The 55,061-nt window shown below is 39.0% G+C and overlaps 1 protein-coding gene across 2 annotated transcripts; it reads right to left on the reverse strand.

The window, feature by feature from the left end:
* Window positions 1-10,714: 10,714 nt before the first annotated feature.
* On the reverse strand, window positions 10,715-29,719 carry Prdx4 (peroxiredoxin 4). 2 transcript variants are annotated; one of them, XM_051179688.1, is made up of 7 exons: window positions 29,452-29,719; window positions 24,207-24,324; window positions 21,802-21,918; window positions 19,407-19,529; window positions 17,811-17,941; window positions 15,049-15,083; window positions 10,715-10,825 (listed from the first exon to the last, which is right to left on the reverse strand). In XM_051179688.1, the coding sequence occupies exons 1-7, from the start codon at window positions 29,651-29,653 to the stop codon at window positions 10,775-10,777; spliced, it is 777 nt and encodes a 258-aa protein (XP_051035645.1). In that variant the 5' UTR covers window positions 29,654-29,719; the 3' UTR covers window positions 10,715-10,774. The 2 variants fall into 2 exon arrangements, with proteins under 2 accessions (XP_051035645.1, XP_051035644.1); XM_051179687.1 differs by lacking the exon at window positions 29,452-29,719 and adding an exon at window positions 27,404-27,696.
* Between the last annotated feature and the right edge of the window lie 25,342 nt (window positions 29,720-55,061).

Raw genomic sequence — 55,061 nt, forward strand, 5'->3', positions numbered from 1 at the left:
TCCCACTCTGAGACAGGCTCCTTTTGTCTCCCCTCTGCTAGTAGCCAACATAGACAGTCTCTGATATACAAATTTGGGCTTTCTTAGCTGACCATCTGTAGTCCAAGGTATATAACTTTTGCAGGGGTCCCTCAGTGGCCATTTTATAATCTATTTGCCTGTAATCCTCTGATCTTCTATCAGATGATGGGAAGTCAACTCCTAGTATCTCATCAAACATGGTTGGTGAACTTTTATATTTGGTTATATAAAATAAATAAAAAAAATATAAAAAAGGAGACATAAACCATACATGAGAAAGGAGTAGAACTTTCTCTTTTCCTTTAGGCTCAGCACAGGGGAACTTTTCCCATTCCACAGAGATGCTTAGAGCAGGCAGAAAGCAGAAGGAATGCTCACATGGGGGAACTCTTTCCCTCTCCATGTATGCATTCTGCTTAGATGCCAGGGGGTCCTGGATGAGATGTCCATCTCCTCCCTCATTCTATACATGAGCAGGATTCAAGCAACAAAAGAAGTAAGCACCCGCTCCCTCAATAGGAAGGATAGTTGGATGTTTTGGGAGGACATTCTCTGGGAAACCTGTCAGAGACAAAAGTATTTGGGCCTGCAACAGGATGGGGCATAAGTCTTAAGCTATGGTGTTCTCACATCAGAGAAAGCCATGGATCAATGCAGGGAAAAAGAACACACACACACACACACACACACACACACACACACACACACACACACACACACACAATAGTGGGTGGATACTCCACATTCATACATCGGAACAGACAGGGGAAACCCAGTTACATTTTACATGGTTCCTACAAAATGGATAATTGGCTACATCTGACCTCTCTTATGTGTCCAAACAGAGTTGCCTTAACTGGACTTATCTCCAGAGGAGGCAGACCAGGCTACTTTCTAATTGGCTTCCTTTGGGAATATTCCTCTAAATATTTCTCTAAAATATTTGGCAATGATTGGTCAAAGGAGCCATGGGTACCTGGAATATCTCAGGTTGCTCATCCCTAAAAGTCTCCTGACCAGCACATGCTTCCTTATTCCATGATAACCTTGAGGCCCCCAGTGTCTCATGGTCTGTGTTGTGGGATAAGTGTATACTGTGTGAAAATATATTGATGTGATCGATTTAATTAACAGCTGAATGGCCAATAGCTAGGCAGAACATATAAGTTTTCCAGAGACAGAAAGGAAGAGGAGGAGGAACTGAGGAACAGGAAAAGTCAGGAGACACAGAGAAGAAATAGGAAGTGCAAAGTGGAAGAGAGGTAACACCACGCAATAGCACACAATCAACATAAATGGATTAGTTTAAGTTATAAGAGCTAGTGAGGAACAAGCCTAAGCTATAGGGTGAGCTTTTATAATTAATTAGAAGTCTCTGTGTCATTATTTGGGAGCTGGCTGGTGGGACAGAGAAAGACTTATTACAGGTCTGGTCTCTGCCAAGTACTGCCTATCCTGCTTCCTCTGTGTCTCCTCGCATCTTTCTTACCTAGATTCCTCTTCTTACTACCTCCTTTTGCCCAGAAGTCCTTCCTATACCTCCTGCATAACTATTGACCATTCAACTTTTTATTACACCAATCACAGCAACACACCTTCACACAGTGTACAAATACCCCACAACATTTGTGTGTGTCAGAGAGAGAAAGAGGCAAACAGAATGTTCACTCATGTGCATCTCAAATAACTGTAGTTGTTATTATTCCCTCATCCCCTTCTTCTACCATGTCCATGTCTGTGTTTGTCCCTCACAAAGTGTTTTGTTCTATCTTTATTGAACAGTACAGAAAACATCACATGGGACAGGAATGGGATACAAAACTCTTTAACAGTTTTACCAGGGATTGCATCAGTGACTCCAACTGACCCAAGTAGAAATGTTACAAATACCATTGTTTACCAAGCACTATGTGAAGGTTACACTCAACATTTATGGTGGACAGTCATTTTATAAGACTGATTTAAAACTCTGTTTTTGCTGTCTTCAGAAGATAATTATCAGATCACACATGCTTTACTGTGATTCAAGAGCATGGAAGAGTATATAATTTAAAATTAGAGTTATGCATTACTTTAGGTTATAGAAGTTGATTTACATGAGAAATACAAGACAAGTAGGGCAGATTGTGACATTGTTTCCTTACAGGCAGGTGAAACAAGCTTAGTGCACAATAGGATAGCAGTTTTCAGTCTTAAGTGAGCTCAATATGTACTATTTACTTTGTCTGTGAGGTGTAGCCAAAGTTCCAGTCTTTTAGAATGTAAAAGATATATAACTAGAAGAAACCATCCTGAGTGAGGTAACCCAGTCAAAAAAGACAAGCATAGTATGTAGTCACCCATATATGGATTTTAGACATAGAGCAAAGGATCACTAGCCTACAATTCATACTGCCAGAAAATCTAGGAAACAAGGAGGAACTTAAGAGAAACATACATGGTCCCTCACAGAAGGAAAAGGGACAAGATCTTTTGAGCAAATAGGGAGAGGGGGGAGGTGGGTCAGTAACAAGAGAGGGACTTAGGAGAAAGAGAGAGAAGGGGAGAAGAGGAGGGGAGAGGATAACATGAGGGAGCAGGAATATTGAGTCTGGGGAAGAATAGAGAACAAGAAAAGAGATACCATAATAGAGGGAGCCATTATAGGTTTAAAGAGAAATGAGGCACTAGGGAAATGTCCAGAGACCTACAAGGATGACTCCAACTAACAATCTAAGCAATAGTGGAGATGCAACCTTAAATGCCCTTCCCTCGTAATGAGATTGATAATTACCTTATATACCATCCTACAGCCTTCATCTAGTAACTGATTGAAGCAGAAGCAGACACCCAAAGCTAAACACTGAGCCAACCTCCTGGAATCCAGTTTCAGAGGGAGAGAAGTGAGCAAAGGGGTCAAGAACAAGCTGGAGAAACCCTCATAAAAAGCTGACCTGAACAAGGGAGAGCTCATTGTCCCCCAGACTGATAGCTGGGAAACCAGCATAGGACCGACCCAGAACCCCTGAATGTGGGTCTCAGTTAGGAGGCCTGAGCAGTTTATGGGACCTCTGGCAGTGGAACCAGGATATAGCTATCCCTGGTACAGGAAAGGACTTTGAAACCCATCCTCCATGGAGAGATACTCCCTTAGCCTAGAGACAGGAGGGAGGGCCTAGTCCCTACTCCAAATGACAGAATTTGATGATCCCTCCTGGAAGGCCTCACTCGCTGGGGAGTGCATGGGGTATTGGATGGGGGTAGGTGGGGGAACTTGGGAGGTTGGAAGGGAGAGGTAACTGGGATCAATATGTAAAACAAGAAAAAAATATTTTAGTGGGGCATTGGTGGTGCATACCTTTAATCCAGAGGCAGAGGCAGGAGGATCTCTGTGAGGTCAAGGCCAGCCTGGTGTACAGAGGTATTTCCAGGACAGGCTTCAAGGCTTCAAAGCAATATAGACAAACCCTGTCTTGAAAAAAAAACCTAGAAAGAAAGGATTATAGTAACCGAAGAAACAATGGTACATGGTGTGTGTGGTACAGAAGTTGTGTGCCTTCAGTAGAATGAGTAATGGTTAGAGCAAATAAACAGGCTAGAGATATGACTCAGTGGTAAGGGTGTTTGCTGTGCAACCATAAGGATGAAATTTCAAATCTTAGCACCTGCATTACAAGTTGGGAGTTCTGTGTATACCTGAACTTATAAAGATTTCTGGGATTTCTGAGAAAATTTGAGCCCCATGTTCAGAGAGAGGCTCTGCCTCAAAGGAACAGATAAAGTAATAGAAGGGGCACCTGATGGCTGATTCTGGCTTCTTGTGCATTGTCTACAGACACATGTGTCTGCATGGCCGCACATGGATGTGCACTCACACAAACACATATATGCACAAAAAAAGAGAAAATCTTTTAAAATATGACAAATTATCAAAATCATAAAAGTCATAAGAAGAAAAAGTATAATTGTTAAATTGTTGATATACTAGGCATTGCTGTTCTGTCCTTATATCTATTTAATATACCCATATATTTGTAAAATGTAGTTTTCAAACTGAATTTGAAATTACAGGGTCAAAATTTGGTGAATAATCTATGAATATTAAAAACATCAGAATATATCATATACAATAAGTGTTGTGTGACATTTTTATATATGAATAGAACATATACTAGATCTACATTAAGTAGATTATGATAGAAAATGTACTTCTAAAATTGCATCATGATAAAAATAATTGATCTGCCATGCATAGTATGTGCTCAGTACAAGTTAAGATGCTTCATTGAATTGTTCTTAGTTTTGAATTGTTCTCATTTAAGTTCTCTATTTGTAAAAACAAACAAACAAAAAAAACCTCTGGAGTTGCGTATGGTGACATATACCTGCAGTCCTAGTATTTGTAAAGTAAAGACACAAATATCAGGAGCTCAAGGCTAGCTTCACCTACATAATGAGTTGGAGGCCAGCTTGGTCCGACCCTGTTTCACAAGGGGGAAAAATATCATTAGAGACTGCCCCAGTACTAAGTCTCAGTTCAGTTTCCTTGTATTATCTGCCACCTAGTGGTCTTTGAGTTACAGCACCATGCACTTCCTTTAACTGAAAACTTGTGAATTCTCTTCCTTCTTCTTTGCCTTCCTTCCCTCATTTTTTCTCCTCAATTTCCTTTATTTCTCAGATATGGGGATATAGCTCAGGGCCATTGGTATGCTAGTTAAGCTTTATACTACTGAGCTACTTATCTTGGCCCTTGATTTTTTTTTTTAAGGAGGACAGTGTTTTGCTGTATTCATTAGAAAGGCCTCATACTGAGATTCCCCCTTCCTCAGCCTCTCTAATTACTGTGATTTACAGGCATGCACTACTATGCCCAGCCATAGTAAATATAATTATTGGTTTTCCTTTAAAAAAACTGGATAATCAACTTAAGTGTTTATAAGCGTTTCTACACTACAAATGTATGGACTATAAATATATACATATGTGCATTGCATGCGTGTGTGTTCTTTCACAAAGACACTTTTTGAACACATTTTACTAAAAAGAATATATCTTGTTATAGTTTATATGTTAAAAATACTGTATGCAAAGATATTTTATAGGCCTGGAAGACTGAGCATAAAGCTCAGTGGTAAAATAATCATGGTGGCATGTATGAGGTCCTGAGTTTGAACACTAGTACTGTATTTAAAAAGATATTTGAGAGACATAATATTGTCATAAGGCTCACAGATTAACCAAACAGTATAAGAATGCCTCTGTGTTTTGGAGTTAGGATTAAGATATAAAACTATCTTTAATAAAATAGTGGTTAGTGTTTGACAACAAAATATTGCAAGCTGAAAGCCTGTTGATAGATGGGAAGTTTAGCATGTAGCATTAGATGTACCCTTGGAAAGAAAAGCTGGCAGTGAGGGTAGAGTGTGGGAAGTGATCCATTGTGTGGGATTTAGGAGACTAATAAATCACTCAGTGAACAGTCCATCATGGTCATTGGTGTTGATGCAGAAATACAGCTCTCCCCTCAAAGGGAGAAATTAATGCATTCTGGAGCCAAATATGAACAACAGTGACCTTAGAACACAGATTTAGGGTACCTCAAATATCATGTTTTGATGAGATAACAATTTCATGAACTTTATATTGTAACAGAACAAGTAACAGTAACAAATTAAAGTACTTTTCAAATATATTGGTGGGTATATCAAGTAGGTGGGTTATAGCACGACAAGGAGAACTTCGTTATAGAACTTGGTTCAGTGGCACACATATCAGATAGCCTGCATATCAGATATTCACAGTGCAATTTATAACAATAGTAAAAATTATTGCCATGAAGTAGTAACAAAAATGATATTATTGTTGAGGGGTCACCACAGCATGGGCGTACTGTTAAAGAGCAACAGCTCTTTAGTAAAAAAAAAAAACTAGGGTTTTGTTTATACATCATTAGGGGTCATGTGTGTGGGTGGCAAGAAATGCTTAGTTAAAGTATAGGGTAAAGACAGCCCAAGATAAACTAATTAGATCTAGAATCACAATAGATAGAATGCATTCTATCTAACCTCTCCACATCATTAAAGTTTTAATCAAACATCCTTTGCAGATGCAGCTTTTCTTTCTTGGATATATATATATATATTCTTATTTTACGTATCAATCCCAGTTCCCTCTACCTTCCATACCCACCGACTCCCCCTCCCACCCACCTCCACTCCACAGTGAGGGTGATGCCTTTGAGAAGGGATCATCAAAATCTGTCAAATCATTTGGAGTAGGTACTAGGCCCTCCCTCCTGCCTCTAGGTTAAGGGAGTATCCCTTCATGGGGGATGTGTCCACAAGGTCCTTTTGTGCACCAGGGATACATCCTGGTTCCACTGTCAGAGGTCCCTTAGACTCCCCAGGCCTTCTAGCTGAGACCCATGTTCAGGGGGTCTGAGTCAGTCCAATGCTGGTTTCCTAGCTATCAGTCTGGGGTCCATGAGCTCCCCCTTGTTCAGGTCAGCTGTCTCTGTGGGTTTCTGCAGCCTGGTCTCGACCCCTTATTACTCCTCCCTCTCTGCAACTGGATTCCAGAAGTTTGGCTCAGTGTTCAGCTGTGGGTATCTACTTATGTTTCCATCAGCTACTAGATGAGGGCTCTATGATGGCATATAAGTTAGTTATCAATCTCATTATATGGGAAGGGTATTTAAGGTAGCCTTTCCACTGTTGCTCAGATTGTTAGTTGGGGGTCATCCTTTTTGGTCTCTAGACATTTCTCTAGAGTTAGTTTTCTCTTCAAACCTTTAATGGCTCCCTCTATTATGTTTTTTTTCTCTTGTCTATTCATCCCCTGACTCAATCTTCCTAAACCCACATGTTCTCCTCTCCTCCCCCTCTCTTTCTCCTAGCTCCCTCTCTACTCACTGCCTCCACCCACTCCCAATATGTGTCAAGGGATCTTGTTCCTTTCTCCTTCTGTGAGGGACCTTGTATGAATCTCTTAGGTTCCTCCTTATATTCTAGTTTCTCTGGCGGTGTGAATTATAGGCTGGTAATCCTTTGCTCTATGTCTAAAATCCATAAATGAGAAATTCTTATTTACATTGGAAAGATTGGAATGCTGGCAATACATAACTGGAAAATACATATTTGATAGAACACTGGAAATGTTACTCTAAAAAGTCTACGGACACTTCAGATCATCTATTGAGTGAAGATTTGGAATGAGATCCTACCATGGCATGGTTCTGACCTTAATCTGCAGAGGCAACTATTAAACAACAGCTTTCTGTGATGTGTTGATAGACAGCTTAAGGGATTTTCAACCTTGCAATGATTGATATCCTTGGTCCTAATATTTTTTTAACGTGGTTTGATTGCATGCGTGTGCACCATGTACATACCTGGTACACTTGAAGGTCAGAAGAGTGTGTCAGATCACTGGGAACTGCAGTTTCTGATGGTTGTGATCCACCATGTGGATACTAGGAATTGAACTCTCATCCTCCATAAGAAAGTGAGTGAGCTATCTCTCTAACATGGGTCCTAATTCTTTTTGTACAGCTTTATTTTCAGTAGTATTTGTTAATCATATACAACAATAGGTTTCATGACATTTTCATACATGTCTATAACACAGCGTAATCATATTCACCCCTTATCACACTTTTGCCTTTTCCCCACCTGTCATTAAGCATTGTTTATAGCAACACAGGTGAGTTGTTCCTAAGACTACATACCCCTTATCAGTGAGTGTGTCATTGACAAAAACTGTCTCTCCCCCAGCCTAACAATCATTATCTACCTACAGCTATTTAGGGAGGGGATGACTCATAAGCTACTCTCCCAAAGCTGCTGTTAACTGCTTATAAATCTTCAGGGAGGAGTGGGTCATGTAATTCTCTGGAGGGATTGTTAACATGCTTGACAGAATATTTAGCAGGTTCTCTGGTTTCCCACCTTCTTTCTGGGTGCTGGCGATTGAACTTGGGGCTCCATGCATCCTAAGTACAAGCTCTAACCCTGAGCCTTCTGCCTCCAGTTTGTCCAAAGGCATTTTTAAAGTCAGGGACTTTTTTTGGGGGGGGGTTAAAATAGGTGAGAAAAATCTAGTACTTGCCCAAAGGAGGGAGATAGCAAAAAGATAAAAGCCACGCTTACCACACGGTGGACAGACATGGCAAATGTGAGTTTTAGAGAAAGTGTAAAAAAGCCTGAAGTGCTAGAGAAGCTCTGGCCAGTGTCTGAAAGAAATGACAGCAAAATAAGCTACACCCTTCTTAGTAAGGTGGACAGATCCAACGGAACCTCAGGGTGGCTTGTAGGGACTGTAGGGGTTTAAGGTGAACCAGCCTTCCTGAAGGGTTATTTCCTTGGCCAGGTGACTGACCTGCCTGGCTGGATTAACTGCTTTTTAAATATATTTTTTTTTGATTGTGTGTGTGTATGTACACATAAGTACAAGTGCCTCAGAGGCCAGATGCATTGTATCCCCTGCAGCTGGAGTTGCAGGTGGTTGAGCCATGACACAGATACTGGATACTGAACTCTGGTCCTCTGGAAGAACAATAAGTGTTCCTAACTCCTGAACCATCTATTCAGCCCCAATAATTTATTAGGAAACTGTGGCACAATTCCGCCTGGAAATAGGGTTCTTTCTTTCTTTGGGGGCGAGGGGTTCAATACAAGATTTCTTTGTGTAGCTTTGAAGCCTGTCCTGGAACTCACTCTGTAGAACAGGCTGGCCTTGAACTCAGAGATCTGTCTGCCTCTGCCTCCAGAGGGCTGGGATTAAAGATATGCACCACTTCTTGGTCAGGTTTCATTCTTTTTATAAATATAAATTACTATTTTTTTTTGTTTGTTTTTGAGATTGCATCATTTTCCTCTTCCATTTACTCTCTACAAACCTGCCCATATAGCTCTTCTTGGGTTTAGGTGCCAATTTTAGCCAGACTGAAAAATGTTTCTCAAATATGGACCCTTCACTGCTACTCTGACAAGATAATTCTGAAATCATTTAGGAAGCAGACCAAGTACATTCTTATTCTAAAAAAAAAAAAAAAAAGTAAATCATCTCCAGTCACAGCTGTGCCAATGAGAGTGAAACCCCACTCTTACTTTGCTGAGTAGTCCTCTAGGTGATGGACGTTAGCATCTTCTGGGAAGAGGTCTCTGGACTTCCTCCCAGTGTTTTGTTTAGGGTGTTATTTAGACCTATGGACTTTCACTAATTAGTTTTTTTTAAACAGACAAGAAAAGGCACAGTATTTAATTCATATGCTATTTGTATCAGTTACTATAAAAAGTCATGACATAAGTATGCATCTATTTGTAGTTACAGAAATTATCACACTGTCAATAACACTTTAGTGATCAGATAATAAATAATATTCCTTCAAGGCAGAAATTTGTCATCTGATCATCATTTCCACCAGCTGTTTAGATGATCAAAAGTTGCTGAGTGTTGACACACATTAATAACTGGCTTTATTGAGTAGATCTAAAAAAAATGCTGTACCCCTACACAAAAAAATGAACAAGGACTGACAAAACTTCACAGAAACTATTGAAGATAGGCTTAATTATTCTGTGTCTGAAGATGTATGCTTGTAATCACCACACTTTGGACTGTAAGACAGTCTAAAGTTCAAGACCAGCTTGGATGACACAGATAATTCCTAGATTAGGAACATTCTAGGAAAATTCCTAGAATTATTAAGCAAAATAAAAATATCTGTATTTTTCATGTGCAAAAGAATGAACGTCTTAGGAGGCTAATCATAATAGGTATGTTAAGGTTCTAACAAATCCATTTTACAGAGTATGAATAGTCTTCAACTTCACTAAAAGGCTGTTTTCTAAAATTCTGACTGTAAGCTAGCACTTGAATGGCACTTAGATCCTAATGTCCATTTCCAAATACCTATGACCAATCAACTGCCAGGTGGCCAGTAATAAGCCCACTACTTATAGAGATGGCCTTTTCAGGAAAGGAGATTTGAATATCAGCGGCATTAGCATGAAAGAGAGGAAGAGGTTGATCCTTCTGGATACCAGGCCACTTAACTACATGAAACACTTATGGGTGATGAAGTATTAGAGTACTTCTGCTTTATATATGGCTACTTATAGACACTTAAGAGTTTATATTTTTTTCATTTTTTATTTCTTAAACTAAATATAAACCTAGCAGCTACTACTTTAGATTTTATTTAAATTGAAAACATGAGTTTAGAGAAAAGATGGAGCCAGAAAGCTTTGTAATGTTATACATCAGTGAGCTTGAACTATAGGGGTCAGCTATCCAACGTTATACTCAGACATTTGCGGACCTGTGAGTCAGTGCATTTTTAAGAGCTCAAATACTAGAGTTAGCTAGTCTGGGTTCAAAGTCTGATGCTGCCTATGCTAACTAGATCTGTAACACTGAGATATTTACCCTCCTTTCCTCATCTTAAAACAATGAAAGTAAGTGATAATTAAATGGAAATGTATTAGGTCTACTTAATACAATGCCTGCCACATGGTATTTACTTCATAAATGGCAATTACATTGATTATGAGTTTGGCTCAATTCCTTATTTCCTACTTTAGGAAGAGAATGTTTTTTTTTTTTTGTGTGTGTGTGTGTGTGTGTGTTTAATGTCTATCTTCAATAATAAATATTTTTGGTCAGTGACATATCTTTTGATAGTATCTAAGTAATCACAATGACAAGCCAATATGGTAGTAACACAGTGACCTTTATTGAGAAGGTCCAAACATCAAAACTGAAGTATTTTTCAGTTCAGTTTGTCGAAATACTTCAGTTTTCCAGCTGGATCTGGGATTATCTGTTAAAACAAAAAGCAAATTAGTCATTTAAAAAATCCCAAGTACACTCTGCAGAAAAAAATAATGGTATCTTGAAATTCGCAGGCAAGTGGATGGCACTTGAAGAAACCATCCTGAATGAGGTAACCCAGTCAAAAAAAGAGAAACACAGTATGTACTCACTCATATATGGATTTTAGAACTAGATCAAATGATCACCAGCCTATAATTCACATCACCAGAGGAACTAGGATACAAGTTGTATTCTAAGAGATTCATATAAAGTCCCTCACAGAACTGGGAAGGGACAAGTCCCCCAGAGCTCAGGTAAAGTGGGGGAGGACAGCTAATGGAGAGAGAAGTAGGAAAAAATGAGGGGGGGGAGAGGAAGGCATGTGCGACCAGGAGGATTGAGCCTGGTTAGGAATGGAAAATAGGAAAGAGAGAGAGAGAGAGAGAGACAGAGAGAACATAAAAGAGGGAGCCAATATTGGTTTGAAGATAAAGTTGAACACAAAGAAAGGTCGAGGGAACTACAAGACTGCTCCCAACTAACAATCTCAGCTTCCGTGGAAAGGCTATCATAAATGCCCTTCCCGGAGAGTGAGATCAACAACTAACATCTCCATGGAGCCCTCAACTAATGCCTGTTGAAAACAGGAGCAAACACCCATACATAAACACTGAGCCGAACTAGAACCCAGAAGCAGATGGAGAGGACAAGACCATGCGGTAGAAGTACATAGAGACAGCTTACCTGAAAAAGGAGGAGCTAAGGGCCACTAGACTGATAGCTGGGAAGCCAGCAGGGGACTGACTCGGACCCCCCTGAACATGGGTCTTAGCCAGAAGGTCTGAGCAGTCTAAGAGACCTCAGACAGTGGAGCCAGGATGTATCCCTGGTGCACAAAAGGACTTTGCAAACATATCCCCCATGGAGGGATAACTGCCTTATTCTAGAGATAGGAGAGAAGCCCTAGTCCCTACTTCACAGGACCTGTCAGATCCACATGACCCCAACTGGATGGCATTCCCCTACATATGGTATTGTGGTGGGGGGTTGGGAGGAGAGGGTGTTTAGAGTGCATGTGAGAGGGCAGAGAGGGTAAAAGGGAGGGAAGGAGGGAGAACTGGAGGGGAGGGAGGGAGAGGGAACTGGGATCGACATGTAAAATAATAAATTAAAAAAAAAAAACCCAAGTACATTATGAATACTTTGCCATTATTTACTCTCCTCTTTAAGTAGAAACAAATCAGATTATGTATTACGTTTAGGAAAAACTAGATTTGTGCTATCTACTAATCTCAGATACCCCAAGAAGCAAATAATATATTTTCAATGAAATAACATCATCTTACCCAAGCAACCCAAAATTTCCCACAGCTCTTCTCTTGGCCACCAAGCTTTCATGGTACATTTGAGCCCAATCTAATTAACACATTGAAAACATGGCCACAGATGTTAATGTATTTGCTGATTAGATGATATTATATAATAGCCTGAAAAGGGGGATGTGCACTGACTAAGGGTTCATCAAATTAGCTTTAGAGGTATTTCAAGTACTGGGGGCTGAACCCTGGGACCTTAAACTGTTAAACAAGAGCATTATCACTGAGCTGTACCTAAAGCTTTTTTAAAAAGTTTTTCTTTTCTGAGATAGGACCTTGATGTATTTCCTATCTTAGTTTTGAACTCTGGTACAGCCTAGGCAGGTCATGAACATTTGATCTTCCTACCTCAGCCTCCTAAGTAGCTGAGATTACAGATTTGTATCACTAAACCTGGCTCATAATGCAACATTTTATAATCTTAAGCTGCAAAGTAAAAAACAACACAAATAGCTAATAAATAATTCAGTGGGTAAATACTCTAAAAACAAAGAAACTCCTCCAAAGAGCATCTTAAAGAAGATGTGAAATTACAGCATTAATGGTATTTTGAGCACTAGATATATTAAAGATAAATTTGCATGAGGTTGGTTTATATTTGGTTAATTGTACAGGATTACACATATAACTATGAATCAGAAGCTACTAGTTTAAAAAGCATTTCTATTTTAAGATAGTAGGCAATTCTGCATGCAGGTATATAGCAAACCAACTCTGACAAAAAAAAAAATAAAGAATTTGCAACTGGATGGCATCACCCTACATATGGAATTGGGGTGGGTGGATGAGAGGGGAGGGTGGTTAGAGTGCATGTGAGAGGGTAGAGAGGGTAAAAGGGAGGGAAGGAAGGAGAGAGGGAGGGAGGGAGAGAGGGAACTGGGATCGACATGTAAAATAATAAATTAAATAAATAAAAATGCTTTGACTCCAAAATTTAAGTTCAAGGACAAGTTACTGGGGAAACGGATTTCTATTTTTGTTTCCACAAAAAAAAAAAAAAAAAAAAAAGAAAAGATGTGGATTCCTTCCAGACTAATGTGGTTTGATCAAGCCAGACCACCTGAAACAGAGTACCAGGTGATCCTACATTCAAAACAGCTGGAAAAAGCAGCCTTACAGACTACAGACAGGATTTCTGAATCTTCTTAGAATCCCCCATGACAGCATCCCTCACCAGCAGGAAGTAGTTTGGAAAGAACAACGTCCACATTCCCAAATATTGTCTATAAATGTTTGTTTTCATTAAAAAAAAAGAATTTGCAGGTACATTCTGAGTATTCAGCTTCTGAATTATCAGCTAAAGCTCCAAAGAACAGACTCAGTAGGAAAGTATTATAGGATAAACAGTATAGATTTCAGAAAATATGCTATTCACGAGATTAAATTTTAGAGGGCATAAACTTCTTTAAGAATCTGGTAAAAATCATGGATTTACAGAAAAATGTGTCAACGTGTTTAATTCTTAAGTGACAAAAATAATTCTATGTGTTTTTGGATTTGGTCCTTCTTTCAACACACATTTACTGAGTACCTGCTATATGACAACCATTTAAACTATTAGCCAGACAGTATGTATTAACATATTAGGTAACTAATAGCCCTTGTCTTCAGATTTATAATCTGTCATTTTTAGACTGCTAAATAGTTTTAAAAACAAGTTGATGGGATAGTGAATGGGGCTGGTATAGAGTGCTGTGGAAAAGATTTTCAAGACGACATCTAGCTGTAATATGAGTGAAGAGGAGGAGCCAGTCAAGCACACAGAGGGCAATGCAGAAAGAACATCAAAGGGGCTGGAAGATGGTTCAGTGGGTAAAAGCTGTTGTCATGCTAGCTTGATGATCTCTGGAACCCTCATAAAGGTGAAAGGGAGCAGACACAAGTTGTCCTCTGCCCTCCAAACAGAGATGATGGCATGCATAGGCACTTATCATACAAACATACAATGCATAGTAACATTGTTTTAAGGAAGAACATAGAAAGCAAAACCTTAAGGCAGCATCCATGTTCAAAAAAGAGAAAGGAGGTGGAGAGACGGCTCAGAGAATAAGAGCACTTGCCACTCTTCCAGTGGTCCTGAGTTCAATTTCCAGCAACTATATGGTGGCTCACAAAAAAGAGAAAGGAGTACATCTGTCTCTCGATAATGGTACTTCTATTTTAAGAAAATTCCTTCCTTCCTTCCTTCCTTCCTTCCTTCCTTCCTTCCTTCCTTCCTTCCTTCCTTCCTTCCTTCCTTTAATATTTTGTTCCTAACTACCGTTTGATTTTCAGAAGCTATAAACATGCGAGGTTTTAGATATTATTTAAGAAAAGATTCCTGCAAGTATCTAAGTCCTTTTAGTCAAAGACTACTTCAAGAAGAAGTTATGAACTGTACCAGTATTCCTAAAGGGAGGAAGTGTATCTGTTTGAATCTTAAAAGACAAGGAGCAAACCATTAGCTTTGGTGATCATTAAAAGTAGATTTTCTTCAAAGCTTTCTCCTATGCAGAGAGGTTTGCTCAGGGCTGTTTCCTTGGCTCACAATGTAGGAAGAAATTCCATACATAAACTCTAAGTTGATTTTCCTACATCTCTACTTTGCCCTTTTGCTTTCTCCTTTTAAACAGTATTATTTCTCTGGATAGTTAGCTTTAAAATTCACAGTATTATCTGTATTATGACGTCTCTTATTTTAGCTACTCTCCTGCCAGTCCAACAGATGTCTGAAGTATGATTTCTGCTTAATAATGACTTGTTCATTTTAGAATCAGGACAGTCTGATTATAAGGAAAGATCACATTAAAGTTGGCATACATTTTTTGGCTCTGGCCGTGCCTTTAACAACTACAACAAAATTAATGTGACTTACTGTTTCACTACCAGGTTTCCAGCCAGCAGGGCAGACTAAAAGGAACAAAAATAAGACAAAGGCAATTAAAAACAGTTTAATTTCCTTTAGCAACCCCTGAACCTGTTTCCATGAGAAAGAAAAAAAAATCATATTAAACATGTACAGACTGCCAAGCACTTGGCTTCTGTTAGCTTGTCAGCTAAGTTTATGAGCAGGAAGCTTATCTATTTTAATTTTTACCAATTATTCTTACTTGCAGTTACAATATGAAAAATCAATTGGATATTTATAACAACATTAGAACTAAAAGGCCTAGGTAAGTCATCCCCTTGAGTTTACATATATGAACAATAAATTATCTGCCCTTATATCTTAGGGCTTCTACTGCTGTGATAAAATACCATGACTTGGGGAAGAAAGAGTTTATTCCACTTAGACATCACAGTCCATCTGTGAAGGAAGTAAAGGCAGGAGGTTAACGCAGGAACTAAAGCAGCAGCCATGGAAGAGTGCTGCTCTGACCTGTTCCCCAGGGCTTCCTCAACTTGCCTCTTTAATAGCACCCAGGACTACCTACTCAAGGGTGGCACTATTAACATTTAGTTTAGGCTTCTCACATTAATCATTTTGTGAGTTACTGCCAAGGTGTACTGTTTGTCAACAGACTTTAGAATGTGCAGAGTCAGAGAACTGAGCTATATTTTCTATATTCCAAAATTTAGACAATTTATACATTTCTGGGTTACAGAGTATGGCTGATATATGCATTCTCTGTGGGATCATTATATGAAACTAATCTAACTCACTGTTTTTGTAGTAAGAACATTTAAAATCTACTCTCAGGTACTGGAGAATTGGCCCAGTGGTTTGGTGATACTGCTCTTCCAAAGAAACTGTGTCTGGTTTCCAGCATCTATATCAGGTGTTTTACAACTACCTATAACATTGATTCCAGAGTTGTGATTTCTGGCCTCTGTAGGCACCTGGACATACATACTCTCACAAACATACTAACACAAACCCATATTTAAAAAAAAATCTACTCTCAGCAATTATTGTAACTTTTTATTGAGACAGCGTTCCACTGTGTAGCTGTAGATGGCTTGGAACTCACTATGTAGATCTGGTTAGCTTTGAACTTACACAGATAAACATCTGACCCCCGCCAACCATACTCAGCAATTACATTTTAAAGGCACACAAAACATGTTATATTTTAGCAAAATTTGATTATTTTTCTATTTAGGTACTGCTGAAACTTGTGAAATGTGGACTGACAGATTATTGGGTAACACTGAATAATCTTAACAATTACATTAATTTAAAAAGCTAAATTGGAATGGTCATTCTAACACATTCACTGAGATGTAGAGTTTGAGACTGGGCAAATATTTGAGCAATGTCTTAGGGCTTCTACTGCTGTGATAAAATACCATGACTTGGGGAAGAAAGAGTTTATTCCACTTAGACATCACAGTCCATCTGTGAAGGAAGTAAAGGCAGGAGGTTAAGGCAGGAACTAAAGCAGCAGCCATGGAAGAGTGCTGCTCTGACCTGTTCCCCAGGGCTTCCTCACCTTGCCTCTTTAATAGCACCCAGGACTACCTACTCAAGGGTGGCACTATTAACATTTAGTTTAGGCTTCTCACATTAATCATTAATCAAGTTAATACCCCACTGACTCACTTATATGCCAACCTGATGGAGGGACTTTCTCAAGTTCACTACAATACAGTAGTTAATTAAGTAGCTAAATATAATAAAACATAAATAAATAAAACCCACATTACTAAATATTGTCATGTTGGTGCCACAGTTTTATACAACCAAAATCTTAAAAATTCTAGGAGAAACTTTTTTGAGTTTATCCAAAGGGACTGTGCATATAAGGTATATTTTTATATCTTGTTTATAGTAAGCAGAAGATAATAGAGATACTTCGATAAAACATTTAAATTAAAAACTTTGCTTGCTAAATAATTCTACTAAACTGAAACCCATAATTAGAGTATGTTGGAAGCATTCAAATTACATTTAGGAGTAAAAAATTAAATTATGCCTTTGTCTGCTCCCCTCATACACATTAAAAAAAAAAAAGATGGGCAGGAGGTCATAGGCCCTATATGGGATCCTAATACTGTTGATTTGCTCCATGGACATGATGCCAAACTGCCTTCTAACAATGTTACATGTTTGAACACAGATAGTGCTGCTTTCAGTTGCAGTGGGGGCAGTTAATTTATAACTTATCAAAGTGCTGATAATAAGTGGCTGTTAAGTACTTGGTCTTAAAGAGGACATCTGTATCTCCAAGGTTTGGAGAATATCTTGGAAGATGGACAGAAACAGTCTTAAGAGCCAGAGAATGAGAAAGACTATTAGGAAACCATGTCTTCTGGATATGACAACTGTATTCATCATCATAGCAGTTATGGTTACCTGCACAGATTGGATAAGGGGAGGGGTGCATCCTCCACTCTTCATTGAGACATTTAATGTGGGAAAGAGAATTATTTTCTTCAGTAGTATAGCTACTAATAAGTTGCCCATGGTCCAGAAAATAACCCCAACCCCTAGTCATGTTCATGTAAGCAACCCTAATAAAGCTCAATGGGTCTCCAATAAAAATACAAAAGTAGGATGGATCTTGGAAGAAAGGAGAAGAGTTTTGGTGGGAGAAGTGGATAAGAGGGTAATAAGGGGTAAAAAAGACCCAAATTCATTTTAAACATATATGATATTGTCAAATAAGAAAATAAGGTTTTAGAAAAGAAAGGTACCTTCTCCATGCTTGTCAGTGTACTGGAATGCTTGAACCAAACGCAGTGTCTCGTCTACTGATCTACCCACAGGAAGGTCATTCAGAGTAATCTGCCTTAGGACTCCTTTGTCATCAATAATAAAGAGGCCTCTGTAAAGCATAGGGATGGTAAAGGTGATTCCATTTCTTCTCAGTTAAGTAAGTATTCTGCTGTATGGAGTCAGCAGTACTACTCTATTGCTACAGACATTCTGATCCTTATATAGTTTTGGATTATCACTGTTAAATTTGGTTTTGAGGAACTGGAGAGGTAGTTAAGCAGGTTAAAACACACACTGCACATTTCAGAAGACCCAAGTTCAATTTGCAGCCCACACTTCAGGCAGCTCAGAAGCCTTTTACTCCACTTCTAGGGATCTGGTGCCTCTCTCTAAAGACATATCCACATACAGATTTTAAAAACCTGGTTTTGGGGGAGAGGAAAATCTGTTTTCAGATGAGCGGTTCCTACCATCTTTCAGGATTTATAAGCAGGCAATGGAGGGGCTTAAACCCTCCTTGTGTATCTCTAGGCAAGTAATGGTTGTTTTTTTTTTGGCCACTGGTAAGGTGGCCATGGTCCTATAAACCACCCTACTTCAACTCACTGGGCCACACACATATGCAAAAAGGACATGAAAGTAGAGGATATCTACATGTATAAAAATATTATAATGAAATCCCATATTATATATAATGTTTTAAAAAACTTAATATATCTAGCGCTCCATGTCTTTAATACCAGCACCAGAAAAGCAAAGGCAAATGAATGTTTGTGAGTTGGAGGTCAGCCAATTCCAGACTAGTTAAGGCTACATTTAAGTCTCTGTTTCAGAAACAAACAATTTCTCCCTCTGAAGGGGAAAAATATCTTTAATCTGACTTTAAATAATCCTAGCACTTGGAGGGGTGGCAAAGGCAGGGCAACCTCATCTCAAAAAACAAGCTATTAATCAAAATAAAAGGGAAAATTCAGTATTAGGTAATATTACTTGGTCAATATTCAACAATGTTTAAGTTTTTAATGCTAAAATTTCTTTTTTTCAAATAATTCTATTTTTACTTACTAGCTCATGTAAAAGCTGCCAGCCTTGTATACAGAGTGAGTTCCAGGACAGCCAGAGCTATAGTGTCTCAAATAATTAAAAGCCAATAAAGCTGAAAAGGCTGTTGAGTGAGATACTGCCTTAGTCTTTCCAAAGATACAGGTTTGCAAAGTACTAAGTACACATTAGAAAAACATTACTGGAGCCAGTTCATAAAAAAGGAAAGTGTTAAGGGGTTAAGTAGACCCAGATATAAGTGTGGTCTCTGCTATTAACTTATTCTGTAACTCTCTAAATTTATAGAAATCTACATATCTGCTTCTTTTATCAGTAGAGAGGTTGCCAAAGCCCTCTACCAGCTCTAACAGTGTGCAACTCTATAGGGAAACAACAGTTTAAAGTCTATCTATAACGTTCCTGCAAATACAGCAAAGTAATTTTTTTTATCAAAATATCTATCTTCTAACTCTGAAGCATCACCCATTATAAATATACTTGCATTTCTCAAAATGTTAACCAAAGAAGGGTACCTAAGAGTATGGCCTGAGTCCTCGAGGTATACACCATAGTCCTTTGAGATCTGATGGTTCAGGTCTGAAAGAAGTGGAATCCTTATTGGCCCCAGTCCTCCCTGTCTTCGAGGAGTATTAATCCTGTAACAGAGAGGACACTTCAGTTCTCAGAGATAAGTGACATATTAAAAATCAACTCTTTCCACATATGAAAGTACATAAACACAACCATATATATAACAAAAACAGGCTACTGTACTTTCTATTTTCATGCCTTTTTTCTCACTGGGTAGGTAAGCATATCCATATTCTTTGAGTACTAAATGCTGATACACTTCTACATTTTTAATGTATAAAGTACTACATTTTATTGATCTCCCTGCGCAGACTTAAAACTCATTGCATTTTTCTTTCATAAATACTGCTGAAAGTTTGCTATACACTTATCCTTGCATAGTTCTCTGATACCTTCTAGAAGCAGAATTGATAAATTAAAGGGTGTGCACTTAAGGTGTATAAGATAGGATAACTTGCTGATCTCCAACTCACACAGATCTGTTTGCCTCTGCTTCCCCAGTGCTGGGATTAAAGTCATGGGCCTCCATGGCCAGAAAGACAGGGTTTTTAAAAACATACATTAATTATATAGAATACTGGATTTTATTATAATAAAAGGATGTGTCTTAAGTCTTAGAACAGATCACAAGACAAAGCCTTGAAAAAGGTGGGATGCAATGAGAAGATCTTACACTGCTCTGCAAGGCCAAGAAATTCAAACTCCATATGAAACAATGAAGGAATTTAGTCACAACTTCAAATCCATCAGTCTGTAATCTGAAATCGCAGCACTTGTGCACTGTTACTACACCATGGAAGGTCACTGTCATAGTAGCAAAATAAAACCAAAATGGAAATAGTGTTCTGTGGGTCTGAAGCCTCAGTTCTGACATCTAAGTGGAAACCTTGGCTAGGATTAGTATAAAACTTATCTAGTTAAGAATATAGCACCAAATTCCCATAGCAAAGCACACTAGAGGGCTAGAGAGATGGCTCAGTAGTTAAGAGCACTGTCTGATCTTCCAGGGATCCCGAGTTTAATTCCTAGCACCCACATGGTGGCTCACAATCACCTACAGTAGGATTCAATGCCCTCTTCTGGCATGCAGGTGTACATGTAGATAGAGCACTCATACATAAAAAATAAATCTTAAGCGAAAAGAAAACACACCCAAATTATGTGGAATGGTATAATTTTTTCCAAAGCTGTCATGAAGACATGAATTTTATTCCTGAAAGTTTTACAATCAGTACAAAAATGATAAAGCAAATGAGCATGTAGACTTAATATTATTTTATTAGTAATCAGGATATATTTGTTTTTTATAATTGTAGGTCTCCAACCAATTGGACTCTGTCCTATATACTTTGTATTTATAAGTTTAATGAATTAAATATTAGATTTTCAAATCAAAAGAATTCTCAATGATCTTTGTGAAAAAATTTCAGCACAAAACTGCTGACATTATTCAAAACTTATATATATACCCATACACTTTTCAGACTTTGATACATGCTGCTGAGTTACTCTCCAGAAATGTTGAACCCTCAACTATGTCTGAGTGCCATTCCTTTACACCTTTAATAACATTGAAGCTTTTTTCAATCTTGGCCAATGAGACAGAGAGAAATGGCATTTCTTTTCACTTTAACTTGCAGTTCTTTGCAGCTTGTTAGGTGAAACACCTCATGATAATGCATTTTTAGAAGTTACGTTTAGAACCTTTTTTTTGTTTTGCTTTTATATATTGACACAGGCTCTTACTTTGTAGCCTGCATTGGCCTTGATATCACAGAGATCCCTCCATTTCAGCCATACTAGTCTAAAATTAATTTTAAAAAATTTACTGAACATGGGTCTCAGTTAGAAGGCCTGGGCAGACTAAGGGACCTCTGACAGTGGAACCAGGTTGTATACCTGGTTCACAAAAGGACTTTGGGAGCACATTCCCCATGGAGGGATACTCCCTTAAGCTAAAAGCAGGGAGGGAGGGCTTAATCACTACTCCAAATGACTTGACAGATTTAGATGACCCCTCCTGGAACTGGAAGGCATCACCCTACATGTGGAGTGGGAAGGATGGGAGGGGAGGGAGAGAAGGAAAGAGGGAGGGAGGGGAAACTGGGATTGATATGTAAAATAAAAATAAAAAATTAAAAAAATTTACTGTTTTGAAAACTGTAAAAGCTAATGACTGAACCAACAAACTGATGACTATATAACAGAAGTGTTCTAATTCTTTTTCACATCAAGGATACCCCAAAAAATTATATTACTACCATATTAAGAGCTATTTACACAAGACTAAGAACTAAATCTATTCAGTTTATCCCAGACTTAAGGCAAAATACTGACCAGGCCAAGTGGGTAAACTGAGAGTCGACAGAGCATGCCACTACTTCAGTATTTATAGATCTGAATTCTTCAATTCGGTCACCAAAAGCAATGATTTCAGTTGGACATACAAAGGTGCTGAAAGTTGAAAAAAGAAAAGTCAATAGTCTCAAAATAAGCACACATCTGAACTTTCAAATGAGTTTTTGTTTATTATAGACACTTTTGAATATATAAACATACCTTAAGGACACCTCATAGATGAGTTTTCTACATGTGAAATTCTAAGACAGTATTTAATTAAATACTTTAAATAAATTTTGAGTTCTCAATTGCATTTCAACAAATTTTCTTCTTACAATTCAACTAATCAGTATGTGACCAATGTTTCCTTCTTCCTCACAGCAACACTATTTCACGAGCTTTTAATTAGTATTTTGTAGTTAAGTATTTTACAGATTTCAAGGGAAGTAAGCAATGTCTATTACCATTTTGCTTCATCTTTCTTATTCCTATGAACAAGCCTCTTGTACATGTAATTTATAGATGAGGCAATATTTTTTAGGCCTCCCTCCTGCTTTTAGATAGTTCCTCCTCCACCTTGTGTTAGTTACAGCCCCATGTAAAATATGCCCAGGTAACATAAAATTCTATCAGAATGGCAGGTTGAGAGGATATTATTCTGTGCACTAATTTTAAAAAATGTTTTATTATTTTATGTTTGTGAGTGTTTTGCCTGCTTATATGTTTGTGGAACATGTATGTGCTTGGTCCAGGTCACCTTGAACTGGAGTTACAGAGGATTATAAGAGGTCATGTATGTATTGGTAATCAAATCTGGCTCCTCTGAAGAGAAGCCAGTTCTCTCAACTGCTGAGCCATCTCTATAGTCCCACTGGAGATAATTGTTTTCAAACATGGTTAAACTTAATTTTGTGAGCTGTAGCCATTGTTAAAATGTAATATAAAAATGACAATACATCACACATAATGATGCTATCTATTAGACATTTGTGCACATATAAATTTGTGTTTAGTAGTGACATTAAATCTTAACTTGAAGCTAGGTTTAGATCTCTAATTTTCAGAAAGGGACCACTTGGGAGTGCCAAATTAGAGGTGTTTTGAGAAGGTGGTATTTTACCACTTTGTATGGCAATTTTTCAGTATTTAACATTAAGCAAGGCTGTGCTTATACACACAGGCTGAATATTATCCTGTGTATATATCCACATGTATTGGGTGGCAATGAAATATGTGATTCTTAATGTCTGGGTTATGGCCCAAAAGTTTGAAAAACAAATTTAGGGGACAAGTTCCCATTTGAATCCAATAGTAGATTTAAAAATAATTCAGTTGTTTAAGCACAGCATTGCCATATGCAAACATACATTTCTAACTGCCCCTGCTAACTTTGGTTTTATTACATCCAGTAGTTCCTAAAAGGGTTAATGGTCAGATTCTACCTTCTTTCTTATTATCTCAAGATTTCTACTTCTGGTTTCTGTTAGAAATTAACTTATTCTTTTGGTTGATAGAGCCAGGCTGATTAGAAAGATATTTATTAGAATTCTTTCCAGTTGGCTTAGTACAAAGCGTTGGCAAACTTTGTTCTACTGGCCAAATCCTGCCTTTTATTGGTGATATTTCTCTGAAGCAAAGCAGGAAACATGCATGTATATTTTATCTATAGCTCCAAGTATGGAATGGGGGGAAGATGGACAGCTTTATGGAGATAACAAGATTAAAATCACTCATTGTTCTTTGTCCTAACTTCTGGCTTACAATGTATAGAAATTTCCCTAATTTTCACCTGTTTAGATTCATCTTACTGGGAAAGGTAAAGAAATTTTTTAGTTGCTTTTTGTAACCCTACCCCTCCCCAAATTCAAATAGAAAAAATGAGAGGTTGAGATAACTAATTTTGTGTTTGTTGCTTTTAACTCTTTTATGAGAAAGGCATTCTCAGAATTGTATGTTTCAAAATAAACTCATTGATGTGAAATAACTACAAGCCAATTTATAATTGAATTCATGGGCATTCAAATAATGCTGTCACAACTGAAGAACCCCACAATCAAAAGTATTACTATATATATATATATATATATATATATATATATATATATATATATATATCATATCATTAAAATGTTCAAATCTCAGGAAAATTATATAGCAAATAAAAAGAGCAAAGCTTTTATAGTAAACAGAATTATGTATTAACTCTTGCAATAACTACTTGCTAAAATATCAGTCTATTTTCTTGTCTTTGTGACTCACATATATGGTAGGTATTACCATCCTCCTCTCAAGCTTGCCTTATTAAGAACCACCAGTTGAAAAACAAATTCTGTTTGTTGTTCTTGAATAACAAATGACAAAGACTGGCATTTTATTAGTGGGCACTTGTATGCATTACTTACAAATCGAGTGGGTAGAAGAAAAAAACTAAGTACTTCCCACGATAGTCAGTCAGTTTGAGCTCCTTGAATTCTCCGTTTATCACAGCTGTTCCTTCCCAGTACGGTGCTGGCTTAGAAACTAAGAAAGAAAAACAATGTTCTATGACACTGAGAAAGTTTTTGGAATTGCAAAGGACATCTTTAGAACACTCTAAAAATTGGGGCGTCTAAAGCTTTGGACTTCATTGGCAGTCAGGAAGCTTACTGACTTCTGAGAACTTAGAACAATAACTTACTGTTAGAGAATATAAGATACATAGAATTACAAAGAAATATAATTACCCTGAAATGCAAGTATAAGCAATTTAAAAAGTTGGTGATATAATAGCTGTGTGTTCAATCACACCTTCAAGGTATAAGATATGGGAATGATCCCATAACCCTAAGATAACACTGACAGGATCTCTGCAATAGCTATCATATGGCATGAAAGTCTCTGTGACTCAATGGGCAATAGGTATAAGCAAGTACTTTTGGACTGAGTGTGAGTTGTTGCCCTGCCTGTAATAGGAGGGAATGCTAAATTTCAGTTGGATGTTAGTGAAAATAATTTTATATATAGATTTTTATCCTGGTTACTGCAATTAATACACATTAATTGAATGAAATGATAAAAATTTTTCTGTCCATGTCCACAAAGTTTTATTATCTTATCCTTGTACTAAACATTTCAGGCTATTTCATTACAGCCCCTCCAAGTTATCCCAGATCATGGGATAGTTTTCCTAGAAGGCTTGAAAAAGGAGACTCGCCCTAACCTTTTGAACAGGTTTCAAATGACCTGATGCATAGTGCTGCTGTACTGTAAAGGCATAACTCTAGCTAGTACCCTTCTTGATAATTATGTCTCTTCATGATGTTGACACATTCAAATAACACTTTCAAAACCATTAAAAATACTGAGAGCAATACTTGCTTCCAAGTTGAACTAAAGTTTCTAGAATCAAGCCTTATATTTTTGTGTAAAAGCCAGCACTAACAGTTGCTCTACAAATACAAACTGAAAATTCATTTCTTTGAGAAGTTAATACATAGCATGTGATTTCTTACACTGATCTTTTAAGAAAGGCCAGAAGAGAAAATTAGAAATGTGCTAAAGTCTGCATATTTTATATTCATCACTTCAAATAGAAAGCAGTTATAATAATTGTAATGAACTATTTTGACACCACTTAAGGATCTTACACATATAGAAAACCGTATCAGGAAAATAAATCTTGTTCTGAAAACTGATGTTTACAAAATTTTGTTTTGATAGTAACTACAGTTACTTTGCTAAGATTTTAAAATACAAAATTCCTTAAAAAAAAAAAAAAACCCTGTGTATCAAAAACAAAAACAAAAAACATGGTGATACACACCTTTAGTCCCAGCATTCAGGAGACAGAGGCAGGTGGGTCTCTGAGTTTGAAGCCAGCCTTGTGGTCTACTTAGTGAGTTCAGGGACAGCCAGGGCTACATAGAAAAACCTTGTCTCAAAAAACAAACAATACTGTCTTAAACATGCTTTAGCATAAGGATTCTGGTAAATACAAAGAAAATAATGAAGACAATTTAAATCACCTGTCTCTCTATCATTGGTTTACTACATTTTGATCTTTCCTACTTTTTTCAAACACAAATCTGGATCATGTTGCATCTTCATCTTTTCCTCTCATTCAAAATGTAATTTATGACATTTTCCATGTTATTAAAATGATTTGAAAGTATAGACTTAATTGCTCTACAATATCCCCTTCTATGAATAAAATTCCTCATTTTCTTCAATTCTAGATAAGCCTGCATATTACATAGATATGTAAAAATTACATAAAAATTTGAAAGGTTTCTAGTAAACAGAAAGCTGTTACACCTACTAGTTTTTCTTTTTCTTTTTTTTTTATACTTCCAAATATAGCTTTGGAATGGCTTTGTTTCCAACAGGAAGTATTTTGAGTAAACACATTTCAGAAGATCTTCCTCAGGCAAGTGAATTCAATGGGACCTGGAAATATTACTGCTTTAAAGCAAAGCTGGCTTTCTATAAATAATCCCAAAGTAGTTATATTGTACTATAAAACTGGAAAAACAGTCTTTCTCGTTCACTTCATGTGGTAGCAACATCCCATTATCACTAGAGTTGCATAACTGTGAAGTAGCCAGGTGTGGTGGGGCAAATTTGTAATCCCAGAACTCTACAAATTGAAGTAAGAGGATCACAGTGTTTGTAGCCATTCTGTCAGATCTCTCCAGGCCCTATGCTCAAATTGTCAAGCATCACTATTTTTTCAGAAGATGATGGTATTTGGCTGCAACAACCAAAATTCAAACATATATCTACAGAATGTCAAATAATCCCCTAGAAAAGTGGGTTAGGGAAAAGAAAGACGCAGGCTTTGTCTGGATGTCCTGGTCATTTCCTTTTGGCAATCTTAATATCCAGATGCAGCAAGCCTCAACTTTCTCACTATACACTTAGTCTGACGTGTCTTTTTTGAGAGTGGCCACTAGCTTCAAACACTGGACAGAAAGGCAAATAATGAAAAACCTAATTGACAGTGCACAGGATTTACCATCAACCCAATTGTGCTACTTCGACTCCCTATCCCAGTTTCCCTCCAAAATACTCTATAATAAAGTTTTTTTTTTTTTTTTTTTTTTTTTTTTTGGAACCATTAACAGCCACTAACTATATAAATTTTGGGGAAATGACTTCACTAAGAATCTTTGTATGGTATGAAAAAAAAGTATGACCTTCTCAGTATTTGTTTAACCGCTTCTCTGTTTAATCAAACTTTCTGTGAATCATTATTCAACTTATCAGTGTACTTTCTTCCCTGAAAAAGACAGGACTGCTGCAGGCATTTTCGGGTATTTAAGGAAGTTTTTTAGTTTGCACAACATCCTTCATGCCTGCAAGCCCGGGACTAGGAACACCCCCATTTGCGGCTTTAGGGGACCGCTACTTCTCCCGAAATCTGACCAGAGGAAACAATTTCTTTCTTCACACCAGGAACCCACCTACATCCTAACACCCACAAAGACAATGGGGTGGACCCAGAGCTCGGCCTTGGGGGTGGGCCCAACTCCAACCCCACCCTTTCATAGCATCCACGGTAAGAATCTAAGTATCCCAGAGTTCTGCCCCATCCACCCAACATCCGCAGAGCACCACCTACTCTTGGCTTTGCTTAGTTGCAGGGAGTGATCTGCGATTGAAACCCGGGACACCTCTCCCGGGTACACTTGTCCACCAGCGTAGAAGTGGCACTCATTTTCGCGGGTCCGGAACCGCTCCTCAGTCTCTAAACCCTGCAGAGCTTCGGTTCGCAGCAGGAACAACAGGAGCGGTGGCAGGAGCAGCACCAGCTTTCGAGTCCAGCGGCGGGACGGAGTCGTGGCGTCTAGCAGCTTGGACTGCGCCTCCATGACCAAGCGAGCGCGAATACACGTCCCTCAGCCAAAGCGCGGAGTCCCCCCGCCGCCAGGAGGCTAAAACGGCGCGCTTGAGACCACGCGAACCAGGGCGCGGCCTCGCGAGACTTGCTCCGCCCCACTCCGCCTCTCCCCCCTGCCACGTGGGCACAGGCCCCTCCCCTCCCCCAGCAGGCTTCTGCGCCTGCGTCATAGAGTGGGCCCAGCTGAATTGTTTTCCTAACTTATCGAAAGCTGCTTCCAAGGGTAGGTTGTGACTGGTCTCCAGAGCTCTGGCGACCCAAATCTCTGCAGATGTAATTCCATGTCCATCTCTATAAGAGAGCTTCCCTACCTCCTTCTCACTGTATCTCTTCAGAAGTTCACAGTAACCTATATACCTGTGAAGGACAGGGCTTCTCTGTGTAGCTCTGGCTGTCCTAGAAATGCTCTGTAGATCAGGCTGGGAGCGAACTCACAGACATCCGCCTACCTCTGCCTCCCAAGTGCTGGAATTAAAGGCGTGCACTACCACCGCCTTTCTGCAATTTATATTAATAGTTAAAGTCACCTCCATACATTTTATTGTTGTTTTTGAGAGATCATACTTGTGTGCACTTAGGGAACAATGGGATGAATATAACTTGAAATGTAGTAATTTCCTTATTTTCCTGTCAAGACCTAAAAGTTCCAAGAACCGCACCCCCCAGTGCAATACAAAAGCATAATTACCCCTTTACCATCTAACCTTTTCCTTCGCTTGTCTTGCCTCTCCTATCCATGATACATTCCCTGCCACCATTTAGTGATTGCCCTAGCGCCTCGAGCAGTCCATCCACTTCAGCTTGACAAAGACTCAATTGTGATATCACCTGTCAGCTCGCTTTGGCCCTAGTGCTGCCCTTCATGCACTAACCACAAGTCAATGTTAGCCCCTGCCCGTCCGTCCATCTATTTACATCTTTTTAAAAATAGTATTAATTATTATTATTATTACTATTATTATTATGGTTTTTCAAGAGAGGATTTCTCTATGTAACAGTTCTGGCTGTCCTGGAACTCACTTTGGAGACCAGGCTGGCCTCGAACTCACAGAGATCCACCTGCCATTTTATTTTATTTTAATGGGTGTTTTGTTGGTATGTGTGTCTGTGTATTGACTTTGTGGTTGGGGCTTATAGAAGATGACATTGAAGGATTCCCTAGAACTGAAGTTACAGTTGTGGGCTACCGTGAGGGTACTGGCAATCAAACTCTTTTCCTCTGAGAGAGCAGCTGCCACTTTTAACTTCTGAACCAACTCTCTCCAGCCTCCTTTATTACAAAAATTTAGATTATGGACCATTACTGTATCTGGTTTCCCTTCTTCTACACATTAATCCTTTCATGCCATAAATTCCTAAGGCACAATTGGCATGCATTATATTACTCTATTAGTCCAATATTCTTTTTGCCGCAGTGCGATCTATTAATGTTCCATGATTTCCCTCTCTAGATCTAACCTTTTTTTTTTTCAGTTTGGTGAGCACTCACAGATAAAAGTATATAATTTGAAAAGCAGTATGTCCTGGCTAGTCTTTCTCTTCCATCAGGAATTAAGAGGACAAACAGCCAGTTGGTGACTTAAGTGTGTCCCAGGTGTGTGTGTTGTAAAATCAAATGTGGTGCCAGGGGTTAGGATGCAGCAGAGCTCAGTCTTAAACACATGTCCAGGAGATTCTGGGTTCAGGTTCCAGAAGCTTTGTGGCTCACCCCTGCCCCTGGTGCCCTCACCCTCACCCACATCTTCTGGCTGAGAGGAGAATATACTTACTCATAACATTTTCCTGTAGCTCTTCACTTTCTGGAGGTCCATAGATGATAGGCCTCTGACGTGGTAGCTCTCGTTCCCATTCTTCTCCTTCCCTAGCCTCCTGCTCAACATGGAATGGAAGCAGGACCCTGGGGGCCCGGATTTGAGTTCCAGAGACTCGACTAAGGCCTATGCCCCCTCTCGGGCGGCTGCGGTGATCCATGGTGACTGTAAAACAGCCACTAGCCTTAGTATATTCTAGGCCCTGAGACTGGCTTCTTAGTTTGAATTTGAGTTTTAAAAAAGTTGGGAGAGAGCAATATATTTCTATACCTCTTTGCCCAAGGCTGAGCTGAGGTGCCCCAGTTGGTAGCAGGGACTGCTCACCAGCTGGGATCCAGTGACCCCTGCCCACTGGGGAGAGTGACCAGACTGGCCACCTCCCTGGGACCTGCTCTATGTCTCTAAGATGCTCTGGAATCTCTTGGTAGCTGGCATTCTGAGTGTCACTTACTCCGAGGCCTTTCAGCCAATGATATTTGGGCAGACATTGTGCTGTCATAGTAGCATCCACCAGGAAGCCTCAAGTGTAGGCCCTGCTCTCAAGGGCCCCACCATCCAGCTATAGTCAGTTACTCATTATAGATGCAATACCATCAGGTGGTGCTCCTAAATACCACAGATACTAATCAAAGATCACCTAAGTGTCTATATATTAACTTGATTTGCCCACACATTTTTTTTCTTTTTTACTTTTAATGGGCCCTACATAGTAAAGACACTCAGAAAGTATACCCTATGTGATTTGGCAAAGTGGCAATATATCGTTATGGAATCCGTTTCTGATATTGTCATGGCTACATTTGCAGGTCCCACTATGGATGTCAGTGTGCAGGCTCTAATCATATCTGGTTTCTTCCCTCTGCCTGGTATCTTAAATACTCAGATACTACACCTGGCATTTGTGGTCTCCACCTGTGTTGGGATCGTTTCAATTCTCTGAATGATCTACATAGCTACTTCTCCACATGTTCATTTGTTCCTGCAAACACTGATTTGGTTTGTTGTTATTGCTGTTGCTTGCTGGTGGTTCAGGTTGTATCCTGGCTGGATACAGTGGCTGGAGGGAGATAGGTAAGAAGTGCTGAGATGAGGTAGATCACTGTAATAGGCACTTGTGATGCTAAGAGAGCTTTGAGATGTCAATAGGCACCTCAGCCTGTTCAGGGTTTCTTTAGGACCTTACCATGCTGAAGTAGCATTTGTCCCTATCTCATTCTAGAAGGTGTTTATTTACCACCTGATGCTGAAACAGCTTTTTGATAGGTCCATGTAGTCTATGGCCACACCACCCTAAACACATCCAATCAAATCTGAAAGGCCCATGTAGGAAGAAACTTATGTCTCCCCTAAAGTGCAGCTACTACCTGGCCAGCCTTGTGAACATACAGTCTTGGAAGCTGTGTTTGATTCTGGTGACTGCAGCCTTATTTGACATCTTGACTGCAGCTACATGAAATACCTCAGGCAAGCATCTTTGCTGTTTAGCAGTTCCTGAATTTATGACCCTTATAAACTGCACGTTTCATGTTTCATGAATATTTATTACTGTTAGACTAAAAGAACAAAGCCTCAATATAGTTCCTGTATTGCCATTCTTTGTATTCATGCTAGATAATGTCAGAGTCAAGTTTAAAAATTAAACATTCAGGGCCAGGGAGTTGTCTCAGTCGGCAAGAGAGCTTGCTATGTAAACCCAACAAACTGATTTTGGGCCTGTGTCTTAGTTTGCTTTCTATTTCTATAGAAAAACACCATAACTGAAAGCAATTTTGGAAGAAAGGTTTATTGGGCCTACACAGTCTGATCGTAGTCCATCATAATGAGAAATCAGGGTAGGAACTTAAGGGAGGAACGTGGAAGCAGGAACTGAAGTAGAGACCTTGTAAGAATACTGCTTACTGGCTCACTTCTCATGGCTTGTACAGCCTGATTGCTTATATAGGTCAGGACCACAGGTCTGGAGGTGGCATTGCTCACAGTGGTCTGGGCCCTCTCACGTTAATCCTTAAATAAGACAACATCCCACAGAGTTACCTACGGATCATCTGATGAACACATTTTTTTTCAGTTGATATTTTCTGTTCCCAGATAAATCTAGTTTGTGTCAAGTTGACAGAAACCTAACCAGCACATCCCAGAGTCTCCGTAAAAAATCAGATTACAGTAACACAATATACCTAGAGTGAGATGAGACACCAGGTAGCCCGAAGGACACAGTGAAAACAAGGGTTATCCTGTCTCAAGATGGAAAGCAAAGAACTGATTCCTCAAGTTATTCTCTGGTTTCCACACATGTATGATCTTGTATACACACACACACACACACACACACACACACACACACACACACACACAAAATGTCCTCAAATTAGTGAGGACAGCATATGCTCATCAGTAAAGGCTCCTAGAGTAGAAAATCACAGCTGTTTGTCTTATACCACTTGCCACACTGAAAGCAGCCCCTTGATCTATATGGGGGAAATTCTGCTGCCTGTCTTTTGTACAGGCAGGCAAGGCTTGTTACTGGGAGAGGATATGACAAACGTCAATTTCAAATGTGACTTTCACCTTAATTTATATTTCTTAAAGTAATTGAGAATACTCAGTGACTAGAAAGCTTTCTCAAATATCTCTCATAAGCCAGGTGACAAGACTTTAAATTATTGTAAGTTAAAAATTAAAAGACACAAGAATCCACAAGGTCTTCAGCATATTTATAAAGGCACCGATGTTATGGGACCTGAAAGGCCTTTGTATTCCCAAATATTTTTCTCAAACACCTGTCCTACTGCTAACTCTGCAATTGCCCCATTTACTCTTAGATCGAGGCATCATCATTTCATAGTACAAACTCACAGAGACAGAGAAGCAACTTTTAAAACATACCCTAGAACTTTGGGAGCACATTCCCCTTGGAGGGATACTCCCTTAGCCTAGAGGCAGAGGGTAGGGCCTAGTCCCTACATCAAATGACTTGATAGATTTAGATGACATCTCCTGGAAGGCATCACCCTCCCTGTGGAATGGGGTAGGGGGAATGGGATGGGAGAGAGGGAGAAGGAACTGGGATCGATATGTAAAATAAGAAAAAATAATAATTAAAAAATAAAAAAAAACATACACTAGATTACTTATATAATTTCAAATATTCTTTTTAAGTGTCTCCTATATGCTAGACTGATTGGGAGGCAAATTAATAAAAATTGAAAAAATAAATGAACACACCCCAGCAATGTTCAAGCTAAGAGCCACTGGTACATAAATGTTTCAATATGAACTATTAAGTAAAATGATAGACACCTCAAACTTCTGAGGACGTAGTCACAGCATGTGGGAGTTGGGCTGGTGTGGCCCAGAGTGGGAAGGGTATCAAGAAAATCTTAAGCTGGGATGTGATGCTTGGGCCCCTGAACATGAGGTAGGTACAAGTAGATGGAGACATGTCCCGGGTAGAGTAGGGTGATTTAAGGAAGATGAGTGTCCCAGATGTCCAGACAATGTAATGGAAGCCTTAACACTGACAAGATTAAACTGATCTTTAGCATCTGAATGAGATAAGAGGACAGGAAAACATGAGTTTCCCTCTTGATTTAGGGAGAAGGCAATTTTAGCCTTGGAAAGGGTGTTTAGCTAGAAACAGGTGGAGGCTGACTTGAAGTTTAAATATTCAGTATCAAAATTCCTCATTGGATTTTGTTTTTTCTTTTGTAAAATGTGTATGCTCAGTCTGTGAATGTTCATATAATAAAGCTTAGACATTTGTACCCCTCTATTCCCCTCTCTGTTTTTTATTGCAGTAATAAAGACAATGACCAAGAAGAAAGTGAGGAGGGAATGGTTTATTTGATCTAAAGGTCACCTTTCATCATCAGGGGGAGATAAATCAGGAACCCAAGGTAGGAACTGCAGTAGAGGCCATGGAGGGGTGTTGCTTACTGGGTTGTTCATCATAGCTTGCTCATCCTGCTTTCTTATAGAGCCCTGGACCATCAGTCAAGGAAGGACACCACCCACAATGGGCTGGGCACTCCCCCATTGATCATTAATTAAGAAAATGCCCTACAGGCAATTTTATAGAAGAATTTTCTCAACTTAGGTCCTCTTATCAAATAATTCTAACTTATATCATGTTGACAAATAAAACAAAACAAAATAACAACAACCAAGCTCACAACTTAACAAGCAAAAACCAAGCAGGACACATTTCACTTCATCCTTCTTTGAGATGTTAGATGCAGGCAGAACTCAATGTGTGGCTGCCAGTAACAATCCTTTCCCATCTTTTAAGCAGAGGCCTTTTAGATACATGGATTTTCCAACTTGCATTTTTCTCTTTTTGATTTAATTGACCATTTTGAAGCAGCAGAAAAGCAAGATTTGTTCTTCTTTCATTACAGCGTCAGAAAAGTATTGCAGTCTTCTGGAAAGGCAATTGTAGGAAGAAGTAATGGAGGCGCCTGTTGAGCTATACTTTTCACCTATATAGCTCTGTGATCTTGAAAGCAGATATTCAAACTTTGGTTGACTCTAATGCCTTTAGGCCACAGATGACCTCTTGGCGACCTCAGGAGACTGTCTAGGCCAGAACCCAACACTTCAGCCATTTATGATTCAAAAAATATTTAAAATTTTTAAAATATAAAATATACATAACATATGTTTTGAAGTTTTAAAATATGTACTTCAGTGATTTTACTGTTTTCCTTGTTACTTAATGATTACCTTCTTGTTTGGTAACATTTTCATCAGTTCAAAATGAAATGTCTTACCACTTAGGAAACAATCTCTGTCACTCCTCAGTAATACAACAACAACTGATCTACCAACTGATGATAAATTGCTTATTGTAGATGCTTCCTTTGGGTAGAACCATATGATATCTGGTCTTCTTGGAATGGCTTCTTTTTATATAGCCTTGGTTGGCTTGTTACATGCTGTGTATCTCAGGCCGGCCTTGAATTTACATGAATGTTCTATTTTTAATTTAAAAACTACTTACTTTTATGTATATAGGTGTTTTGCCTGTGTGTATGTCTTGTACCTTATGTGTTTAGTGCCAAAAAATGCCAGGAGAAGGTGACAGGTCCTATAGAATTGGAGTTACAGACTGTTCTGAGCTTTCATGTGGTGCTGAAAATTGAAAATGTGTCCTCTGAAGAGCAGCCAGTGCTCTTAACCACTGAACCATCTCTCAAGTCACAACAGAACTAATCTCACCTCAACCTCCTAAGTGCTGGAACCACAGGCAAGAGTCACCATACTTAGTTCAGAATGGTTTATTTCATGTACATAATGTTTCATTGTTCATTATTTTTGTAGACTATACATATTTTTCTTATTCTGAATATTTCTTTAATATTACAACTAAATCTCTTTAAATTGGTACTATAATAATGCAAATAACTTGGGAAAGTTGTTTTCAGAGAAGCAGACAAGCTTCAAATTCATATTGTGTTTTTCACTTATTTGCCGTACATTAGAAAATAAACTGGAAAACAAGATTTGTGGTAGCAAGTCACTTATTTTTATCTAGAAGTAGACTGAGACTGATGTAATTTGCTTCTACTTTCAAAGTTCTAGCCTTCCTACTAACCATGAGCTATAATTCTGGTAACAGCACAAATGAGGACTAGGTTGTGGAAAAGGCACTTTGCTTATCATTAGGTAATATAAATGCTAGTATTTAGCATTCATAATCATGAAGTCTATGGGAGGGATGGGGCTACTGAGACCATACCTCTAGCTGAGGGAAAGTGGCAGGTGATGGCTGTTGGAAGAGGGAGTCATTTTAGAGACTCTGTATGAGGTATGGGCCACTGATAGGTTGCCCATGCCCCATTGGATGGCTTAACATCTGAGCATCACTAATTTGACTCAGTGGGTCATAACAGAAGACTTGAAGTTAGAAGGAAGATGTGTTGGGGGTGAAGAGGAGTTGCTTGTCTAATAACTAGTGATAGAGAATATCTTTTGAGTGCATTTTGGTCATGGTATATCTTTCTGATAGAATTGTCTCCTTATGTTTGCCTATCTTAAAATAGGCTTCTCTTAAAGTTTATTATGTTTATTTTTTTTGTGTGTGTTTAACTGTGTGGATCCTCATTACATAGCATGTGTGGAGGTTAGATGAAAACCTTTAGGAATTGGTTTTCTCTATATATAATGTAAGTCCCAGGGATAAAACTCAGGTGATCAGGCTCAGCAGCAAGTGCCTTTATCTGCCATCTTGCCATTCCTGTCTTATTCTTTTTTTTGGGGGGGTTGGGGTTTTTGCTTTTTAAGTCAGGGTCTACTTTGGAACTCCTGATGATACTCTGGCCTTAGCCTCCCAAATGCTGAGATTACAGGTGTGAGCCACCACACTTAGATTAATTTGATTTTTATTGCAAAATTTTAAGAGCTTATTGTATATTTTATTTATGTCATTTGGTTTTCTGTGATAGGGTCTAACTGTATAATTTTGGCTGGCCTGGAATTCATAGATATCTATCTACCTCTGCTCCCCAAATACGGGAATTAAAGACATGTACTGCTGTGCCTGCATGGCCGGGGGAATGAGACTCTGCGGAGGTTGTCGGGATTAACAACGCAGGAATCTTGCTTGATGTTAAGAAGGCTCTTTCCATTTATTTTTCTCTGGGGGCTTTTATACCCTGGCACCAGATGGAAGAGGAGAAAGTGGAGGGGGGCGGTTAGTCATCTCAGGTTTCAAGGACTAGTTAGGGCATTTTAAGGGTTGCAGAAACCAAAGGAACATCTTGCCTTAGTAACACATATTTTTCTTTTCCCGGGGTTACAGCTGCCTGCCCTGAGGGCAGCAGGGGGAAGTACCCCCACAATGTACCACCATGCTTGCCCCTGTTCAGATTTAGATACTAGCACACACACAAACAATCTGTACATACATATATATTTATATACATATATACACACATACAAACATTTTGTGAATTGTTCCATTTTCCTCCTTTGTGTGTGTGTGTGTGTGTGTGTGTGTGTGTGTGTGTGTGTGTGTTTGTGTAAGGTCTTATCACATGGCCTAGGTTGACCTGTACCTACTTACCTACCTTCCTTCTTTCCTTCTTTCTTTCTTCCATTTTTCCTTGTTTTTTTTTTGAGGCAGAGTTTCTCTGTGAATCAGTTCTGGCTGTCCTGGAACTCACTCTGTAGACCAATGTGACCTTGAACTCACAGAGATCCTTCTGCCTCTGCTTCCCAAGTGCTGGGATTACTTAGGCTTGTAAATTTCTATATTTGCCTGGAACTGCCTCTGTCTCCTCCGTGTTGAGATATTTGGCCACATTTTCATTTTCTTGATATTGTTTGTTCTCATAAATTTTGACTTTAATGAGTTATCATTCATTTACTTTTCTTTGGCTGATGGTATTATTAATGACACTCTAAAGAAATGTTTATATAACAAAAGTTGGTAAAGATTTACAAGTGTTTTTAATTTAAAGAGATTTATAATTTTCAGATGAGAGAAACAAATCATGGGAAAGGATGGCAGGGAACCTAGTAGAGGCTCAGGAGTTCTAGTAGGAAAGTACCTGTGCAGGCTAGATTTGCTAACTTGACACAAAGTGGAGACATCTTGAAAGAGCCTTCTCATCCATTACCTTGGCCTGTGAATATGGCTGAGGGACATTTTTAAACTTGCTAATTGATGTGACAAGGCCCAACCCACTATGGGCAGTGCCATTCCTGGGCACATGTGCTTGGGCTATGTAAGAAACAGTAGCTGTATATGAGCCTGGAAGCAAAAACAGTAAGCAGCATGTTTCTGTTGTCTCTGCCTCAGACCTGCCTCTAGTTCATGATTTCATTCTTAATGAAAAACTACGATGTGGGAGCATAAGCAGAATAAACTCTTTACTACCCAAGTTGCTTTTGGTCAGAATGTTTTATCAAAACAGAAACCACACTAGAATGGCATACATATGGAATACAGGATTGAGGAAATTGATTCTATTAAGACTATAGTCTATAGCAGTAGTTCTCAACCTGTGGGTCGTGATCCCTTTGCATCAAACGACCCTTTCACAAGGGTTATGTATCAGATATGCTGCCTATCAGATACTTAAAGTAGCAAAATTACAGTTATAAAATAGAATTGAAATAATTTTGTGGTTGGGGGTCACCACAATGTGAAGAACTATATTAAAGGGTGGCAGCATTAGGAAGGTTAAGAACTACTGGTCTACTACCCCTCTAAAAGGATGACAGCAGAGAACCATTGCATTATTTACATATATCCCATGGGAAATCATAAAGAAATTGGGAAAAACTAGTATTCCTGTACTCCATTCTTTTAGTTTTCAGAGTGAATGGAGTATCCCTCAAATGTCTGCTGGACCTTAATCTAACTGGTTGTTATCAAAAAAGTCTTTCATTTATCTTTCTTCCTTCATTTTAAAAAATTAAATTTTTTTTCTTGAGAATTTCATATACATATTTTGATAAAATTGTCTCCCTCCTCCAGCTCCTCCCAGACCTTCCATATGTCACCCTTCCAATTTCATGTCCTGTTCTTTCTTTAAAAAAAATAACTCACTGAGTCTAATTAGTGCTGCCCATGTGCACATGTCTGATTGTAGGATCGACCAACCACTAGCATGTTAACAATCTACTAGGGTGTCCTCCCTGGCAGAGAACTGCTGCTCCCTCCCCCAGCAGCCTCCCAATAGCTCCTCAGCTAGGGGTGGAGCCTCATGAAACCTTCCCTCACTCCCTCCATGCTGGAAGGGTGACCTGCTCAAGCAGGACTCATACAGGCAATCACAGCTACTGCGATCTCACAGGTGTAGCAGCCCTGCCATGTCCTTAATATACTGTTTCTCAGCGATTTTCCCTGACTTCTTGCTCTTATCTTCTAGCTTCCTCTTTCTGGAGCTTCCCTGAGCCCTAGGGGGAAGAGATATGATAGAGATGTCACATTTATGGCTGAGCACATGGGGGTTCAGTATGGAATCCCCACTGGCCTAGAACTCCTTATGTAGATTGGGCTGACTTTAAACTTACAGTGATCCTCCTGCTCTGCCTCTTATGTGCAAGAATTTCAGGCATGCCTCAGCAAACCTTGCCCTTGCTCTTGGTCTGAGAAATTTTTTATTTAACTCTTGTGATTTTATGACTGGAAGACTTTCATGCTTTTCCTCAAATTTCTCTGTGTTAAAAAAGTAGTCAGTCTCTTTTTACAAAACGGTGTTATAAACTACCACTGAGACTAAAATAAACATTGGCAGCATTTCCTTTTTTGGGAAAGATGAGGATGTGTATATACATGTGTGTTTCTATATTAGGGGTTCATGTATTATATAGGTACATACATGTGGGTTGTCATGTGAAGTCTTGGATATTATTTCTCAGAGGCTATCTACCTTTTTTTTTTTGAGACAGCATCTGGAAGAATTGAAAATAAAAGATTTATTTTTATTATTCTCTCTCTTCCTCTCTTCTTTTCCACTTCCTCCCATGTGTGTATATACGTGTATCTATGTCTATATATGGATATGTGCACATGAATGCAGTTGACCATACAGACTGGAGTTATCAGATTCCTCTAGAGCTCAAGTTACAGGTCGCTGGGAGTTGCCCAACCAGTGTGGGTGCTGGGATCTGAACTTGGATCCTGTGAAATAATAATACATGTTCTCAACCATTGATCCATCTCTTCAACACCTATTTGAGAATTAGTTTTATTGGATTATCTTCAGTGTGGCATTTGCATACAGTGAAGCCTGGGTATTTAGTCTTCTATGTTCTCCCAATGAATTAAATTGTCCCTCAAAGCATCTGTTGGATATTGATTTCATTGGAGCTTGATGCATCTAGATGACCACTGTGGATATCATTTCATTTTGGTGGACATCAGTTTCTTGCAAATGTGTTTTCTCTTCCATTCTTATCACAACATGGCAGTCTGGCAGATCTTATGTCTCCATGGGCTTTATGCCAGTCTAGGAAGCCTAAGCCAAGATTATTGTTTTATGTTTATGTAGGCTCCCAACTGGTTGTACTCTCATAGGGACTGGGTGGTCATTGCCCCAGAGATAAGCCCACAGTATTTTGTAGGAAAATATAGGTAAGGCCCTACCAGATGGAATAGATTCCTCACCTTTTAGTATCATCTGTATAAAGTTATACCAGTAGTCATGTCTAGCCTTTTCTGAGAATGGCTTCTTTTAATTGAGTTTTTTTTTTTTATATTGTCCTCTTCTTCAAAGGCAGACATTTTCTCAGACATGTCAATATTAGGAGTTTGTTGAATATCCTTTGATGTGCTTAAAGAGTAAGCAATTTTTTTCTACAGACATTAGTCAGTGCATTGGAGACATGTTCTTTTTATATCTTGGAGGAACTCTCCAGAAGTCTTCATTACCATCTGTTTACTGTTGCATTTTTGTCTGCTTTTAGAATGTCTCTACTAGTTTTGTCATCTTGGTAGCAATGTGTATATATGTGTAATTGGATACTGATTTCAGAGAGATGCAGGAACTCTTTTAGCATTTCTTCTCTTCATCTCCCCCATCTTTGTCTGAAGTTCTTTATGTGATACCCAGAGAAGGAGAGATGGGGGCAGGGAGGGAGGGAGAATGAAGAAGAGCATATCCCTACATGGTTGGCAGAATTGGATGGGAACATTGATGCTATGTGCATAGGGAATCCTCATCTCCTGCACTTACAGGCATGTTTTATGTTTTTCTTCAAAATTCAGATTATTATATCTGTTCACATCTAATATTTTTTTTCTATGAACAGCCAGTAGACACTCCTTTGTTCCTAAGTCCCTTGTGACTCACACTTCTTTTGAGGTTATATCTGTGGTTCTACTGTCCTTTTAAGTCACCTTGAACACATTCACTTTCCAGGGCTTCTCATATTGGATGTGGAACTTACAGACTTTTTTCTTTTCATGTGGTGGAAGCATAGTTCCCCTTCAAGTCAGCCCTCCTACTGTGTCTTCATGCTGGGCATTTTCAGCCCTTGGTTCCTGACGTTATTTGCAAGTCATATATTCATTCTCAAGGTTCACTTACTGCAGAAGACATGAGTAAATTTTTCTGACACTATTTTCTATTTAAGTTTGAAGGAAGTGCTCTCTAGGTCACTGTTGTGAGACACAAACGTCTACTTACCTTAGACTGATGTAATGATTCCATCTAAATACAGCTTGTTGAACCCATGAGTTTACTGAGCTTACTTATAAGAGCAAGGGTGAGTAACTACTTAGAAGGACACAAGTGGTCCCTGAGTGTTCCATTACTCATCTTTTCCCAAATTACATAGAGTCCTCCTGGATTACCTCCCACAATTTGTGTATTGTAGCACCTCCTGAGACCATGAGACAATACTCAGATAGGGCACAATTATATACAACTCCTTTTATGGGGGAATGTCAATAGGCACAATCTTGAGAGTCACTTGTGATTAGTCACATCTGCTGTGATGATGATAATTTTGGAGGTCCTGGCAAAGTCCTACAAAAGACCACCATCCATGTATGTAATCGGCAATATTGTCTTTATTATTCCAGTATACTTGTGTCACCTGCCCAGCACAAAGAAAAAAGCCTGTGTAAATAGCAATAATTGTTAGTAACTTTCATTGGCTTGAAGTTAGTTCGAAGTGGATCAGGGTTACAGCCTTCTGTTTTTGGGCAAGCCTGGATGGTTTTCAGGTTCTGTCCTTATTTTGGTCATTTGTCTACGTCTGTGTATGTGTTGCTCCCCTCATCTCTGTCATCTGGGGCTTCATTAATGGCTCTTTGTTTCTGAGAAGCAGGAAGTTGGGTCTAGTGAGGAAAGGTTTAATGTGTCTAGGTACCTGCCTGGCCTATTCAAAGATAAGGGCTCTTACTCCCAGAAGATTGCTGCCCAACACCATCCTGGGAAAGAGGAAATGCAGACCATTGTTCCCTTCTGAGATTCTCCAGACTGATATTAGTAAATTAGATCCTTTTCCTTGCAAAGCAGTTTCATTCTTGTCTTCGCCTACATCATTCGAATACTGCAGTTTGCTTCCATTTGACAGAAGTGTCCCTGGATCCAGTGTCTGGCTGGATAGTAGATGTACCCTAAACACTCGGGGTTCTGGTGCTTTCTCTTCTGTTAGTAAGGAACATCATTGGAGTACTTTCTCTTAAATAAAATTTTAATCCGCTTAATTTCACAGGGTCAGTGTGCTAGTCATGGAAATCACAGTTTTACTCTCTTCAGGTGATCGACTTGCCCTTTACTCGAGCCTCAATGCTTTCATTGTATTTTAATGTCTTGTTTATTGGCATGTTAAAGATGCCATTCCATATGGTGCTGTCTATATCCCAATAAGGAAACTTTTGATCCTCAATACAATTTAAAACTTACCTGCCAATGATAGCATTTGAATTATCTAAATGATTTCACTCATTGAACCCCACGTCTTGCCAAGGAACAACTTGTCTTCCTCTTGCTAATTTTTCAGGGATGGGGTTGAGATAGGGTCTTAATGCATAGGTAAATCTGTCCTTTAACTTGTGGCAATCCTCTCGTCTCAGCTTTTTCGTGCTGGGATTATAGGTACATGCCACCATAGCCAACTAAAATATTCCTTTGTTATTTTCAATATGAAATTTAAACACTTATTATATATATATATATATATATATATATATATATATATTTTTTTTTTTTTTTTGAGAGAGGTTTTGCTATGTAGCCCTGGCTGGCCTTAAACTTACAGCAATCATTTTTTTCCAGCCTTACAAATGATGGCATTGCAGATGTGTGTAATCCCTAACTAAAATATACTTAGGTTAATCTCAAATGCAGATATTTATTTTTTATAATTCTTTGTTTTAAAGATCCTTTATTTTTATTTTATATGTAAGGGTGATTTGTCTGCATGATGTGTCTGTGTACCATATGTTTGTAGTGTCCAGAAGAGAGCGTTGGACCCTCAAAAAATAGTCAGTTGCCCTGTGGGTGCTAAAACCAAACCTGGGTTCTCCAGAAGAGCACCTGTTACACTTAACCCCTGAGCCATCACTCAGATCAATAAGTACTTATTTTTAAGTATGCTGTTTTTTTCTTTTGATATAGGGTTTTTTTTAATGTAGTCCCAGATGGTCTTGAATTTGCAACAATCCTCCTGCCTCAGCATCCTGTATACTAGGATTTCCATTTAGAGACACCAGACCTTTGCCTTTCACCAATTCAAGTATTCTGTGCACTCCAGGGAACTTGATAACACAATGGCTGTAAAAGTTGAACCATTTGTCTTACAGTAAAAGAGAGTAGAATACATGGGGTTCTGCCTTGTTTGCTTTTCATAAATTGCTTACATGTTATTTTAAGCCTAACTTTCCTGGAGGCTGATAATATCATAGTTTCCTTTTCATAAAAGTATAGACACAATCAGCATGGAACAGAGCCGGGAGGCAGTAGCAGACCTCATTGATGAAGTATTTTGTGTGAGGAGCAGTTATGAGAAATGTACTGAGATGCACTCACACAGTGAGTTGGAAAGGAATACCAATATTGTGCTTGGGCAAATGTCCAGTAAGACTGTCTGTACTTTGATTCATGGCTAGCAGATGAGAGTCCTGCCAGGTGTGCTGGAGGATACAGAATGAAGATCACCAAATTGTTAATGTTTTAACCCTTGTTCTAAGCCATTTAGGCCACAAGCACATTGCTAATCTCATAAGGAGTTGCCAATAGACTTAACTCCTTTGTTAGAATATGTTCTTCTTGTTCTATTTTATTTCCAATTACATTTTGAGGTTATTCTACATAGTAATGAGTTTCACTGTAACATCTTCCTACTTATGTGCCAATAATTATATTTCATTCTACTTTGTTCCTTTTCCCCATTGCTCTCCTCCATGCTCCCCCACAGCTTCTTCCTTTCCTTCTACTAGTTAGTCTTGCCATTAAACATCTATTTTCTCACATATATATATATATATATATATATATATATATATATATGACACACTTAATATTTTTCTTTTGATTTTTAGGAACAAATAGGTCTACAGCAGAGGTTATGGTCCCTGCTTTTCTAACTGGAACTGGAAGATTTTTGTGTTGATCAGTCTGTTGGAGACTTACCGTACTCAAACCTATTCAGCCCTTAATGACATGGCACAGAAGTCACTATGGGTCTAAGAAATTCCAGTTGACATGGTAACATTTTACTTTGGTTGTGGAAAAAGATGTCAAATAAGGCTATGGAGAAGCCCAAGTTTCTTGGTTCTTTTGTGTCAATACATAGCAACACTCTATAGCTGATACTTCTTTACTTCTTACTGCTTTTTTTTTGAAGCTGTGTTTAGTAGCTTTTACCTTGTTAGTATGAGGAAATATTTCCAGTGAGAAAATGTTATGATGATAGAATAGTGTTAGTTGCATTATTAGGAAATTGGAAACCTTCCAGACTTTTCTAACCTGGATTTTTAAGTAAAACAGTATAGGTTTTCATGTACATTGGTTATAGTAGTTCCCTCAGTTGGTGAAAAGAATTCCTACAGTGGGGCTGGAGAAATAGCTCAACAGTTAAGAGTGCCTGTTGCTCTTCTAAAATTCTGAGGCTTGGTTCCCAGTATGTATAAGGTGCAGCTCATAACTGCCTGTAATCCTGGCTCCAGGGTATTTGACACTTAGATCTGGCTTCTGCAAGCAGCTGTGCACACACAGCACACAACACGCATAGATACACACACACAAAAATAAAAAATATCCTATGTCACTTGTTGACTCACTGTGACATACAATCAACTCAATATGGCTCCAGTCTTCCTTATAGCTTGACTGTCAGTTACATGATATATGTTGTTCAGAAAGAGTGGTGTGATGCATGATGGTAAACATTCTGATTTCTCTTTTGTTCAGGGCCAGTTTGGCTTTGCAGAGCTCAGATTAAAATACTGTTGTCTTGTAGTGATCTAAACCTGCAAATCATTTCCCATCAGTCCATGAGATGAGACCTACAAAAGTCTATTCTGTCCAGAGATGTTCTGGAACCTTTCAATCATGGTAATATTTTGTTTAGAAGGATTAACACACCATATTGTATGTGTTAAATAGATAGCCAAATTTTGAGTGCCTCACACTGGAAAATTAACCCTATAAAGAATCTGTAGCTAGCCATTTCTATATAATTCTAATGGAATATATGTGTGGTTGCTTGGGGCGTAATCTGTTTTGGGAAAACTGATACTCTTAAAATTCTTAAAAAATTTAATTTGTCATAGAACATGAAAGTTATATATTATTGAGCATGTGTCATATTTTACATAAGATTACATGAAATGTTTTCAAATTGACCAACACCCTGCCTTGGAAACTCCGAAAAAAACTGTCTGAATTATTTTATTTTACTAGGTGCAAGTCGCCCGGGGGTGCTTACAAAAATTATCAGTAACTGATATTAATGCTAGTAAGTTTCCTTAACAAAATAAATGGCTTATTGGCAGCGGCACACTTTGGGATTCATCTGTGGTCCTTGCTTGAAACTACCACTTGATGTACCCTATCTTAGAGACCCTTGGGGGCTTGTTAGTTGCTGTGACTCCATTAACAAGGCAAGAGCTGGGGTTGGTGACTTCTGACTTCTTTATTATGGGATAGGTTGCAAGTGAGACCACTTAACAATGCAAATTTTAGCCAAGACATGTCTATTTTCTAAGCGGGAAAGGGTTGAGTTTTTAGAGAAACTGCCCATCAGGTAGTATGATAGTTTCTGTGTGCTGCCAATATGAAAGGATTTAGAATCACTTAGGAGAGATACACTTCTAGGTACGTCACTAAAGATGTTTTCAGAAAAGTGTAACCATGGAGGAAAGGCCCATCCAGAATGCAGGCAGCACGCTGAGTAGGCTATGTAATCTCCAGCTGAATAAAATAGAGAAAGTGATGTGGGACACCAGCATCCATCTCTGATTCTTGACTGCAGATGAGGTATGACTAGCCATTTTACATTTCTGTTACTGTGTCTCTTTTCCCAGGTTGGAATGTGTTCCTTTCAACCAAGAATCAAATTAAATTCTTCCTCCTTGAAGTTACCTTCTCAGGAATCTTGTCATAGCAACAATGAAAATAATAATGACAGTATAGGTGTATTTGAGTTACCCAACCAGCCTTGGGATGTGGCTGTCTAAGATCCAGGATCTGTCCCATCAACCTTATCTTCCTTGCTGCTTTGGTTCATCCAGGGTCCTGAACATACAGAATCTTTTTTATGGATGTATCCATAAGTGAAAGGTAGTTGGGTTATAATGGGCTGTGGAAGCCATACAGTCCTTTCAAAATCTTCTTACATGTGTGTATAAGAAGATAGTTCCCTCTCACTGGTTCAGATGCAGGCTGTCCTGCTTGCCTTGGAAACAATGCCCCTACTTTTTAATCAAAACATAGACTCAGTTCACTTTATGTGGGACCTTTAATCTTTTTGACAACTGTAACAGTCATCTCAATACTGCATGTGTTTAAATACCCCAAATTAAAGACACCCAACATTAATAAGATCTTCTATTTTAATTTTTTATGCAATATATTTTGGTCATATTCTTTCCCCTCTCCCAACTTCTCCTAGATGCCTCAACCTAACTTCATATTCTTCCATTTTGCCTTAAAAACAAACTGAAACCTCAAACTGAACAACAAGAACAAGAACAACAACAAAATCACAAAACAAATCAAAATCAAACAATGTGTGGGTGCTTTTTTATTGTTTGTTTTGGTTTCAGTTTTGGTTTTGATTTTATTTTTAAGAGAGAAAAAGAATATGAAGTTAGAGAACTCACACAAGAGAGTCAGTTTGATCTGAATGTGACACTTTTCTATCAGATTCTTCCTATTCAAGTTAAGTACTTGTTTATGAGGCTTGGGGAATTTGGAGGAAGCCCTGTTTGAGGCCAAGCAAGAATACTAACCAGAATGGCTATTCCATCATCCAAAATATCCTTCCCTCTCATCTGTTTTCTTTCCTTTTCCTCATCTTATTCTCTCCTTTTTCTTGCTGTCTTTCTCTCCTTCCCTTTCCCTTTTTTATTTTAGAGCCTTATATATGCTAGGCAAGCGCTCTATTATTGAACTGTATCCCCAGTTTTAAAAACATTATTTATTTATTTATTTATTTTATATAACCAAGTCCATTTAAGTGAAAACAAACATTTATAGACAGTATTTGGGAATTTGGGCCTTGTTCTTTCCAAACTACTTCCTGCTGGTAAGGGGCGCTGTCATGGGGTATTCTAAGAAGATGCAGAAATCCTGGCTGTAGTCTGTAAGGCTGCTTTGTCCAGCTGTTTTGAATGTAGAATCACCTGGTACTCTGTTTCAGGCAGTCTGGCTTGATCAAACCACATTAGTCTGGAAGGAATCCACGGCTTTTCATTGTCTGTGGAAACAAAAATAGAAATACTTTTCCCCAGTAACTTCTACTTGAACTTAAATTTTGGAGTCAAAGCATTTTTATTTATTTAATTTATTATTTTACATGTCCATCCCAGGTCCCTCTCCGTCCCTCCCTCCCTCTCTCCCTTTTACCCTCTCTGCCCTCTCACATGCACCCTAACCACACTCCTCTCCCATCCCCCCACCTCAATTCCATATATAGGGGAATGCCATCTAGTTGGGGTCATGTAGATCTGACAGGTCATGTGAAGTAGGGACTAGGGCTCCTCTCCTGTCTCTAGGTTAAGGCAGTTATCCCTCCATGGGGGATGTGTTAGCAATGTTCTTTTGTGCACCAGGAATACATCCTGGCTCCACTGTCTGAGGTCCCTTTAGACTGCTAGGTCCTTCTGGCTGAGACCCATATTCAGGGGGGCCTGAGTCAGTCCCATGCTGGCTTCCCAGCTATCAGTCTGGTGGCCCATTAGCTCCTCCTTGTTCAAGTAAGCTGTCTCTATGTTTTTCTGCCGCCTGGTCTTGTCCTCTCCATCTGCATCTGGGTTCTACTTCAACTCAGTGTTTATGTATGGGTGTTTGCTCCTGTTTCCAACAGTCATTAGTTGAGGGCTCCATGGAGAAGTTAGTTGTTGATCTCACTCTCCGGGAAGGGCATTTATGGTAGCCATTCCACTGAAGCTCAAATTGTTAGTTGGTGGCAGTCTTGTAGTTCTCTAGACTTTTCTTTGTGTTCAATTTTATCTTCAAACCAATATTGGCTCCCTCTTTTATGTTCTCTCTCTCTCTCTCTCTCTCTCTCTCTCTCTCTCTCTCTCTCTCTCTCTCTCTCTCTCTCTCTCTCTCCTGTCTTCTATTCCTAACCAGGCCCAATCTTCCTAGTCGCACATGTTTTTCTTTCCTACCCCTCGTTTTCTCCTACTTCTTTCTCCATTCGCTGCCCCCCCCCACTTCCCCTGAGCTCTGGGGGACTTGTCCCTTCCCAGTTCTGTGAGGGACTTTATATGAATCTCTTAGAATACACCTTGTATCCTAGTTCCTCTGGTGGTGTGAATTATAGGCTGGTGATCCTTTGATCTAGGTCTAAAATCCATATATGAGTGAGTACATACTATGTTCCTCTTTTTGTGACTGGGTTACATCATTCAGGATGGTTTCTTCAAGTGCCATCCACTTGCCTGCGAATTTCAAGATGCCATTATTTTTTTCTGCAGAGTAGTATTCCATTGTGTAGATGTGCCACATCTTCATTTTCCATTCTTCAATTGAGGGGCATCTAGGTTGCTTCCAGGTTCTTGGTATTACAAATAGTGCTGCTATGAACATAGTTGAACAGATGTCTTTGTTGCATGGATGTGAATCCTTTGGGTATATGCCTAAGAGGGGGATTGCTGGGTCCGGAGGTAAACTAATTGCCATTTTCCTGAGGAACTGCCATAGTGATCTCCAAAATGGCTGTATGAGTTTGCACTCCCACCAGCAGTGGAGAAGTGTTCCCATTTCTCCACATCCTCTCCAACATGAGTCATCATTGGTGTTTCTAATTTTAGTCATTCTGGCAGGAGTAAGATGGTATATTTTCTTGAGTCAGGGACTTATTAAGTTGCCCAGGCTGCCCTTGAAAACACTTGTAGCCCAAACAGAAGTTGTGATTCTCCTGTCTCACCCTTTTCATTCTTTTCCACTTCAACTGTTTGTACTTCTGAGGTGGAAAATTGGTAAATCTTATCTGATTCAGTTTTGCCCACGTATTTGCATATTAACCAAGATAGTGTAGCACCTTGCTTTGGAACTTAGGGCCCTAGGAATTTATTGTTATGACCTTTGGAGCTCTGTCCAAATGCATACTACTGGAAAGCATCCTTTCTTCTTGGGACTTGGGAGAGGGCTTAGTGGATAAATGTCTTGGAGCTCAAACTAAAGTTGTAGCATTTGGATCCTAAGCTCTCATGTAAATTCTTGGCTGGTGTGGCAGCCTGCTTATAAGCGCAATGCATGGGAGACATAGATAGGAGACTCCTAGAACAAGATGACTAATAGCTGAATGCTAAGCTTTGAGTTCAGCAAGAGGAAATCATCCAAATACAATGCAGAGAATGATTAAGGAAGACACTTGATACAAATCTCTTGTCCTCCTTGTATGCACATAGACCATCTGCCCAATGCAACCCTTATACATGATCTGTGTATGCCACACATATACATAAAAGCATTGCTTTCAATGTCATATTTAAGATTTATTTTTCAAGGGCATGTGAAATGCATAATGACTTTCCTCAGTTCAACTTAACTTTAGGTATGATATTGCATTTTCTCATCCAGTTCGTGCATTTCTTTTTATTTTATTTTATATAACAAAGTCCAATTAAATGAAAACAAACACATATACACAATATTTGGGAATTTGGGCGTCGTTCTTTCCAAACTACTTCCTGCTGGTAAGGGGCGCTGTCTTGGGGGATTCGAAGAAGATTCAGATATCCTAGCTGTAGTCTGTAGGGCTGCTTTGTCCAGCTGTTTTGAATGTAGGATCACCTGGTACTCTGTTTCAGGCAGTCTGGCGTGATCAAACCACATTAGTCTGGAAGGAATCCACATCTTTTCATTTTTGTGGAAACAAAAATAGAAATCCTTTCCCCAGTAACTTATCCTTCAACTTAAATTTTGGAGTAAAAGCATTTTTGTTTTTAATTTAATATATTATTTTACATGTCGATCCCAGTTCCCTCTCCCTCCCTTCCTCTATCCCTCCACCCCTCCCTTCCTCCTTCCCTCCCTTTAACCCTCTCTGCCCTCTCACATGCACTCTAACCACCCTCTCCTCCCATCCCCCCACCCCAATTCCACATGTAGGGGAATGCCATCCAGTTGAGGTCATGTAGATCTGACAGGTCATGTGAAGTAGGGAATAGGGCTTCTCTCCTGTCTCTAGATTAAGGCAGTTATCTCTCCATGGGGGATATGTACGCAAAGTCCTTTTGTGCACCAGGGATACATCCTGGTTCCACTGTCTGAGGTCCGTTAGACTGCTCAGTCCTTCTGGCTGAGACCCATATTCAGGGGGGCCTGATTCAGTCCAATCCTGGTTTCCCAGCTATCAGTCTACAGGCCAATAGCTTCTCCTTGTTCAGGTAAGCTGTCTGTATGTGTTTCTGCCGCATGGTCTTGTCCACTCCATCTACATCTGGGTTCTACTTCAACTCAGTGTTTATGTATGGGTGTTTGATCCTGTATTCAACAGGCATTAGTTGACGGCTCCATGGATAAGTTAGTTGATGATCTCACTCTCCGGGAAGGGCATTTATGATAGCCATTCCACTGAAGCTCAAATTGTTAGTTGGGAGCAGTCTTGTAGTTCTCTAGACCTTTCTTTGTGTTCAATTTTATCTTCAAAGCAATATTGCCTCCCTCTTTTACGTTCTCTCTCTCTCTCTCTCTCTCTCTCTCTCTCTTTCTCTCTCTCTCTCTCTCTCTTTCCTATCTTCTATTCATAACCAGGCTCAATCTTCGTGGTCCCACATGTTTTTCTTTCCTCCTCCTCATTTTCTCCTACTTCTTTCTCCATTTTCTGCCCCCCACTTCCCCTGTGCTCTGGGGGACTTGTCCCTTCCCAGTTTTGTGAGGGACTTTATATGAATCTCTTAGAATACACCTTGTATCCTAGTTCCTCGGGTGATGTGAATTATAGGTATAAAATCCATATATGAGTGAGTACATACTGTGTTCCTCTTTTTGTGACTGGGTTACATCATTCAGGATGGTTTCTTCAAGTGCCATCCACTTGCCTGCGAATTTCAAGATACCATTATTTTTTTCTGCAGAGTAGTATTCCATTGTGTAGATGTGCCACATCTTCATTAACCATTCTTCAATTGAGGGGCATCTAGGTTGCTTCCAGGTTCTTGGTATTACAAATAGTGCTGCTATGAACATAGTTGAACAGAAGTGTTTGTTGCATGGATGTGAATCCTTTGGGTTTATGCCTAAGAGGGGGATTGCCGGGTCCTGTGGTAAAGTAATTGCCATTTTCCTGAGGAACCTCCATACTGATCTCCAAAATGGCTGTATGAGTTTGCACTCCCACCAGCAGTGGAGGAGTGTTCCCATTTCTCCACATCCTCTCCAACATAAGTCATCACTGGTGTTTTTAATTTTAGCCATTCTGGCAGGGGTAAGATGGTATCTCAAAGTTGTTTTGATTTGCATTTCCCTGATAGCTAAGGATGTAGAGCACTTTCTTAAGTGTCTTTCAGCCTTTTTGATTTCCTCTATTGATAATTCTTTCTTCAGTTCTGTACACCATTTTTAATAGGGTTATTTGGTGTTTTGTTCACTGGTTTCTTGAGTTCTTTGTATATTTTGGAGATCAGCTCTTTGTCGGATATAGGATGGGTGAAAATCTATTCCCAGTCTGTGGGCTGCCTTTTGGTCTTGTCGACTGTGTGCTTTGCCTTACAGAAGATCTAAGTTTGAAGAGGTCCCATTTATTAATTGTTTCTTTCAGTGTCTGTGCCCCTGGAGTTGTGTTCAAGAAGTGGTCTCCTATACCAATTTGTTCAAGGGTTCCTCCTACTTTCTCTTTTAAGAGGTTCAATGTGGCTGGATTGATGTTGAGGTCTTTGATCCATTTGGACTTCAGTTTTGTGCATGACGAAAGACATTGGTCTTTCTGCAGTCTTCTACACACCCTCACCCAATTGTGCCAGCATCATTTGTTGAAGATGCTGTCCTCGCCCCATTGTATAATTTTACCTGTTTTGTCGAAAATCAGGTGTTCATAGATGCGTGGATTAATATCAGGATTTTCAATTCGATTCCATTGGTCTACCTGTCTATTTTTATGCCAATACCAGGATGCTTTCAAAACTATAGCTCTGTAGTAGAGCTTAAAGTCAGGAATGGTGATGCCTCCTGAAGTTCTTTTATTGTATTAGGTTGTTTTGGCTATCCTGGATCTTTTGTTTTTCCATATAAAGTTGATTATTATCCTTTCAAGGTCGGTGAATAATTGTGGTGGGATTTTAATGGGGATTGCATTGAATCTGTAGATTGCTTTTGGTAAGACTGCCATTTTTACTATGTTTATCCTACCTATCCAAGAGCATGGAAGATCTTTCCACCTACTTTAATTTCTTTCTTTAGAGTCACACAGTTCTTATTATATAGGTCTTTTACTTGTTTGGTAAGCATTACACCAAGATACTTTATGTTGCTTGTGGCCATTGTAAAGGGTGATGTTTCCCTGATTTCTTTCTCTGTCTCTTTGTCATCTGAAAAATGTAGGGCTACTGATTTTTTTTGAGTTTATCTTGTATCCTGCTAGTTTGCTGAAGGTGTTTATCAGTGGTAGGAGTTCCCTGATAGTGTTTATTGGGTTGCTTATGTAAACTATCATATCATCTGCAAATAGAGACAGTTTGACTTCTTCCTTTCCAATTTGGTTGCCCTTGATCTCCTTTTGTTGTCTTATAGCATTAGCTAGAACTTCTAGTACGATATTGAAGAGATATGGAGAGAGAGGACAGCCTTGTCTTGTTCCTGATTTTAGAGGAATTGGCTTAAGTTTCTCTCCATTCAGTTTGATGTTAGCAGTTGGTTTGCTGTATATTGCTCTTATTATGTTTAGGTATGTTCCTGTTATCCCTGACCTCTCCAAGCCCTTTATCATGAAAGGGTGTTGAATTTTGTCAAAGGCTTTTTCCGCATCTAGGGAGATAATCATATGGTTTTTCTTTTTCTGTTTGTTTATATGGTGGATCACGTTGATAGGTTTTCGTATGTTAAACCATCCCTGCATTCCAGGTATGAAGCCTACTTGGTCATGGTGGATGATTTCTCTGATGTATTCTTGAATAAAGTTTGCTAGTATTTTATTGATTATTTTTGCATCGGTGTTCATCAGGGATATTGGTCTGTAGTTTTCTTTCTTAATTGTGTCTTTGTGAGGTTTGGGTACCAAAGTTATTTTGGCCTCATAAAAAGAGTTTGGCAATGAACCTTCTGTTTCTATCTCGTGGAACAGTTTGAGGAGTATTGGTATTAGTTCTTCCTTGAATGTCTGGTAGAATTCTGCACTGAATCCATCTGGCCCTGCACTTTTTTTGATTGGAAGGCTTTCCATGACTGCTTCTATTTCATTGAGGGTTATAGGTCTATTTAAGTTGTTTGTCTGTTCTTGATTTAATTTTGGTAAGTGATAGTTATCTAGAAACTTGTTCATTTCCTTTGAATTTTCAATTTTTGTGGAATACAGATTTTCAAAGTATGACCTGAAAATTATCTGGATTTCCTCTGTGTCTGTTGTTATGTTCCCTGTTTCGTTTCTGATTTTGGTAATTTGCATGTTTTGTCTCTGCTTTTTCGTTAATTTGGATAAAGGTTTGTCTATCTTGTTGATTTTCTCAAAAAACCAACTCTTTGTTGCATTTATTTTTTGTATTGTTTTCCTGGTTTCTATTTTGTTGATTTCAGCCCCCAAGTTGATTATTTCCTGGTGTCTACTCCTGCGGGGTGAATTCGCTTCTCTCTGTTCTAAGGTTTTCAGTTGGGCTGTTAATTCTCTTATGTGACTATCCTCTGTTTTCTTCATATGGGCACTTAGTGCAATGAACTTCCCTTTTAGCCCTGCTTTCAAGGTGTCCCATAAGTTCGGGTATGTTGTATCCTCATTCTCTTTGAATATTAGAAAGTCTTTAATTTTTTTCTTTATGTCTTCTTTGACCCAGGTGTGGTGCAATTTAACATTGTTCAGTTTCCATGAGTTTGCAGGTTTTCTGCTGTTTTTGTTGTTGTTGAATTCCAATTTTAAAGCATGGTGGTCCGATAAGATACAGGGGATTATTCCTATTCCCTTGTATCTGTTGAGGTTTGTTATGTCACCTAGTATGTGGTCGCTTTTAGAGAAGGTTCCATGTGGAGCAGAGAAGAAGGTATATTCTTTTGTCTTTGGATGGAATGTTCTATAGATGTCTGTTAACCCCAGTTGAGACATAACTTCTGTTAGTTCTTTTGTTTCTTTGTTGAGTTTCTGATTTGTGGTCCTGTCTAGTGTTGAGAGTGGTGAATTGAAGTCTCCCACTATAAGTGTGTGAGGTTTTATATGATCTTTGAGTTTTAGTAGTGTTTCTTTTACGAATGTGGGTGACTTTGTATTAGGGGCATAGATGTTCAGAACTGAGACTTTGTGTTGATGGATTTCTCCTGAGGTGAATATGAAATGAACATCTTCATATATTTTGACTAATTTTGGTTTGAAGTCTAACTTGTTAGATATTAGGATAGCTATGCCTGCTTGCTTCTTATTTCCATTTGATTGGAAAATCTTTTCCCAACCCTTTACCCTGAGGTAATGTCTATCTTTGAAGTTTAGATGTGTTTCTTGTATGTAGCAGAAGGATGGATTCTGTCTTCGTATCCATTCTGTTAGCCTGTGTCTTTTTATAGGTGAGTTAAGACCATTAATGTTGAGGGTGAGTAAGGACCATTGAGTGTTGATGCTTGTTTGATTTAGCTTTGTTGTTGGCAGTGGTATTGTGAATATATTAGATGTGCTTCACCCTTGGTTTCTGGTGTAGTTGGATTATCTGTTACCTACATTTTTGTGGGCTTAGTTACCTTCCTTGGGTTGGAGTTTTCCTTCCAATACTTTCTGTAGGGCTGGATTTGTAGATACGTATTGGGAAAATCTGGTTTTGTCATTAAATATCTTGTTCTCTCCATCTATAGTGATTGAGAGTTTTGCTGGATATAGTAGCCTAGGCTGGCAACCGTGTTCTCTTAATACTTTTAGAACATCTATCCAGGACCTTCTGGTCTTGAGGGTTTCCATGGAGAAGTCAGGTTTAATTTTGATAGGTCTGCCTTTATATGTTACCTGTCCTTTTTGCTTCGCAGCTCATAATATTCTTTCTTTATTCTGTATCCTAGGTGTTTTGATTATTATATGTCGAGGGGTCTTTTTTCTTTGGTCCAGCCTATTTGGGGTTCGGTATGCTTCTTGTACTTTCATGGGCATGTCCTTCAGATTTGGAAAGTTTTCCACGATGATTTTGTTGAATATGTTTTCGGCACCTTTGAGCTGGCCTTCCTCACCTTCCTCTATGCCTATTATTCTTAGGTTTGGCCTTTTCATGGTGTCCCACATTTCCTGGACGTTTTGTGTTAAGGATTTGTGGA

Source organism: Phodopus roborovskii, unplaced genomic scaffold (genome assembly GCF_943737965.1).
Source record: "Phodopus roborovskii unplaced genomic scaffold, PHOROB, whole genome shotgun sequence".
NCBI classification, from domain to species: Eukaryota; Metazoa; Chordata; class Mammalia; order Rodentia; family Cricetidae; genus Phodopus; species Phodopus roborovskii.

What these genes read in the sequence shown, in the direction of transcription:
- Prdx4 (XM_051179687.1), bottom strand. Translation starts at nt 27,653, where the DNA reads ATGGAGGCGCAGTCCAAGCTGCTAGACGCCACGACTCCGTCCCGCCGC. An exon ending in TTCTTCTACCCACTCGATTT is followed by an intron (nt 21,919 to 24,206) that starts GTAAGTAATGCA and finishes TTCAACTTTCAG; the next exon opens with CACCTTTGTATGTCCAACTG. An exon ending in CACTGACAAGCATGGAGAAG is followed by an intron (nt 15,084 to 17,810) that starts GTACCTTTCTTT and finishes TGTTCCTTTTAG; the next exon opens with TCTGCCCTGCTGGCTGGAAA.